Consider the following 72,089-nt stretch of genomic DNA (forward strand, 5'->3'; position numbering starts at 1 on the left):
AGTATCAGAACCAACCATCTCAGTATCAGAATCAGCAACCGCAGCATCAGAACCAGCAGCAAAGGTATGAAGGTGGAAACAGTGGGGGAAACAGAAAGAATCAATACAAGGCAAGAGGTAAACAGTTCAAAAGACAGGGGAATAGTTCTTCTAGTTCCAGTGGCTCCAAACAGTTTGGTTCAGGGCAGAGTTCTGGATCATCAACCTTGTACTGCAGCAAGTGTGGAGGAAGGCTGTAAGGCCCGGGATTATTTAATTTTAATCCGAGAATATTTAATTTGGAAATATTTAGAGTCTAGAATTAAATTCTAATATTCTTAAATTGAAAAGGATGGAAATTGAATTAAATCGCTTTTCCGGGGACTGAATTGCAAATAGCCAAAAGTTCAGGGACTAAATCGCAAATATGTAATATATATCTTGAACCCACTTGTTTCTTCAGCTAATTCACGTGTAACATCAGAAAGAAAAGAAAATAAACAGCTGAACTCGATCAAACCCTTCCCCACGCCATTTTTGTTCCGAAAAAGCTCCGTTATCTCGCGCTCCGGTTGTCAGAAATTCCAGATAAATATATATCTGCGATCACAGCTCCGAGACCTTCATTTTGGTACAAGTTTTATTCTCTTTCCTCAGATTTTATTTTTATGTACAATATGGAAAATTATGATTTTATCATATATGCGTATATCAGCTGTACCGATCGTGTATTCGCAGACGGTTCGGAAAAAGACTGTCGTTCGGATTTTATATGAATTTGGGAAGAATAATTCGAACACTACCATGTTTGATTGATACTGATTTTTATGGTAATGAGATGATATGTTAGAGATTATAAGTTATCTGGATTGTTGGATTGATTTGGATATTGTTTGGATTGCCGGTTTTAGCCGTTATGCCGTCGATTTGCAAAATGTCAAGACTTTGATATTGTTGATTGAACGAAGCATGGTTTGAATGGCATCTGATCTTGTTAGTTATTCGATATGTAATTTATCAGCTTTCTATCGAAGTTGCCGAACTCGAGATCTCCGAGTCAAACCGAGAAGGATTTGAAGCAAGGTTTGCTAGCATTTGCACTTGAGATTGAGTTGAGAAGTGGAGCAACCTTTTGATATGAATTTTCATTGATGTACTTGCAGATTTGAAGTACTTTCAGACGTGAAATAGAAAGGTATAAATGACAGCAAATCTAGATGGGATAGAACGCTTGAAATAGCTTTCATTTCAAGTATTCCCATGTCAATCACATACTTGTTTCTTTATATTTCTTATGTGATTATTTGTCTGTACTGCTTTGTTTGCTTATATGCTTAGTTGTTCAAGATGTGTTTTATAGCTTTTAATGCATACAGCTTATGTTGCATTCATCTTGAACTCCAGCCTTAATAGCACAGAGGGCAGCCATCGCCTAGAGTGCAGATGACGTTTGGAGAGCTGTAGTGAGTGGCATGGAATGTAGATTTATTTCTAGAGTCAGCTTGACTCATGGCACAGAATATGGATTTATGTTCAGAGCCAGAAGACTCACTATAGTTGTACCAAAGTCAGAGGACTAAAATACTTGATGCCGCCTCGAATGGGAGTGTCGGTGGTTTGATAGTTATTTTATTCCTCGGGATCCCAAAGAACTAAGTTTTATTGATATCATCTTGATAGCCTTCCTTTGCCATTTGCATTGCATTCACGTTTATTATCTCGCGTTTAAAGTTGTTTATACTGGGATTTTATTCTCACCGGAGTTATCCGGCTATTGCTTTGTTTTGTATGTGTGCATGGCAATAGGTGGGGCAGGAGCTAGTCAGAAAAGACAAGGATAGCTCGAGATAGAGGCATAGCAAGTGAGGACACGGGCTTAAGTAGCACGACTTGTACTTTATGTTGTTGAACCATGCTAGAAGTGATACAAGAACTTTGTATATTATGGCTTGAATACATGCTAGTTTATGTTTACTATGGTTAGAAGCTTGTAAGACGTTATAAGATAGCATGTATTTGATTTTGTAGCATGTATAAAAGATTATGACTTGTTTATCCATTCTTTGGCAGCAGATTTTTGACAGCATTTTACAGAGTGTTCGAGCATTTGTGCTCGCTCGATCAGCCAATTTTCCCCGATCGAGCGAGACCCTGCCTTGTAAAACAAAATTTTTTTTTTTAGCTCTTGTTTTTTTTTAATTCTTTTAAGTACTTGTTTAATTGTTAATTACAATAAATTGCCCTAAGATAAGATTAGCAACCCGGGTCCCCACAATAGGTGGTATCAGAGCATAAGTTTCTGGATTTAGATAGAAGTTGATGAGCGGGGTAGTTTGAGTCTGTCTGATTGTTTAATATTGCATGAGAGTACATGTTATATCTGATTATGTGCATTATCTGCTAGCATGCTTTATATATAGCAATAATTATGTGATTGCATGATTATGTGCTTTTATTGCTACTGCATGCTATATATATGCAATTGTAGTCCAGAATATCCTTAGTCAGAACCTGAATTCTCATGAGAATGCATGAGAATGCTTATCAGAGAAGGATGGAATAAATTTCTGCATATTATATTGTTTATACACTAATCTGTTTGACAATCAGATATGCCTCCCCGTAAAGCACCGGTCATTAGACAGCCATTAGTGGTTCCTCCAGCTGAACCAGTACAAGTACCACCGCCAATTGTTGAAACTCAGAATGCACAGGGTAGTACATCTACTGACCCGTTGGATCCTACTGCTACTTCAATGGAGACTTTGTTAAAACGATTTCAGTCATTCAAACCGCCAAAATTGAAAGGAACAGAAAATTCAGTGGATTGTGAGAATTGGCTTGAAGATATAGAACAACTGTTTGAATCACTCGATTATACAGATGATCGTCGTATCCGACTGGTAATACATCAACTTCATGAAGTTGCCAAAAGTTGGTGGATTACTACCAAACGGGCATTGGAACAACGAGGTACGATTATCACCTGGACTGTATTTAAAACTGAGTTCTATCAACGTTTCTTTCCAGTCTCCTACAGGAAGGATAAGGGTGCTGAATTTGCCAATCTAAGGCAAGGTAATTTGAATATCGAGGAATATGTGGCCAAATTTTCAAGTCTTTTGAAGTTTGCACCACATATAGCAGCTACTGATGAAGCAATGGCGGATCAGTTTATCAATGGCCTTAATCCAGATGTGTTTACCTTGGTGAACAGTGGACGACCAAATACTTTTGCTGATGCCTTGAACAAAGCTAAGGGAGCTGAAGCAGGTATTTTGCGACAAAGAGGAACACCGTTCATTCCACAGCCATTTCCCCAGCCTGTATCAGCTTTCATTCCACAGAATCCGCCACAGTTTCAGCAAACATCTCCCAGATTTGAGGGAGGAAGCAGTGGCAGAAAGGATTCTAGATTCAGGCCAAAGGGAAAGCAATTTAAGAAGCCAGGTAGTAGTTCTTCAAGTTCTAGTGGACAGAGACAGTTTGGGGCAGGTCAGAGAACTGGTGAATCAGGAGCATTCTGTTTTAAGTGTGGTGGAAAACATTCAAGTGATCAGTGCAAGGGTGTGACAGGTAATTGCAATATTTGTCGTCAACCTGGTCACTATGCCAAGGTATGTCCTCAAAGAGCTATAGGTGAAAGTTCTTCTCGACCAATACCTCAGGCCGAAAGGAAATCAGTGCATTCATTTCAGCCTCAGCAACCTCAGCAACAGACCAGAGGAGGAGGAAGCCAGACTGTGACTCAACCTCCTAGACAACAGGCTCGAGTTTTTGCACTTACTGAGGAACAGGCACAGGCGGCACCTGACGATGTCATAGCAGGTAACTGCTTTATTTATGGTTATCGTGCCTATGTTTTGATAGATACAGGTGCATCTCATACATTCATCTCTGAAAATTTTGTTATGATGCATTCTTTATCCTCTGAGTCATTGCCTACTGTTGTTTCTATTTCATCACCGTTGGGTGAAGGTATTATATCTGTTCGAATGATTCGAAATTGTGCGTTGCAATATGACGGGAATGTGATTAATATAGATTGTATAGTACTTGGATTATAAGATTTCGATTGTATTGTTGGTATCGACATGTTAACCAAGTACAGAGCAACTGTAGATTGTTTCCAGAAAGTGGTTCGATTTAGACCAGAAATGGCATCTGAATGGAAATTCTACGGTAAGGGTTCTCGAGCCAAGATTCCTTTGATATCTGTGTTATCTATGACCCGTTTATTGCAGAGAGGGGCGAAAGGATTTCTGATTTATGCAGTCGATGTATTGAAATCCAGTCCAGCAGTAACAGATATTCCAGTTGTGCATGAATTTGCTGATGTATTTCCTGATGAAATTCCTGGTTTACCTCCAGTACGAGATATAGATTTCAGTATTGATCTAATGCCAGGTACGCAACCAATATCCAAGGCTCCTTACAGAATGGCACCTATTGAATTGAAGGAGTTGAAGGATCAATTGGAAGATTTGTTAGCCAAGGGGTACATTAGACCGAGTGTTTCACCTTGGGGTGCTCCGGTACTGTTTGTACGAAAGAAAGATGGTTCCATGCGCTTATGCATTGATTATCGTAAAGTTTTGATACCCATGATATGGAATCGTTCCATATAGAAAAATAAAATTTTTTAAACTTCCGCTGCACCGGGTATCAATTCTTAATTGATCTGAACACGTTTTCCAGCAGTGGTATCAGAGCCAGGTTGCTCAGATCAAACGATTAAATTAATCAATTGTACAAAATTTTTGGCCTTGGGTTTTTGAAACAAAAACGAAAATTTTAAATTAAAATTTAATGGGCACATCGGGCAGCGAACGTCGCTGCCCAGGGCAACGATCGTTGCTTCCCAGTGCAGCGCTGGGCGCTGCCCAAGGGCAGCGAGCCCATCGCTGCCCAGGGCAGCGCACGGTGCTGCCCATCGCTGCCCTGCCCGGGCCCCTTTTTTTTTTTGGGGCGCGGGCTTCCTGGGATTGTCCCGGGTAGCCCGGGAAAAATTAAAATTAATTTTTAATTAAAATTTTAATATTTTGGAATTTTAGTTTTTGGTCCGATCGAAAAAATTTTTTGATTGGTCCACGAGGCATCGGATCGAATTGTTCGAGTCCGAAATTTTTAAAATTTATTTTTGTATAAATTTGAATTTTTGGAAAATTTATAAATTTTATCCGTTAAATTAGATTTTATAAAATTAATTATTTTGGTACAATTGATGATAAGATATGATCTTATGTATGTATTAGATAAAATATGATTTTATCTTTTAATTATGATGTCATTGCATGTTATCCAATGTTTTAATTATTGAATTAATTATTGGATAAAAGGATGATCGATTGCCATGACCAATGTTTTAGGTGTATGTTAGGTAATTTACATTTGGTTTTATTGTTGTTGGGTTTTATTAATGGGCTTGGTTTATAGCCCAATTTGAATTGTCATTTGTAATAAAAAGTGGGCTTGGTTTATGGCCCGTTCCCACCCCTTAAATATGTATCCCCTACTTATCATCAAAATTTATTGTAAATTTGTTAGACTTAGTAGGAGATAAAGATTTGAAGACAATGGTGGGCCCAACAGATGATAAAGACCAACGAAATGTAAATGGAAGCTCAATGTAATAGGATTGCATTGCATACTTGCATATCACCTTGGATTGGACTTAGATTCGTGATTGGCAACCACGGGTCGATTAGATAATGGGATCGATCATCCTTAAATAATATATGATATTATTGATGTATGCATGTTTAGACTAAATTGTATGAATCCCGCAAGCATACATAAATTGCATGATGAGACAAATTTTCAAAAATTAAAATCCCACATTTTAAATATTATTTAAAATTGATATCAAGATTTATAAAAGGGAATTTAAATATTTTTTAAATGTTCCTACCTTCCATCAACGATCAATGTATGAGATGCTACCCGCGGATACGGTCCGGCTCATATTATTGGGGGGGCCCGTTCATCGGAAAGCTGTACATTGGATCAACACATGTTGTAAGTTGGGTGGAACTCCCATGGGATTGGCTCATATTATTGGGGGATCCACATGGCGACCGTCCATCACAACTTAATATTGATGGGTTATCTTGACATGTCACAATAAACGGCGTCATATTATTGGTCCCTTATTGGACATGAGGTAAAAATATGGGGGTTACTTTGGAAGTAATTTGGCTCTACCTTTTGAAAATTATGGTTGGATGATATTATTCGGGACTATGATTTGTCAATTGGACTCCATGTTCCCACTAAGGAAAGGAGATTCCCATTTTCACTAGAGGGTAGTGAAATCGTTAAAATAGTGGGAGTGAAATTCTTAAAATTAAATTTTGCCATATTTTATGTCTTAGTAAATTAATTAAACAATCATTGATTATTGTCTGTTTCTTTTCAGTATTTCATTCAATGAATTCGCGAAATCCACTATACTCAATTCTCGAACAAAACAAATTGACTGGCGCAAACTATACGGAATGGTTCCGTAAATTAAAGATTGTTCTAAACTCGGAGAAAATTTTCTACGTGTTAGAAAAGAATCCTCCAAAGGAAGCATCGGCTAATATAAGTCCGGAAGAATTGGCAAAACTTGATCAATGGTGGGACCATGATATCAAGGCTAAATGCTATATGCACGCTTCAATGTCTGATGAACTCAAGAGGCGATTTGAGGATGCCGTGAATGCTGCTGACATACACATGCACCTCAAGGAACTTTTTGAAGCTCAGTCATGGTCGGAGAGGTATGCCACCGTCAAAGAGCTCATGACATGCCGTATGCAAGATGGAACTTCGGTCCGTGAGCATGGGGTACACATGATTGGGCTCATTGAAAAGTTGGTAACACTCGATTTGACATTGGAGCATGAGCTAAACGCGGACTTGTTACTTCTTTGACTTCCTTCGTCATTTGACGGATTTGTGGTGAACTTCAATATGAACAAGATAGAGGCCACCCTTGAAGAGATGGTCAATATGCTTGTGTCTTATGAGGCCACATTAAAGAAGGATAAACCGATACTCTTGGTTGGCTCCTCTTCTTACTCCAAGAAGGGGCCAAGTGAAAAGGGTAAGAAGCGTTCTGCCCCACCCAAGAAAATTGTACCACAAAAGAAGGCCAAGACAAAAGCTTCAAACGTGAACATATCCGGAGATGTTTGCCATCACTGCAAGAAACTCGGTCATTGGAAACGTAACTGCAAGGAATACCTCGAGCAGTTACGAACTGCAAAGGGTATGTTTTACATTGAAATAAATGTTTCACTTAATGCTACTTCTTGGTTATTGGATACCGGATGTGGATCTCACATTTGCAATGACAAGAAGTCGTAAGCTTAGGATGGGTGAGACCCAGCTGAGGCTCGAAAATGGTTCCAGAGTTGAAGCCAAAGCAGTGGGAGACGTTTATTTAGTTTTGCAGAACAATTTTAAGTTATTTTTGAAAGATGTTTTATTTGTGCCAGATTTAGTTAAAAACATTATTTCTGTTTCTATGCTTAATAGACATGGTTTTTCTTGTAATTTTGTGAATGAGATTTGCAATATTTACAAGAATGAATGTTTGATTGGAAATGGACAACTTGAAAACGATCTATATAACTTAAAATTAAAAGACATTCCAATTAATTATGTTGATAAACCGGTAACAACAAATAAAAGGAAAAACGATAGTCAAAACCCGGCAAACCTTTGGCATGCTAGGCTAGGTCATATTTCCTTAAGGAGGATGAACAAGCTAGTGGGAGAGGTCATGTTTGATATGTCTGATATTAACTCTCTACCTACTTGTGAGTCCTGCCTAAAAGGAAAAATGACTAAATCTCCTTTCAAAGGGAAGCCTGAGCGTAGTCAAAATCTGTTGGATTTGATCCATACAGATGTTTGCGGACCATTTAGTATCGGTACTAAATTTGGTCACACCTACTTCATTACCTTTACTGATGATTATTCGAGGTATGGGTATTTATATTTAATGAAATATAAGTCTGAATCATTTGAAAAGTTCAAAGAATTCAAGGCTGAAGTAGAAAACAAACAATGTAGAAGTATTAAAGCACTTCGATCGGATCGAGGTGGAGAATACTTAAGTACCGAGTTTTTGAGCTATCTAAAAGAGAATGAGATTCTCTCTCAGTGGACTCCTCCTATGACACCTCAGTTGAATGGTGTCTCGGAGCGTCGCAATCGAACTTTGTTGGACATGGTTCGATCTATGATGAGCTTCACTGAGCTCCCACCTTCGTTTTGGGGCTATGCGCTTGAAACGGCGGTATTGTTGTTGAACAATGTCCACACTAAAGCAGTAGATAAAACTCCATATGAGTTATGGAATGGCAAAGCTCCTAAGTATTCGTACTTAAGGATTTGGGGATGTCCTGCTTATGTGAAGCAGACAGTGGGAGATAAGTTGGATAGTCGATCCACCTTATGTTATTTTGTAGGATATCCGAAGAATTCAATCGGATATTATTTCTATCATCCTACTGAAACAAAAGTGTTTGTTTCAAGGAATGCCACCTTCATGGAGAAGGAGTTCTTATTAGATAAGAAAGGCAAGATGATGGAACTCGAAGAAATTCGAGAAGAACCCGAGATACAAAATAACGATCCTACACCTCAGGACCATTGATTGACACGCCTATATCTAGGAGATCCGAGAGGACTGATAGATCTCCTATTCGATATGGTATTATTCTTGAAGGGGATCAAAGTGAACCCGACATTGGATGTGATCCAAGAAACTTCAAGGAAGCAATTTCTGATGCGGATTCTAATTTATGGCTTAAATCTATGCAGTCGGAAATAGACTCAATGCATACGAACCAAGTTTGGTCTTTAGTGGATCCTCCCGATGGAATTATTCCAATAGGGTGTAAATGGATCTACAAGAGAAAACTTGGGCCTGATGGTAAGGTACTTACCTACAAGGCACGATTGGTAGCAAAAGGTTATACTCAAAGACAAGGAGTTGACTATGATGAAACTTTTTCACCAGTCGCAATGTTCAAGTCCATAAGAATCCTTATTGCCATAGCAACATGGTATGACTATGAGTTATGGCAAATGGATGTGAAGACTGCATTTCTTAATGGAAACATTAAGGAAGAAATCTATATGATGCAGCCCGAGGGATTCACATCCATGGGAAGCGAGCATAAGGTATGCAAGCTTCAGAGATCAATTTATGGTCTCAAACAAGTATCAAGAAGTTGGAACCATTAATTTGATGAAACAATAAAGGACTTTGGTTTCATCGAAAACCCAGAGGAACCGTGCGTGTACAAGAAAATAGTTAAGGATGCGGTGACGTTCTTAGTGCTTTATGTTGATGACATCCTACTCATTGGGAATGACGTAGGGATGTTGAAGTTAACAAAGATATGGTTATCAGGTAGATTCTCGATAAAGGATTTGGGTGAGGCATCCTATATTCTAGGGATACAGATCTATAGAGATAGATCTAAGAGAATGATAGGACTCACTCAAGCAACCTACATCGACACCATATTGAAAAGGTTTTCTATGGATGAGTCCAAGAGAGGACATCTACCTATGTGTCATGGAGTTTTTCTATCCAAGTCTATGTGTCCCAAGACTGACGAAAAGATAGAGAAAATGACACACATACCATATGCGTCAGCCATAGGTAGTATTATGTATGGGATGATATCTACCAGACCGGATGTAGCCTTTGCTCTGAGTGTCACGAGAAGATATCAGGCCAACCCCGGTCAAATGCATTGGAAAGCCGTGAAGGATATTCTTAAGTACTTGAGAAGGACTAAGAATATATTCATAGTTTATGGAGGAAGAGAATTGAAATTGGAAGGCTATACCGACTCTAGCTTAAAAAGCGACGTGGATGACTCAAAGTCAACCTCTGGATTTGTATTCATGCTCAATGGCGGTGCTGTCTCTTGGAAGAGTTCCAAGCAAGACACCACAACAGATTTCACCACTGAGGCAGAATACATTGCAGCATCAGCTGCTGCTAAAGAGGCCGTTTGGATGAGGAATTTCGTCCAAGAGTTGGGCGTAATTCCTGAAGCTGTTGGTCCAGTTCCGATATACTGCGACAACACTGGTGCAATTTTTCATGCAAAGGAACCAAGGTCTCATCAAAGATCCAAACACGTACTGAGGAAATACCACATCATCCGGGAGATTGTGGAACGAGGAGACATCACTGTCGAGAGAGTGGCCTTTACAGACAATATCGCTGATCCACTTACTAAGCCCTTGCCAGGACCATTGTTTGACAAACATCGCGAAGCAATGGGATTGCTTAGTGTGACTAGTTGGCTTTAGGGCAAGTGGGAGATTGAAAGAGTGGGTGACCGGTTAGCCAATTTGTGGCTAAGGGCTTTTGTGACTCTATGTATAAACAATCTTTGTTTAATATAATTTACATTCATTAATGGAATTTTCTTTGTCTTTCTTCATATTGTTATATTGTGATATACTATTGATGTTTTGATAAAGACCTTGAATATACTATAGTGTAAGTAAGATGATATAGTGAATAAAGAGAGATCATTATTATGAAACACATCTTATAGTCACTGTATATTCTAAACAGTTCCTAGTCAATTGAGCCGTCCGCTAATAAGGATAAGGATCGCTCGAGATTGAGACTAGCATTTTTGATGCCAAGTACCACGTTTCATTGGTAATGGACATGGAGATGTTCAAAGCATGCAAATGGATATTCATATGATGAATGATCGAACTACCCTATTCGAACTTTCCAAGTGGTTATCACTTATCGAGTGGATAAAGTCCACGGTTTTGGTTGTACACCATTAGTCCTTACTACTTGAAACATCATTGAGACTCTATATGCTAGTACTGTACTTTGACTCATTTACCGACTCTATTGGGGTCATCAGGTGTCGGGATTGGGTACAGTTACGACACATATAGGAGTCGATGCTTTGTTGTCAAGGATTCACCACATACTTGCGAGTGTGGATATCCTATGCGATCTGAGGAGATATTAGTGTGACGAATCTCTGGCCAGAGTACATGATGTGTTTTAGGTTACTCGGTTTTCCTAGTAACACATGCGATGTCACTATTTGATCTCCAAGATGTAATGCATAGTTATCGAATCTCGAACGACTCTCGATGCACCAATGGTTCTTGATTCGATCGGGATATTTGGATGAAGGGACCGTACTGTACGCTAACCAAAATCTACTGGTTCTTGCAGGCACTATCAGTGATACCTAGGGAATCATGGGGAGATGTTGCTAGACGCTCTTACCATGATTCGTTGGGCAAGTCGGAAATTGTTGTTTCGAGTCACAAGGAGTTGTGAGCCCACGGCTAGCTGTATCCCTGAACCATTGAGGGTCACACAAGTAATGGATTACTTGTTGGAACACGGTCGTTCTCCGGATCGAAAAAGAAAGTGATACCCTGTGCAGCGGAAGTTTTAAAATTTTTATATGGAACGATTCCATATGGGTATCAAATTCCTACGATTAAAATTAATAACATAAAATTTAAACAATATAAATTTTACCTTTAAATCTCGTAGCGAGATTATGGACACCAACAGATTAAACTGCTCTTGTTTTATATCCCAGGAACTGATGAACGAACAATTCTTCAATCAGGTCCACGAACAGAAGTTTAATCCCTCTGATAGACTGCACTAGAAAGTCTATCAGAAGTTTCTACGAAGAGATAGAATAGATATGATCTGTTAAATCAGTCTGCAAATTCAAAAATTCACAGACTGAATTTTCGAACACAGTAGGGGGGGGGGGCGGCCGAATTCTCTAGAGAGAGAGCTCTAGGGTTTTCGAAAATTATGACCTGTGTTGTTTAATTTCTGTACTGCAATAACTTATTTATAATGTGGGCTGCTAACAGTTTAGGGCCCATTAGTCATAAGTTCAAGCCTGACAAGCAAAGCCCGCATGTTCAGAAATTAATATAAAATTCATCGTGACTCAGATTGATAAACCAATTTCACCAATGTGCACAGAAACCATTTCTGCATCTTTTAAAGTCAAGATAAATTTTCTGAATCCGTATTCAGTGGTTTCCAAAAATGTCCATCCCTATGTCATTTTAGGAAATCTTACTCCCTCTACTTTTAAATAAGAAGTCTCACTTCTTTATTCACTAAATTTAACTCTTTAAATTTAATTATCTCAACGGGGATTAAAAATCCATTACTTGTGTGACCCTCAATGGTTCAGGGATACAGCTACCCGTGGGCTCACAACTCCTTGTGACTCGGAACAATAATTTCCGACTTGCCCATCGAATCATGGTAAGAGCGCCTAGCAACATCGCCCCATGATTCCCTATGTATCACTGATAGTGCCTGCAAGAACCAAAAGATTTTGGTTACGTACAGTACGGTCCCTTCATCCATATATCCCGATCGAATCAACAACCATTGGTAAATCGAGAGATGTTCGAGATTCGATAACTATGCAATGCATCTTGAAGATCAAATAGTGACATCGCATGTGCTACTAGGAAACCAAGTAACCTAAAACACATCATGTACTCTGGCCAGAGATTCGTCACACTAATATCTCCTCAGATTGCATAGGATATCCACACTCGCAAGTATGTGATGAATCTTTGACAACAAAGCATCGACTCCTATATGTGTCATAACTGTACCCAATCCCGACACCTGATGACCCCAAAAGAGTCGGTAAACGAGTCAAAGTACAGTACTAGCATATAGAGTCTCAATGATATTTCAAGTAGTAAGGACTAATGGTGTACAACCAAAACCGTGGACTTTATCCACTCGATAAGTGATAACCACTTGGAAAGTCCAGATAGGGTAGTTCGATCATTCATCATATGAATATCCATTTGCATGCTCTGAACATCTCTATGTTCCATACCAATGAAATGTGGTACTCGGCATCGCAAATGCTAGTCTCAATCTTGAGCGATCCTTATCCTTATTAACAGACGGCTCAATTGACTAGGAACTGTTTAGAATATACAGTGACTATAAGATGTGTTTCATGATAGTCATCCCCATGTGCTACCACATCTTACATACACTATAGTATATTCAAGGTCTTCATCTAAACATCTTATAGTATGTCACAACATAATAATATGATAAAAGATAAAGTAAATGCCATTATAAAAGTGTAAATTATATTAAACAAAAGATTGTTTATACATAGAGTCATAAAAGCCCTTAGCCACAAGTTGGCTCACCGGGCACCCACTCTTTCAATCTCCCACTTTCCCTAAAGCCAACTAGTCATACTACGTAGTCCCATTGCTTCGCGATGTTTGTCAAATAATGGTCCTGGCAAGGGCTTAGTAAGTGGATCAGCAATATTGTCTGCAGAGGCCACACTCTCGACAGTGATGTCTCCTCTTTCCACGATCTCCCGGATGATGTGGTATTTCCTCAGTACGTGTTTGGATCTTTGATGAGAGCTTGGTTCCTTTGCCTGAGCAATGGCACCCGTGTTGTCACAGTACACCGGGACTGGACCAATAGCTTCAGGAATAACGCCCAACTCTTGGACGAAATTCCTCATCCAAACGGCCTCTTTAGCAGCAGCTGATGCCGCAATGTATTCTGCCTCAGTGGTGGAATCCGCTGTGGTGTCCTGCTTGGAACTCTTCCAAGAGATAGCACCGCCATTGAGCATGAACACAAATCCAGAGGTTGACTTCGAGTCATCCACGTCACTTTGGAAGCTAGAGTCGGTATAGCCTTCCAATTTCAGTTCTCTTCCTCCATAAACCGTGAATACATTCTTAGTTCTTCTCAAGTACTTAAGAATATCCTTCACGGCTTTCCAATGCATTTGATCGGGATTGGCTTGATATCTGCTCGTGACACTCAGAGCAAATGCCACATCCGGTCTGGTAGATATCATCCCATACATGATACTCCCTATGGCTGACGCATATGGTATGTGTGTCATTTTCTCTATCTCTTCGTCAGTCTTGGGACACATAGACTTGGATAGAGAGACTTCATGACACATAGGTAGATGTCCTCTCTTGGACTCATCCATTGAAAACCTTTTCAATATGGTGTCGATGTAGGTTGCTTGAGTGAGTCCTATCATTCTCTTAGATCTATCTCTATAGATCTGTATCCCTAGAATATAGGATGCCTCACCCAAATCCTTCATCGAGAATCTACCTGATAACCATATCTTTGTTGACTGTAACATCCCTACATCATTCCCAATGAGTAAGATGTCATCAACATAAAGTACTAAGAATGTCACAGCATCCTTAACTACTTTCTTGTATACGCACGGTTCCTCCGGGTTCTTGATGAAACCAAAATCCTTTATAGTTTCATCAAATTTCTGGTTCCAACTTCTTGATGCTTGTTTGAGACCATAGATCGATCTCTGAAGCTTGCATACCTTATGCTCGCTTCCCATGGATGTGAATCCCTCGGGCTGCATCATATAGATTTCTTCCTTAATGTTTCCATTAAGAAATGCAGTCTTCACATCTATTTGTCATATCTCATAGTCATACCATGCTGCTATGGCAATAAGGATTCTTATGGACTTGAACATTGCAACTGGTGAAAAAGTTTCATCATAGTCAACTCCTTGTCTTTGAGTATAACCTTTTGCCACCAATCGTGCCTTGTAGGTTAGTACCTTTCCATCAAGCCCAAGTTTTCTCTTATAGATCCATTTACACCCTATTGGAACAATTCCATCGGGAAGATCTACTAAAGACCAAACTTGGTTTGTATGCATCGAATCTATTTCCGACTGCATAGCTTCAAGCCATAAATTCGAATCCGCATCAGAAATTGCTTCCTTGAAGTTTCTTGGATCACATCCAATGTCGGGTTCACTTTTATCCCCTTCAAGAAGAATACCATATCTAATAGGAGGCCTAGAAGTCCTCTCGGATCTTCTAGTAATAGGCGTGTCAATCAATGGTTCCTGAGGTGTAGGATCATTATTTTGTATCTCGAGTTCTTCTCGAATTTCTTCGAGTTCCATCATCTTGCCTTTCTTATCCAATAAGAACTCCTTCTCCAAGAAGGTGGCATTCCTTGAAACAAACACTTTTGTTTCAGTAGGATGATAGAAATAATATCCGATTTAATTCTTCGGATACCCTACAAAATAACATAAGGTGGATCGACTATCCAACTTATCTCCCACTGTCTGCTTCACGTAAGCAGGACATCCCCAAATCCTCAAGTACGAATACTTAGGAGCTTTGCCATTCCATAACTCGTATGGTGTTTTGTTCACTGCTTTAGTGTGGACGTTGTTCAACAACAATACCGCCGTTTCAAGAGCATAGCCCCAAAATGAAGGTGGGAGCTCAGTGAAGCTCATCATAGATCGAACCATGTCCAACAATGTTCGATTGCGATGCTCCGAAACTCCATTCAGCTGAGGTGTCATAGGAGGAGTCCACTGAGAGAGAATCCCATTCTCTTTTAGATAGCTCAAAAACTCGGTACTTAAGTATTCTCCACCTCGATCCGATCAAAGTGCTTTAATACTTCTACCTTGTTTGTTTTCTACTTCAGCCTTGAATTCTTTGAACTTTTCAAATGATTCGGACTTATATTTCATTAAATATAAATACCCATACCTCGAATAATCATCAGTAAAGGTAATGAAGTAGGTGTGACCAAATTTAGTACCGATACTAAATGGTCCGCAAACATCTGTATGGATCAAATCCAACAGATTTTGACTACGCTCAGGCTTTTCTTTGAAAGTAGATTTAGTCATTTTTCCTTTTAGACAGGACTCACAAGTAGGTAGAGAGTTAATATCAGACATATCAAACATGCCCTCTCCCACTAGCTTGTTCGTCTTCCTTGAGGAAATATGACCTAGCCTAGTATGCCAAAGGTTTGCCGGGTTTTGACTATCGATTTTTCTTTTGTTTTTTGTTACCGGTTTATCAACATAATCAACTGGAACGTCTTTTAATTTTAAGTTATATGGATCGTTTTTAAATTGTCCATTTCAAGTCAAACATTCATTCTTGTAAATATTGCAAATCCCATTCGCAAATTTTCAAGAAATATCTTCTCTATCAAGAATAGAAAAAGAAATAATGTTTTAATGAAATCTTGGTACAAATAAAAACATCTCTCTCAAAATATAGCTTAAAATTGTTTTTGCAAAATTAAACAAATGTTTCCCATAACTTTTGGATTCAACTCTGGAACCATTCCCGAGCCTTAACTGGGTCTCACCCATCCTAAGCTTACGACTTCTTGTCATCATCTGCAACTCATTGCAAATGTAAGATCTACATCTGGTATCCAATACCCAAGAAATATTATTAAGTGAAACATTTATAAAATATATCTTTTGTAGTTCGTAACTACTCGATATACATTCTTTGCAGTTGCGCTTCCAGTAACCGGGTTTCTTGCAGTGATGGCAAACTTATTTAGACTTGTCCATCTTTGCATGTAACATTTGGCCTTGAGATCATGGTCCTACCATTTCTCTAGCTCGGCCAACCTTTCCGAAATTACATCAGCCGGGGCTGTTTTCGGAGGAGCCTTTTCCAACACTTAGAAAATCTTTTCCGAGCTCAGGACAATCTTAACTTATGGAACCATTCCGTATAGTTTGCGCCAGTAAGTTTGTTTTGTTCAAGAATTGAAACATGTGGATTACGAAGATTCATCATAATGATATACTGAGATGAAACAGACAATAATCGATGATTGCTTAATTAATTTACTAAGACATAAAATATGGCGAAATTTATTTTATGAATTTCACTCCCACTATTTTAACGATTTCACTACCCTCTAGTGAAAACGGGAAACTCCTTTCCTTAGTGGGAACATGGAGTCCAATTGACAAATCATAGTCCCGAATAATATCAGCCAACCATAATTTTCAAAAGGTAGAGCCCAATTACTTCCAAAGTAACCTCCATGTTTTTACCTCATGTCCAATAAGGGCCCAATAATATGACGCCGTTTATTGTGACACGTCAAGATGACCCATCAATATTAAGTTGTGATGGACGGTCGCCATGTGGATCCCCAATAATATGAGCCAATCCCATGGAAGTTTCACCCAACTTACAACATGTGTCGATCCAATGTACAGCTTTCCGACGAACGGGCCCCCCAATAATATGAGCCGGACTATATCCGCGGGTAGCATCTCATACATTGATCGTTGATGGAAGGTAGGAAAATTTAAACAATATTTAAATGCTCTTTTGTTTATCTTGATATCAATTTTAAATCATATTTAAAATGAGGGATTTTAATTTCGAAAAATTTGTCTCATCATTCTAAAATTTGTATGCTTGCAGGATTCATACAATTTAGTCTAAACATGCATACAACAATAATATCATATATTATTTTAGGATGATCGATTCCATTACTAATCGACCCGTGGTTGCCAATCACGAGTCTAAGTCCAATCCTAGGTGATATGCAAGTATGCAATGCAATCCTATTACATTGTGCTTCCAATTTACATTTCTTCAGTCTTTATCATTGCTTGCTGGGCCCACCTCCATCTTCAAAATCTTCCACTATTTCTAGTGAATTTACAATAAATTACTATGATAAATAAAGGGATACATTATAGGGGTGGGAACGGGCCATAAACCAGACCCACTTTTATTACATATGACAATTCATATTGGGCCATAAACCAGACCCATTAATAAATCCAACAACAATAATTAAAACCAAATGTAAACAACCTAACATACACCTATAATATTGGTCATGGCAATCGATCATCCTTATCCAATAATTTTTAATTCAAAAATTAATTTATTGGATATCATGCAATGACAATAAATATAAATAGATAAAATCATATTTTATACATAAAATCTTATTTTATGTATAAAATCATATTTTATCTAGTTTATCCATAAAATCATATTTTTTACATATAAAATCCAATTTTATACATAAAATCATATTTTATTATCAATTGTACCAAAATTAATAATTAAAGATTTAATTTATTGGATTAAATTTTTAAATTTCCAAAATTCAAAATTTATCCAAAAATTAATTTTCTTAGTTTAAAAAATTTTTGGGCTCAAACAATTTTGACCCATTGCCTCGTGGACCAACTGAAACAATTTTCAATCGGGCCAAAAACTGGGCCCAAAACCATTTTGGGCTAGATTTCATAATTCACGAAAAATTTAATTTTTTTAATAAAAAATTTTTGGGCAGCCCGGGACAATCCCGGGCTGCCCGCCCGTCGCTGGGCTGGACTCATCCAGCCCAGCCGTTGGGCCGCTCCATGCGGCCCAGCTGCGCGGGCTAGGGCAACGCTTGCCCTAGCTCGCGCAGGGCTGCTGCGTGCAACCCATCTGCGCGCGGCGCTGCTTGCTGCCTTCGGGCTGCGGGTAGCCCCGAAAATAATTTTTTTTTTCTTTTTCGTTTTATTTTTCTGAAAAATCGAGGCTTTGTACAATCGATAAAATTTTAATCGTAAAATCCGAGAACAACCTGGCTCTGATACCACTGTTGGAACAAGGTCGTTCTCCGGATCGAAAAAGAAAGTGATACCCTGTGCAGCGGAAGTTTTAAAATTTTTATATGGAATGATTCCATATGGGTATCAAATTCCTACGATTAAAATTAATAACATAAAATTTAAACAATATAAATTTTACCTTAAAATCTCGTAGCGAGATTATGGACACCAACAGATTAAACTGCTCTTGTTGTATATCCCAGGAACTGATGAACGAACAATTCTTCAATCAGGTCCACGAACAGAAGTTTAATCCCTCTGATAGACTGCACAAGAAAGTCTATCAGAAGTTTCTACGAAGAGATAGAACAGATATGATCTGTTAAATCAGTCTGCAAATTCAAAAATTCACAGACTGAATTTTCGAACACAGTAGGGGAGGGGGGCGGCCGAATTCTCTAGAGAGAGAGCTCTAGGGTTTTCGAAAATTATGACCTGTGTTGTTTAATTTTTGTACTACAATAACTTATTTATAATGTGGACTGCTAACAGCTTAGGGCCCATTAGTCATAAGTTCAAGCCTGACAAGCAAAGCCCGCATGTTCAGAAATTAATATAAAATTCATCGTGACTCAGATTGATAAACCAATTTCACCAATGTGCACAGAAACCATTTCTGCATCTTTTAAAGTCAAGATAAATTTTCTGAATCCGTATTCAGTGGTTTCCAAAAATGTCCATCACTATGTCATTTTAGGAAATCTTAATCCCTCTACTTTTAAATAAGAAGTCCCACTTCTTTATTCACTAAATTTAACTCTTTAAATTTAATTATCTCAACGGGGATTAAAAATCCATTACTTGTGTGACCCTCAATGGTTCAGGGATACAGCTAGCCGTGGGCTCACAACTCCTTGTGACTTGGAACAACAATTTCCGACTTGCCCATCGAATCATGGTAAGAGCAACTAGCAACATCGCCCCATGATTCCCTAGGTATCACTGATAGTGCCTACAAGAACCAACAGATTTTGGTTAGCGTACAGTACGGTCCCTTCATCCATATATCCCTATCGAATCAACAACCATTGGTAAATCGAGAGTTGTTCGAGATTCGATAACTATGCAATGCATCTTGAAGATCAAATAGTGACATCGCATGTGCTACTAGGAAATCAAGTAACCTAAAACACATCATGTACTCTGGCCAGAGATTTGTCACACTAATATCTCCTCAGATTGCATAGGATATCCACACTCGCAAGTATGTGGTGAATCCTTGACAACAAAGCATCGACTCCTATATGTGTCATAACTGTACCCAATCCCGACACCTGATGACCCCAAAAGAGTCGGTAAACGAGTCAAAGTACAATACTAGCATATAGAGTCTCAATGATGTTTCAAGTAGTAAGGACTAATGGTGTACAACCAAAACCGTGGACTTTATCCACTCGATAAGTGATAACCACTTGGAAAGTTCGAATAGGGTAGTTCGATCATTCATCATATGAATATCCACTTGCATGCTTTGAACATCTCTATGTTTCATACCAATGAAACGTGGTACTCGGCATAGCAAATGCTAGTCTCAATCTTGAGCGATCCTTATCCTTATTAACGGATGGCTCAATCGACTAGGAACTGTTTAGAATATACAGTGACTATAAGATGTGTTTCATGATAGCCATCCCCATGTGCTACCACATCTTACATACACTATAGTATATTCAAGGTCTTCATCTAAACATCTTATAGTATGTCACAACATAATAATAAGATAAAAGATAAAGTAAATGCCATTATAAAGGTGTAAATTATATTAAACAAAAGATTTTTTATACATAGAGTCATAAAAGCCCTTAGCCACAAGTTGGTTTACCGGGCACCCACTCTTTCATTACTAAACCTCATTGAGATAGTTAAATTTAAAGAGTTAAATTTAATAAAAGAGAAGTTGGACTTCTTAACTAAAAGGGAGTGGAATTTCCTAAAATGACATAGGGATGGACATTTTTTGGAAATCACTGAATTCGGATTTAGAAAAATTATCTTGACTTTAAAAGGTGCAGAAATGGTTTCTGTGCACATTGGTAAATCGGTTTATCAATCGGAGTCATGATGAATTTTATATTAATTTCTATAACAACGGGCTTGGCTTGTTGGACTTAAGTTATGGATTTTGGGCCCTAAGGAGTTAGAGTCCTAATACAATTATAACTTAATCTAGTCTAGAAATTATCTATAAATACATGTGTAGTGTTCGAAAATTGACACAATTCATTCTTGCAATTTTCGAAATCACACATATATTTTAAAGGGGAATTTTTGAAAATTCCTCTGTCCCTTTTGAGAAAATTCGGTCTGTGATTTTTGTGAAAAATTACATTCCGAATTAACAGATCAAATCTGTTTATTCTCTACGATAAACTTCTGATTGATTTCTAGTGCAATCAATCAGAGGGTTTCTGTTTTCTATTCGTGGACCTTATTTCGGAGATTGATCGTGAAGCCATCGGTTCCCGGGATATACAAGAAGAGCAGATTAAATTTTGTTGGTGTCCATAATCAAGCCGTTGCTTGAAGAGGTAAAAATTTAATTGTGATTTTATTTTTACTTGCATAATTTAATCGTAAAGTTTTGATACCCATGATATGGAATCATTCCATATAGAAAAATAAAATTTTTTAAACTTCCGCTGCACTGGGTATCAATTCTTAATTGATCTTAACACGTTTTCCAACATAGTCATCGCTGGTAGAAATCCGTCCACCTACTAGATCCACACGTCTAGCAGTAACCCAAAGGTTAAAACCTATCTGCTCAGAGTACACACTTGTCAAGGAAATCCCTCCAAGACTGGTTCCCACAGCAGAATACTCAACCTTTATCTCTGGCACACCAGACGATATCGAACCATCGATATCAAACCTGATATCTAATCCAAGGTCATACCTCGTCGTGACTATTACCAAAACTATAGACTGAGTAGCCTTCCCACCGTCATCCCCTGAAGCACAAAGTCTCCCAGGTACATCGACATAGGGTCGCGCCTCCTCACATCAAATCATGGTCATAGTCCACAACTCTCGGCATATACTGGACCTGACATCTTGATGAAAACCCATCATCACAAGTCTCAACCTAACAAAGGTCAGACAGCCTATTGTTCTAAGGAAACAACCTAGAATAAATCTCAATGTTCTAAACCGAACAATACCCTTAATGCCTCTAGATGAGTCCACTCATCACTGGCACTATCTTAGTCTTCTGACTAACTAGGTCAATCCTAGGAAAACTCCTAGACTAACCGCAAGTCACACGGTTAAAATCGACCCACTCAAACCCCATGAGTTACCACAGTTGAACACTAATCAACTAGAACCAAGCCAAACTTAGCAAAATCACTTGCAATCACTCACGAATTGCTAGATAAATAAAACATGTATCATTGCTTCAAGTTACGTACAATTCTCTTTATTAAAATCCCATGTAATACATACAGTATTTGAAATACAATGAAATGTACAAACGAACTTGAAATGATACAACCAAAGTATGATGATTCATTACAACTGAAATACTGTTTACAATTACAACAATACAGTATTTAAATCATCGTACTAGTCTTCATTTATTGAGCATGAAGCTTCTAATCGACACACGCATCGATACAAGCATACTCCTGCTCAAACCTCTCGGTATCTCATCCTGCCAAGACTTCTGGAGAAATAACTCAAGCTTGCTTACCAGATATGCTTTGCATCAGTGTCTGTCAGTCGAGTTCTTCTGCTCATGATCTACCGTCAGCTATCTTCTTGTAACCAAATCATTCTTTTGAACATGAAGTTTTCCGTGTGCCTACCAAACGCATCGATACAAGCATACCGAAAAAACCATGTTCTGCATGAGTTTAATGACCTTACGCTTGAAACCTGTCATGCCTTAGGCACTCGAGGCATTCCCTGGTGAAGGTTTATGTGACAATCTCTCTCACTACAACAAAAATACATAAACACAATATTTAAAAGACAATGCTTTTATTGAAAAGGGTTGTCTTTTTTAAAAAGACAACGCTTTTAAGGAAAAGCGTTGTCGTTATATATTTTTTATTAATAAAAAACAACGCTTTTTTTAAAAAGTGTTGTCTATAAATGTTTTTTTGGATCAAAGACAACGCTTTTAAAAGTGTTGTCTATCAGCGTGTTTTTTCCTATGTATTACAACACTTTTTTAAAAAGTGTTGCAGAAGAACTATTATTTTTATTTAAAATAAAACTTAAAATAAAAATAAATAATACTATTTGCTTATTATCCCCAAACTTAAAATAAAAATAAATAATACTATTTGCTTATCAGATCCCCAAAATCTCCAAACCCCTTCTCTATTTTCTTCTCCAATCCCTTTCTTCTTTTTCACTCTTTCAATTCAAAATCTGCTTTCTTCTTTTTCTCTCGATTTTTGCTGGTCTTGCTCGATTCGTCATACGATTTTTGAAGTTATCTCCGACAAACCCTAGTGTCCTTCTTGGTGGATCCTGGTGACAGTGATCGCACTTGCTCCCTAGTGGTATGCATTTTTTGAGTATATGAAATATGTGAATGTATAGGTACTTGATTATTCATTTTGTTTGATTTTTCTTTACTCTCCGTTGATTAATTTAGTGATAACATAAACAAAAGAAATAATTATTAATCCAGTAGTGTTCTTCGATCTTCTCCTCCTTCAATGGCAGTATGAGCTTGGCAGATCTAGGGCAAATCTTCGGGTAAGTCTCGGCGGATTGGTCAGCGCCACACAGCACCCCACTCAAGCCTTTTTTGTTTCATGTTCATCCCCTGCAGAATGATTCAGCTTCTCTACAAATCACTGTCACCGATTTCCAATACAACACCTTTCAGGCCGTCAAGTCTAGTTTTCAGCTTGAGGACATGGTCAGCTTTCATCTTCTTCATCATCGTTTCAGTTATTTGTATTCAATTTATGTTCCATTTGCTGTAGGTTAAATGAATAAAGTTGTTTTTCGAGCATTGTTCTTGTAGTTGTCAGAGAGCGTGAAATGGAGATTGGGTATCCAACGGATGTCAAGCATTTGGCGCACATAGGGTGGGATGGCCCCTCTGGGAATGCTCCCACTTGGGTATGTTTTCTCGTCTCTAATTCCTACAAGAATCATGTTGCATTTTCTTGCTTTTTAAAAACTTCGTTCTTTATTTTTTGTCGTGGATGCAGATGAGTGAGTTGAAGACAGTGCCTGAATTCACAACAACTTCCATTGGCACACTGGTTCTGCCCTCTCTCCTTGGTCTTCTGTGGGTGTGTTCTTGCTTTTCTTAGCTTCTTTCTCTGTTTCTTCCACTTTAGTTTTACACATGTGAAGCTTGCTAATGCATATCATACATTGGTACAGAGAGAATGGGACATTCGTGCATTTATTTTCTATATCATGTGCGATGTCTCTTTCATAAAAAATAAAGTGCCCAATGTATAGGTACTTGTATTATTCATTTAAGAGGAGCGTGGCTAATTATTTCTAAGAGCGCAATCTTTGCTATACACTTTTATTAACACATTTACTTGCATCTCTTTGGAGTTTGGTCCTTTAATGCTTTGATTCTTTGAGAATTATTGTTTCTGAGATCTATAGTTCCCATGAAAAGTTAGAATGCCTGACGGTAAAACAACTTTTGAAGGCAGTAACTATTGATTTTTGTGAACTAACATTTATGTATGCATGTAAATTTGTTGGATTTCCATTTTTTACGGATTTTTATCTATTTCCCTCAGTAAAATTGTTGACGGGACTGCTTGTAAGGCGATGGGAAGTCTCTCGTGGGAGCTCTATGCAGAATACAGAGTGACACATAATTCACTTATTGAAGGTCACTAATCAATTACACTTGTATAAAGTATTACTTATTTAAGAATTCAAAATCAGATATATAACAATAGATGAATGAATAGCTCACAGTTTTCTCCTCTTTTGTGTTCTTTTCAGAGAAATTAAAAATCTTTATTATGTTTGTATCGGTAATGGAAGAGTAAAATCTCTTAGTCAAGTTTGGAGAGTAAAGGACAAGATGTAAACCCGCTTAAAAGCCTAAAATATTTACAGTAATTACTTGGGCTAAAAATAAATTTCAATAATATAAGATTTGTACTTGAGTTCGTAATAATGCTTTGCTTGTATTCTTGCAAATCACCACTTTGATCTATTGATTTCCGTTGCAATGCATTTTTTTATTATTCTCAGTGGCCCAGTAGGTTAAGGATCACAAAGTGGTCCTTTGATTCTTGATTACTAAATTTTCATTCAATGCTCTTCTCGACAATTCTGTTATTCCCTTTGCTGGTTCGATAGCGAGAGATTGAAATCGATATTAGGTTGTGCATTACTCTCGAAAATAACAGTGGAAAAATTAGAAAAGTTTATAGATCCCTTTTATCCTTCACTGTGCGTGCTATGATGTTTAAAGATTGCAATTACAGATCATCGACATGTGAAACATGGGACATCAAATTATGAGATAAAATTCCTATTTCAAATTGGAGATATTTATATTATATACTAAAAATTTGTGTATTAATGGAAATTAAAACTTGTACTTATGGATTTGAATTGGAATACGGAGTGGTTCATTTATCCTGGTGTATGGACCATCTACATCCTCATATTATTCTTCTCATGACTGGTCATGCTCTCGGTCTTTGGGTGTTCTCCAGGCATGGCATGGACAGTATTTCATCTCTCCCCTTTCGTCGTACGTTTCTTTGATTCCATTTTTTTTAATCTTTGGGTGCTGATTTTGGCTTTCATAATTGCCTGTGTATTTTCTTTGGAATCATCGATGAGATGGTGTATTTATGGTTGTGTCTGTTTCGTGCTGTTTAGGTTTGATTATTTGATATTTCTTTTTAATGTTTTTGCATCTCGAGGATTGATTTAAGTGGATGTAGTGTAATACTAGGTGAATGTGAATTTTTTGTGAAGAAATTGGCTCCTTTTATTATCACATTTTTTCTTTTCCCTTTTTGTCTTTTGAGTAATTTGCTATCATATCCTACGATTGCATACATATTTATGTATCCATGTTTATGAAAATTTTAGCAGTTTACTCTAAATCCGTTTAAATTCATACAAATCTTTCTTTCTGATAACACTGTTTGCATAATTTACCATTTTCATTTCGAAATTAAATAATTACACCTATAATGATGAAGGAAAATCTATTTAATTTGTCTCTTGATGTTTGTTTATTAGTTATTTGCCTTTAACCATTGTTTGAAATAATTATATTAATCTCTTGCATCTATCTCGAACAGATATAAAATGGACTTGTAGAAGCTGTTGCTGTTCTTATACTCAGATGCCACGCTTGCGGTCTGATGTATCAGCCAAAAAATTGAGTGAGTGCTACAATACGAAATCACAGTTCATGAAGGTAATATGGAGTCCTGGTACATCTTGCATCTATTAGAAGACCATAAGCTCTGTTGTTCTTGATAAAGTTAATCTGTTAGGCATGGGGAAAAAGGTGAGCTAAAATTACTAAATTGGATTGCACTGCATTCTGTCTTCAATGTGATCACCAGCAAACTAGAGATGGATTTAAAAATATGCTTCAAATCATGTTGGGAAATGCTATCATTCTCTCCAATGTGACATTTCACTGGATATAACTTTACATATCTCAATTTCTCTACATCAGACCATTTACAGTTGTATGAGTGACAATTTTGATTCTTTCGTAGATTAAATTTATCTTTCTGATAAGTATAATAGCACATGATTACCCTTCAGTTTGTTTGTGCATTCAGAATATCTGCTCTGTTTGCAGGGTTTAGAAAGCATGCATAGCCTTGCTCAGAAATGCATGCAATTGAAACCAATTTCCAATCGTCACAAGTTGATGGGACTCATGATTGGAATTTTAGAATAAAATACTGAAGTAAGATATATGAGCTAAGCTATTGACTGCAGCATTTTTTTATTGTTGGCCTCTCGTCTAGCTGGGAATGACTAGTTTAATTATTCAGGTTATTCTTGGTGACAGCTCAAGTTCATTTGGTCCTTGGTGAGAGCCATACCTTTCTAGGTTCTAATTGTTGTTCAAATATTTTTTTTCTGTTTGAAAATCCTTTTTAGGATAACATGTCTTTCTTTATATGACTTGATGGTGGTTGATCATCTGTTATATGTCTCAAGTAATTGTTTTCTTGATATGCGAGTGGATTTTATTTATATTATGCTATTTGGAGAGTAATTAATATGATCATGGTTATGGAATTGGCATCCAGAATTTCAGAATTTACGTCATATGATTCAATATTGAGTCTTTTACCAATAGGATGATAACACATGCTATAGAGTTGCTGACATCTGGAAGTACACAAGTTAAAATACTAATGCGTGAACAGCAGCCAAAATTTGGAGGAATTTGTATGGAAGAGCTACATCAACTCAATTATTTCCAAATTCTAGCTACTGTGCTGAAAAAAAATTATATATACCTTCCAAGCTATAAGTAAAAGTAAGTGGCATTTACTTTTGACTCTTGCTGCCTTACTGATGGGCATGATGACTAATTGGCTATGGAGTGATAGCTAATACTGCAAATACGCATGTCTTTTGCTTGTTAACTTATATCTCTCTTGATGTGTGTGTCAACCTGTAGTTTGTTAAGTCGCTGAGAAGCAGATGTAAATGATTATACCTCAAAGACAGCACACTTAAAAAATTCATCTGAAATTTAGGCTTAAAAAAATGGTTGCTTGAATTTTGTCATACGTTATAAAGGAAATTAATCCCATTGCATCCTTTAAGCTATTCTTTTTGAACTTATCAAGTGGCAAAACATATACCATGGTTGAAACTTAAGATGATCCTGGACTTATGGTTCTCAGTCTCAGAACCATTTTTGATCTAATCGAGAAAGACAAAACCTCAGACAATTTTGAAGTTACTTGTTCATACCTTGAAGTGTACAATGAGGTATCTATTCACTAGTTAACTCGGAGAAATTAAGGTTTTGATAACTGCTAGTCTTTCAAATTCGGCTTTTCTTTCCCACAGGTCATCTATGATTTGCTTGAAAAATCATCAGGTCACTTGGAACTGAGGGAGGATCCCGAACAAGGAATAATTGTTGTTGACCTTAGAAGTATTAAGGTCAGTTATCCTGTTTCTGTAGAAATTAACTAGTCTTAAAGTTGGTTCATTGGAAAATTTATAGAACTTCATATGCATGAATAAGGTTGATGGAAAGTTATCTGAGACATGGCTAATGTTTTCATTCTTAATAGGAAGCCATAAAATTTGTGGAGATGATCTATGATAAGCATCGTTGGTCCTTATTGTTGTTGCTGAATGTCACAGGTGAACTCAGCTGTTAAGATTCTTGAACTTTTGAATTTGGGGAATACTAGACGTAAAACTGAAAGCACAGAGGTCAATGACACTTCTTCTCGGTGCGTGTTTCCAACTTTTTGTACGGGTTCTAATAGTTTTTCTTGCCCTTGGTACTATGCTGCCTCAGATTTACGGATTGTGACATCCTTCGAAAGCGAATAGCACCTGAAGACATTTTCCATCGCATCAGAATTAGTTGGTAAAAGTTTATTAATAGAAGTTAAATTTTAGTTTCTTGTTTGTTTCTCTATATTTCTTGAGTTACATAACATTATAGTACTTTTCAAGAGATTCGAAGGGTTACTGAATTGCATAACATTAGAGTACTTTTCTTAATGATAATTTTATGTCGTAGTTCATGTTCTTTAACTGACAAATATCTTTTTAAGTTTACTTTTCATTTTAATCTATTCATATTTTTTTTATGTTTGTTTTTATTTTTAATAATTTACAGTATGGAGATACAAATTAAAGAAAAAGAGATTGTTGCGGCTTTTATGAAAGTTTGGGATGCTAGCATGTGTTGAAGTGAGGAATCAAAGTTTTTCAAGATTAATGAATATTTTTTCTTAGTGTTCATTAATTTAGAATTCGATTATTTTTTATATTTGAATTATATATAACATTAAAAGATTGTATATTAAATTTTATTTTAGAAATTTTTGAATTTTGAGTTATTGATAATATTAAAAAGTTGTGATTTAAATTTTTTTTTGTTTTTTATTTAAAAAAAACAACGCTTTTTTAAGCGTTGTCTTTTTCGAATACCACAACGTTTTTTAAGCATTGTCTTTTTCGAATACCACAACGCTTTGTAAGCGTTGTTTTTTTCGAATACCACAATACTTTTTTTAAAGCGTTGTCTTTTTTAAATACCACAACGCTTTTTTCGCATTGTTTTTGACCGCGGTCTTTTACAACACTGCCTACGACAACGCTTTTTCTGGGACAACAACAACGCGGAAAAAGTGTTGTGGTTTGCCTTTTTTCTTGTAGTGTCCAACGACGACTGGAGAATCTTCAGAGTAGTGTCATCATGGTAATGACTGTACAGATGCAAACATCAATTAAGTCCCCACCAATCCTCTGTCACTGCCTCTGACATCTAGTACTCGATCCAAAGCTAGGATCCACATGAGTAGAAATCTCGAAAGCTTGGACACGGTCCATCGCTCCTGTCCGCACTTGCTGGAATCCCATAAGTCAAATCTTTAGAAATCCTGCAGATGATGATAGTCTTCGAGCAACCTAATCGCCGCATCATCACCTCTTCCAAGGTCTCATCAATCCTATAAGGATAACCCAAAGTCTTAATACTATATCCCAAGTCTTTTGCACGCATGCTCTGATACCAATAAATGTAGCGACCCTACCCGAATCCACTACCTAATCAGAGTTAAGAGAATAATTAAGCATGCATAAATAAATCGCTGCAGAAGACTTAAATAAAATCAGACCGGCAGAATACAATCGGTTAAACAAATTCGATTATACAACCCAATCGAATAAATAAGCCTAAAAGGCAAAAACCTACAGCTAATCCCGTTGTCTTCACTGGTTACTGGCTACTCCAAGCTCCTGGTGCTCAATCGTGCACCTACACCTGCCCCATCGAATGGGGTGTCCAGATACACAGAAAAGACTGGACGTGAGCTCTAAGCTTAATACGAAAGCACGTGTAAAACATACAAATATGATGCATGCAAATTACAGGGTTTCCATATCTGGGATAACTATATACAAATGCTCAGTAATGGCGCCTAGGACATGAGTGGTGCAACCCAGGGTGCAAACCCTGCGTACACTGCTCATTCCTAACGGACGTAGACCGTGTCTTCCAGATGCCAGTGCCGGCTAACCCGTCGGTCGCGGGGCGCTCGACATCTACCGTCCGAACAGGGCTAAGCGGCCCTACATGGCTCAACTCAAAAGATGGACAGATACAATATGATATGCACATGCTGCATAATAATATGACACACAAATGCAACATATAAGCATGCAAAACCCGCTGGATATCTCAGTCAGTACTTACGTACCTTATTACAGGCAGTACTAGCAGTTCCACTCTAGGTTCCAAGCCTATCATCAACTCTACAATGCAATTACCCATGAATCATTAATTAAGCTCTAAAAGGCTTAACTAAACCATTTCATACCCCTAAATATTTTTAAGAAACCATATCTATTCCTGCGTCCGTCGTTAGCCCTTTGTTGTCGCTTGCCTGAAAACTAGGCCACAGCTCCGCTACAACGCCTGGATCGCTATGCCACTTCCGGATTCTCCATAGGACGCCTAGATATCCCTAGATCTGAGTTAGAAGGCTAAGGAATTGAGAGAGAAAAATGAGAGGTGCGATTTGAAAATGATTTCGGCCCCTATTTATGGGCTAATTTCGGAGCCTCCGAACTCGACTTCAGACCCTCCGAACTGGTTCGGATCCTCCGTTCCTGACTTCGGAGCCTCCGTTCCTGTTTGAAGCCTCCGATCCTGACTTCAGATCCCCCGAAGTCCCATCAATGACGTATTATTTTCAGATAGCTGGCCATGCAGTTCGGAGCCTCCGATCTCAAGTTCGGATCCTCCGAACTAGTTCGGAGCCTCCGAACTAGTTCGGAGCCTCCTAACCCGGTTCGGATCCTCCGAACCCTCGGAACCTTCCCGGCCATTTTTGACTGTCCTCGAACCATTTTTGGACTCCGTTAACCCATTTGAAATTTTCTTAATCATGTTTTACTTAATCTAACATGATTACACATTTAATTACACATTAATCGTTAATTCCGAATACAGGTTACTACAATTTTTGTCAAAAATTGAACCAAAAATGTATAAGAAGATTTGAAAGATGAATTTTGGGTCAATTCTATGCATGAAGAGTTAGAACAATTTGTTAGGAATGATGTTTGGTACTTGGTACCATGTCTTGATAATGGTAATGTCATAGGAACAAAATGGATTTTAAAGAATAAAACTGATGAGTTGGGAAACATCATAAGAAATAAAGCTAGGTTTGTGGCTCAAGGGTATACACAGGTCGAAGGGATGGATTTCGATGAAACCTTTGCTCCTATTGCCCGCATTGAGTCTGTTTGGCTTTTGCTTGCAATTTCATGTTATATGGATATGAAACTTTTTTAAATGGATGTAAAAAGTGCCTTTTTGAATGAGATCTTGAATGAAGAAGTATATGTGAAACAACCTAAAGGGTTTGAGGATCAAAATCATCTTGATTATGTTTATAAGTTGAAAAAGGCATTATATGGATTGAAGCAAGCAACACGTGCATGGTATGGAAGATTGACCGAATACTTGCTCAATCTTGGCTTCAAAAGAGGTGAAGTTGATAAAACTTTATTTGTACAAAAGTCTCAAGGTAATATCTTAATTTGCCATGTTTATGTAGATGATATAATCTTTTGTGCTTCGAGTGATAAACTTGTTGATGATTTTGTGAAGTTCATGTCTTTTACATTTGAGATGAGCATGGTTGGTGAGTTAACTTATTTTTTGGGATTGCCAGTGAAATAAATGCATGATGGTATATTTCTGTCAGAGTAAGTATGCTAAAAATTTTGTGAAAAAGTTTTTGAATGACAATACTGAACACATGCGTACACCTATGGGGTCTAGTGAGAAACTGTCGAGGGAAGATGTTGCCGAAGGTGTTGACAACACCTTATACAAAAGCATGATTGGGAGTCTTTTATATTTGAGTGCTACTAGACCTGATATCATGTTTAGCGTTTGTTTGTGTGCTAGATACCAGTTTAACCCAAAAGTTACACACCTAAAGGCCGTAAAATGTATACTGAAATATGTGGCGGGTACTTTGAATTTGGGTTTGTGATACACTAAATAAACCAACACAAACTTGGTAGGATTTAGTGATGCTGACTGGGCTGGGGATCTAGATGAGAGAAAGAGCACTTCGGGAGGATGTTTCTACTTGGAAAATAATTTGGTGTCATGGTATAGTAAGAAACAAAACTGTGTGTCTCTTTCAACGGCAGAATCTGAATATTTTGCTGTATGTAGTTGTTGCTCACAACTTCTATGGATGAATCAAATGCTGAATGATTATGGAATTAAGAGTGATACTCATATTGTGTACTGTGATAATTCTAGTGCCATTGATATATTCAAAAATCCAGTACAACACTCTCGAACCAAACACATTGACATTAGACATCACTTTATTTGAGATTTGGTCGAGAAAGACATGATGTTTACTGAGTTTGTTGGAGCTAATAACCAATTAGCTGATATATTCACAAAATCTTTGGATTTTGAGAGATTTTCCAATCTAAGGAAGTCTCTCAGCATGTGTGCATTATAGACAGAACCAATATGTTTTCTGGAGTGTTGCCAATTCCCTGAGACAACACTTTTCATGCATGTGCATCCTTAGGATCATTAGGCATGTTGCATTCATTCATTCATTCTGTTTTGTGAAGTGTTTGATACTTTGTAACCATTGACTAGTTTACACTCATAATTTCTTGCAAAAGTGTTTTATAGTTTAATGAGGATTAATTGATAAAAAGTTTTGACTAAATCACAAAGTAGTGGAGGGATGTTCGTGTATTCCATGATCTTGTCCCAAGTGAAAAGTGATTTCGCAAATTCAGAAACTCAAATTAACAAAAAGGTAAACAATAACCAATTCAATCATCAAATTTTATTTAAAAACCAGAAGCAAATTGAAAAGCTACCTAAAGGGGTCCGTTGAAGATCGTTCATTTAGTGTACAAGCTACCACTTCTGTTATAATGAATTTGATAACAAAGTTTTTGAGAATCCTAAAGTGTTGCTGGAATATGTTGCCAACATCGTGAAAAACACTTCACTTGTCAACATATATTTTGCATGTGATCTCATTCTATTTTTATGTCACACTCTGTTTTAGAAATATCTAGGACATGCATATTTATTCTTATGTGAATATATCTGGCTAAGAAGTTTGAAGTTTTAATTAAACAAAAATTTTGAAGTTTTGCCCTATCCTCTGAAACATTGATTTTTATTGTGATAGATTTTGTTTCAGTGGTGCTATATATCGATGAGGAGTTTAAATTTGGAAATATTTTGTGAAATATTTGGGCCTAGATAATTGCCGAGTATAAGTGATTTTGTTTCCTATTTAAAATTTGATTTTAGTGTCATTTGAGTTTTATTACCGCTGGGGATTTTTATCGTTGAGGGGGCTGTAAATATGGGTGATAATAGGAGAGAGAGTGTTGTGTAATATATATTGTATATCTATGTGTTTAGTAAATACAATATTTCCTTCCTTTTGCTCTCGTTTCTTCTCTGATTACTCACCGCCTTTTCTTTGCCCTAAATTTCTCTCTGTTTTTTTTACTCTCGCAATTTTAATGGCAGGAAATCAATTTAAATTGATTCCCATGACATTCGTTCTGAGATGGGATTTTCAGGAGATGCTGCTCGAGGTGTGACCTCGGTCACCACACCTCCTGAATGAGCAAGATATTGTTTCTGTTGCTGAGGAACCTGTGTCTCTGGAGTCTATTGTGCTAGGAGAGCCTGATAATGAGTTAGATGTGGAAAATCTGCTGGATCTTTCTACTCTGAACAAGGTGTTTCCCGCGAAACCCTTGACTCGCCGATCCAAGCGACAGGCCGGATATAATCCTGACTACACAGCCTCAAAGTAATTTCGCAGGAAGGGTAAACCATCAAGACCTTCTCTGGTGGACACTGAATTTTTATCTGGTGATGCAAGCTCAGATGAAGACTATAAGCTTGTGCCGCGTAAAAGGGGAAAAACAAGTTCACAGGGACCTTCTGGTGAGGCCATCCCTGTTCCTTTCGGTGCTAAAAGTAAAATATCAGGTGATTCTTCTGATGATGATGCGTCTAATGAGTCAGAGACTCAATCACCTGTTGCTGCTAAAGATGCATCTGCATCTGTTCCTATTTATGAAGAACCATCCAGCACGGTCCTCTTGTGTTTTCTGATGATGAAGAAGCTTCTATGGCCAAGTTTATGGCTGGTCTCAAGCAAACTAATAATTAGAAGTCAACTGCCACTCCTCCTGCTTATGAAGATGAACCCGATGAGGAGATGATGCAAGAGTATGCTGATAATTGCCCTCACCAATCAGATAATTCCAGTACTGAATCGAGTGAAGATTCTGATGCTGAGAAAGATTTAGAGGATGAGACCTCTGATGATGAGAATGGGTCTGAAGAAGATGTTTCGGAAGGTGCTGCCAACACCCCTGACAACACCTTGGATATCCATCCGTTGGATTGATCTGAATTTTGGACAGAGGTTGTAAAACATCCTAAATTGGAATCTGATTGGTGCAGATTTGATTTAGATGTCTCAAACAATCCCTGTTAATTTCTGAAATCAAATCTTCATGGTTTCGTTCCTTGCAGAAGTGGGTGTTGTGCAGCATATATGGAAAAATTCATATCTCTAATTCTAGCCGTTGGATTGCTCTCAAATTTGGACAGTACTTGTAAAACTTCTTTATCTAGATTATGATTGGTGGAGATCCGATTTTGGGTCATAGAAAATTTCCAGTAATTTTCGGAAGTTGCTGCTCCATACTTTGGCTTCTTCTTGTCTTTTTCTTCATATTTCTTAACATTGTTTCATCCATTCAATGAGCAATACAAGACTTTATAAATACATGTATAGCTTCAAAATAACTTCCAATAATTTATTTGTCAATAAATCTAATCTGCAAAATCTCACTTTAAATGGTTAGTAACAATTAATCGAGTTTTGTAATCATCAAAACATAATATTATGAGACTTGTTAATGCATTAAAAACATTAATCTCATCACACGAGATTTGTATGCGTTTAAGGCGTAACAAGAATAAATCTCAGTATGAACAACATGCATATACATCAGTTAAACATATGATATCTATATGCCAAATGAATCATAAATCTTCAATCATGTAATAGGAGGTAAAACATGATAGTATGTTCATCTTTAATACCAAGTATATAAACTCATTCAAATCTTGAATGTCATAACATAACATGCTAGCATTTATAAACGCATATTCTAATCCCTAGAAATCTCTATATTAATGCATAAATGCAATGCATGTGCCAAGGAATAGGCTATCGAATCTGATATCAATAAATCGTAATTATGGGATCCCGTGGAAATAAAATCTTTAACTAACCATCGACTCTCCCAATCGAGGTGGCGTCAAATCTCTCAATCCCTGGACGTTGGTTCAACTATAGTTAGTTATCTAGCTCTGGAAATAAATCTATATTCCGTGCCATGAGTCATCTGACTCTGGAAGTAAATCTATATTCCATGCCACTCAACTACAGTTCTCCAAACGTCATCTGCACTCTAGGCCTTTCAACCCTCTGTGCTTTTCAGGCTGGAGTTCAAGATGAATGCAACATAATCTGAATGCATCAAATCATACATAAGCTAAAACAACATCTTGAACACATCAATCATATAATCATATGATCATATAATCACTCAAAGATACCGACAAATCTGTAAGCATCATATGGAATATGTAAGACATGTTCAATACAGAACATAATATAAATCAAAGAAAACAAATAAACATTGACATAAATATTCTGGAAATTCAAGAATATATCTATCTTGAATAATCTATCTCATTTATGAAAACCTAAACAATAACATATATTAAACATGCATGTATGTGATTTTAGGCAACTCAATAATCAACAACAATCTCGAGTTATTCTGCCCATCTTATTAATATCTATTCATACCTGTATTCTGATTAAAATATCTGACATTGTCAATTCTTGATCAACTACAAGCTGTCCAAATCTGTCATCAACTTCTGCTCATTTCAATCTTTGCTAATTGAAGGTGTTCTTGATTCAATCTTAAACACTTCGAGTCATTCAAACTCGAACTCGTCTATTCGACTTCGATAATCTTCAATTCAAATCTGAAATATATTATAACATAACTAAAAATCAATTTCCAATCTGAATCGATGTTTCTTTAAAGCTTATTCAGTTCCAATCTTTTTAATACAATCGGAATTCAAACCGACGTCGCAACTATTCGAGTCCGATAAATCTTTCGATTCAAATATCATCATATCTTCATTCTCAACATAATTTCATATTCCATTCATCCACAATAAGCTTAAAGATCAACTCTAGACATTCATAATGCATAGCAATTCAAAATCTTGAACCAGCGGCGTAACGGATCAAAATCAGAAATTCCAAAAACATACGCATCATCAATACCACCATCTCAACAATATATCATCACAAATTCCACAAGATAATTTCGAAATATACAGCCCCATATTTTCAGAATTTCAATAATTCTTTCAAAAATCGAAAACATGTCCAAACAACAATCTTTTCTCGATCCGTCTTAGATATGCTATCGTTGTATATGCTAGAACATGTTTATACAATCAAATCGTAATTCTACCAACAACTTAAAATTAAAACATGGCAGAAATTCATAAAAATTACATCAAAACGTAGCACTCGGAGCTGTGATCGCAAATATATGCTCAATCAAAAATTCTACCGGGCGGATCAATTTTTACCGGAGTTTGAAATCTAAAAAATGGTTTGACTCTTCTTATTTTCTCTCCTCTCGGTTTCTTGACTATAATCTGAATGAAATCCATTTCATTTCATATTTAAGGCCTACGTGTGATTCCCACTTGCAAGGGAATTGCACTTTGGCCCCTCAACTTTGGCATACTTGCAAATCCATCCCCGAACAAGCGATTTAATTCAATTTCAATCCTAAATAATTTAAGAATATTAGAATTCAAGTCTAAACTCTAAATATTCTCAAATTAAATATTTTCGAATTAAAATTAAATTATTTCGGACCTTATCGCATTTTAGTCCTTGAACTACTCAATATTTGCAAATGGTTCCTTGCTCGGATTTCATCCTCAAATTAAATCCTTGATATTTATAATCTTGGAATTACATCTTAAATTCCATAAATATCAATTGCAAATATTTTTAATCTTTTAATTTAAGAATTCCGGATATTAAAATCTTAAAATCCAAAAAATCCTCAAATTAAATATTTTTGACCCGAAATTGAAATATCTAATTTCCATACATTCTTAAATTCATCTTTTCTCTCTTATTAGGAATTTAAATCTTAAATCCCGTAATTAAGAACTTAATATTTTCGGGCCTTACAGTCAAGTTTTAATATAGTGATAAAGAAAGTGTCAATTTCACAAGGAGTAATATGAAATATTCAATATTTTTAATTAAAATAGTCTTAGTTTTATTTAGAAAATTAAACTTTAGAGATTTGCTGACAAATTTAAATAAATAATGAAGTTTGTAAAGCGCACGCACACACAATCCTTAAGAGACTATCAATCAAAGAGAAATAGTCTAGAGGTTTTGATTTCACCTGGTCTCGATAATATTCATTCCTAATTAATCTATTTTCATGAGTTCATTTCAATTAATAACCAAGAACACATAGATTATACTATTTTCCTCTCCCAAGTATCAAATAGAGTATATCAATTAAATATCAATTTCAATATCCCTATTAAGAATCTACTTGTAATGATATGTCTAAAACAATGTTCTTTCTAGGCTCTATTAAAGTTATAAGCTCTCCCGAGACATATAAACAATTAATAGTGTGAATTCTATCGATCCTATTCTAAATCCCCTCTCCCGATTGTCGGATTCTGAATAAATATGACAAATCAATTTATGGCCAGTAAATTGAAAGACTTTCAAAACTAGAATCACAATTAATTTAGAACAACTCAATTCAATAAAATCAAAAATTCATAAACATGTATTGACCAGGCTACATCAACCTCTAGACTTAAAAAGTTTAGTTCATAATCAAAAATAGTCGAAACCAATTCATATTCATGAAACTAGACATCAAATCAATAATATAAATTCAAGAGAAAGAAAACAAATCCAAATATTTGATCTTCCGTGTCCGGACGATCTATCTTCGTCTTTGTTCTTTGATGTTCTTCCAAATTGTGCAGACTTTTCACTTCCAAAGTCTCCAAAATCTTCTCTCGATCGATCATTTATGTGTTTCTCTCTATGCGGAAGCTTCTCCCTCAATTGTGAGCAAAAAAATCCCTTTTATAGGTGCTTCAAATCCAATAAATAAAATCCCAGGAAAGGCCAAAGGTTTCCTTCCCAAAAAACCCAAAAAACTGACTTTCGCAATGGCGCGCCCACGCCTGAAGAGAGAGGCACCCACGCATGTGATTCTGTCTCCTGGATGCTCAAAATTTTCATCAGGCGCGCCCGCGCATACCTCTTGGGTATGAAAATCTACATCGTGCGACAATTTTCAAAAAATAATGTATCACAATCTAACCGTCGGATTGAGCTGAAATTTTGACAATAGCTTTAAAACATCCTATAAGGTATTATGAACGGTGAAGATCGGATTTGGATGCCTCAATAATTCCCAGTAATTTTATGAAGTTGATACTCCATAATGCATCCTTCCGCTTCTTCTTGCTACTTTTGCACCAATCCTTGAAACTCACAAAAATAACAAACAATACGCATAAAATCCACTCGATAAATCACAAAAGTCAATTCAAATCATATATAAATTAAGTGCATAAATTGCACTTATCAACCGGCTAATGGCTTAGGGCTTACCTGCATAAATCGATGCATGTTAACTCGCCTCCGTTCCTCGCGGTGCCTATGACGGTCTCTCCTATGATTGTTAGGATCGCCCCAACGACCACCACCTCCACTGTCGTGGATATCATCGTACTCTGCCATCTGTAAAATAATAACAGATAATTTTTAATCCGCTTTACTAATTCCCTGTTGCAATGTGCTCTGATACCAATAAATGTAACGACCCTACCCGAATCCACTACCTAATCAGAGTTAATTAGCGCATGCAATAAATACTTAAAGCGTAAAGAATGGATAATTTAAATACAACAAATCCAATCGACAGAATACATCTAACGACAACAAAAGTGTATAATACTCTTATACAACCAAATCGAAAGTCTTAGGGTAACAAGCCCTATGTGAGACCTCGATTCTAATCACCTATTCTCGAATAAAACAAACGATAAGCATACAAGAACCAAGAATAAGCGCAATAAAAAAATTTAAAAGAAAGGTTCCTCGCTCGATCGGTAAATCCTTACCGATCGAGCGAGCAATTGCTCTGCCCGAAAACGCCCAGGCTTCCTCGCTCGATTGGTGAAAAGTTACCGATCGGGGAAGAAAAGTGCTGCCTCGCAAGGTGAGGACTCCTCGCTCGATCGGTAACTTTTCACCGATCGATCGAGCCCAATTCTAAACAAAACACCAGAACTTGCTCTTACTCAATCCTCTAACTCAAATTCAACCATACATCAAGAAGTATAAAAAAATACAAGCTGCAACATCATACAAACCCAATACTCAATATTCGATACATCCAGATTCAACAAAGCTCGAGTTCTAAACATTCTTTCAATACAACAAATGTAATATCTGAAAAATCCATAAATAAATTCATGATTTATTACAATAATTTTAAATTATTTTAAGTTATTTCATTTGATTATTTATGATTTAAACGTTATTCTTAATTAAATGATTTTATGTGTTGTGTAAATGATTTAAAAGTGAATAATTCATGTTTTAAAAATATAATTTTATTTATCGTGTTAAATTATTTTAATAGTTTGTGCACTTTAATTATGAACTTTAAAGTTATGATTTAAATTAATTGATGTAGGTATATGCCTATTATATATTTATTTCTTACAAGATATCTAAATGTTTTCACGATTTAGTTAATCTTGGACTGATAAAACGAGACTAGCCTACGCACGAGATCGTAGGAAATAATTTCACGAGTATTTTGAGTATAATATTGCTATAGTTTTATTCTAATCATCGAGAGGATAAAAAATCTTATTAGTCAAGTTTGAGGTGCTTTGAACAAACTACGTTTGATGTAGTATTTCCAACCACCGCCCCTTATTATTTCCTCCCCCTACCCCATCTCAATTAAAGTTTTTGTCTTCTCCTACCCCATACCAATCAATCCTTTTTTCATTTTTCACCCCAATCACACGGTCCATTCCCCATTATTTTCCTCCATCTTATTCCTCCTTCTTTCTGATTCTCCATCCTTCACCTCGCCTCCCTATGTGCAGCAGTCGTAGATGACTCATATCTTCTTCATCCGGTGTCCAAACTTCATTCCGTTTGAAGGGTAGTCTTCCTTACATCTGTACCTTCGATTTGAGCTATGAATCTTTATTTTTGGTGGATGTTTCAGCCTAGATCAAAGCCATCTTGTAAGACATTTCTGCACAGATTTTCTATTCCCTTTCTTCTTATATTTTGTCTTTGATTCTTGGTGTATTCTCACCATATAAAAGTGTTATTTTGATCTTAGGAACAACTTAACAACCTCTTGGATTTCAACTTCCTTTGGTTACCTCTTTAGCATATCTCGATTCTATTTGAGTATGGTTAGATCTCTACCAAGGTCCAAGTTAATCTTGTTCTTCAAAGATCAAAGGCAAGTAAAAATTTTAAAGGTTTTGAAACCACCATTCAAAATATATTTATTTTGATATGAAAAGATGTATGTTGAGATATGTATGCATGATTTTCAAGAATTTCAAGAGCATAAAGTTTTGATTTTAAGGGTTTGAAGAGCATGTTATGTGATGGTATGAAATCATGAAGCATAAGTCGTTCTTGTCAAGTTCTTGAATTTGATTCAAGAGATACATGTTTCTTTTAAGTTTTGATGTGTTCTTGATGTTTCAATGGATGATTTATTAAAATTATATAGCTAGAATAGTAGAAAATATCATATTTTGAAGTATTGAGTTAGTTTGAGTTAAAGCTTTGAAATGTTGCATGTGCTGGATTGTCCCGGATTAGCGACATTCATTACTATTTTGAAGATAAAAATTAGTGTACTGATGCAAATGATATGCGGCTAATTTTATTGGAAAGATAGCTTATTTATCTACAACTTTCATGTTTTGAGTTTTGTCAAAACTATTTTGGAAGATTGGCCAAAATTGCCCCGAAGTATGTCAATTGGTTTGCGATTCCGGAAGTGACACATCTAGGGAGAATGAGCATAATTTTAACTGAAAAATCCAATTGAGGTGAGGTTTTCGGCATTTGAAATCCAAGATCAAGATCTACAACTTTCATGTTTACTACATTTCCAAATTCCGAACGCAAAATATAGTGTCAACGCCTGCAACAAGCTTCTCCAGAACAGGTCTCGCTCGAGCGAGAGTTAGTGCCGCTTGAGCGAGAATGGTTCTGTCCTAAAAATATTTTCATGCATGTTTTTAAGTTCTAAATGCATGTTTATGATGTATTAAGGTGTTTTAAGTATGTTTAAGAGTTCCTTGCAAAAAGTTTCAAGTTTTACGTCAAGAACGAAAAAAACGACTTACGTGGATCGATCACGTTATGTGATGCATGTACATGTCTAAGTTTCATTCATGAAACCTATGTTCAATATGAAAGTATGATTTTCATCATTTATTTCATGCATGAAGTTATTGAGTAAAGTTGTATGTTCATGAAATGAAAGTTATGACGGAAGTTACGATGAAACAATGATGCTTCATAATGATATGATGAATGATAAGTTATGATGAAATGAAAGATGATGAAGCATGAATTAATAATGTTATGACGAAGCATGAAGATATAATATGTTGATGCACAAAAATATTTTGATGTTTTATGTGTCTTTGTGGTGGAAAACATGGGATTGGTGCTCCGGTTTGGGCTCCGAAGAGGGCCTTTTTTAAACATGGCTCATGAGACAGATAAGTACACGGGACTGGTGCTCCGGGATGAGCTCCGGAGAGGGCCTTTCTATATAACGAATGTTATGAGGCTTAGTGTCATATGCTTGTTGATCAACAGGAACTACGAATGTGCCCATTATGAAGGTTGCCACAATTTCACATAATTAATCACCCCAAAATGTTAATTTTTTATGTTATATTCATGGTTTATGTTCATGGATAATTGTATGTTCAAGTTGCATTATTTACATTAGATGTTAAGTGCAAATGTTTATTTAAGAATGAAATGGTAAAGTTTTGAGGAAATGCATGAAGTATACTTTCAAGATTTAAAGTTAAGTAAGTTGATTTCTATGTTTAAGTTTCTTGCATCTTTTAAGAGTTTTGAAGTTCATGTTTATGATTTTAAGTTAAAGTTTCATGATGTTTACGTTAAAATTCTTCAAGTTCAAGGTATCATGTTATGTACGTTCAAGTCATTTTAAGTTTAAAGTATTTTAAAGCTATAATGATATCAATATGCTTATTTTAAGCTTGCTGAGTCCTTTAGACTCACTATACTTGAATGTTGCAGATGGTTTAGTAGTTTTCATTTCAAAAGCTTTGGTAGCACGGCTGAAGAGTCCAAGAGGCGGAGTCATTGCATGACACGACAGTTCAGATGCTCTGATGTATTTAAAGAAAAAGATTTACCTATGTTTATTTATGTCATATTGTTACAATATTATATGTACGATGTTTAAAATTAATGGTTTAATTATTTTCATTTTCAGTTTTTTAAAGATGAGTTTTGAGGATTTCAAGTGTTTCGTTTTTTAAATGTCATTTAAGTTTGATATTTGTTATGGAAGTTCCTCGATTATTTTAACTACGTAGTTTGTTTACAATAATTCACATTTCCCCATCCTATTTAAATGTTAGTAGTAAGTTTTGACGTGCCGTATTTTAAATGGTCTTTGTTATAGGGTTGCATCAGTGTTTCTTAGACTTCGTGAACACTGAGTCACGAGTTTTATTGTTAAAGATTTAGATTTTAAATTCTTTTGGAATTGGTGTAATGCACTCCCTGTATTATTTTAAGTAAAGAAAATTTTCCCAAGCTTTTTCCGCAACTCTTTTATTACATCTTTGAAAAATACGGGACGTTTCAGTTGGTATCAGAGCAATTGGCTCTGGGAGATAGTTTGTGTATGTAATCTCGCCAAGGAATCGAATGCTCCTGCCTCCATGACTGTAAGTTCTATGTTTAAAAATTTTGATTTGTGATCTCTCTTATGGTTATGATCATGCTTGAATTTTTTAACAGAAAATTTTTCGTGTTTTGGATGGATTTTTGGATTTGTGATTGTATTGAACCTGAATTGGTTAAGATATTTTGGGGAAGTAGTGATTTATTGTTCAAAAACATCAATTGAGATTGGTATTAATTTTTCATTTGGGTTAATAGGAAGATTTTATTTTACTAAAATAAGTGATCATTTTAGATTTAAGTCGGTATACTTGGGATACTGATGTTTGGATTTAAAGATTTCGTAAGGGCACATGATTTGTTGATGAAAATTTCTTATTTGGACATTAAAGTTAAGATTATTTTCTGTTGGATGTTATACTTTCACCATGAGGAATGTAAGATGATAATTAATTTTCTGTTGGTATACTCTTGTTGTATGGATTAGATTCGTTGACAAATAATGTTCCTTGGTGATTGTTTCTTTGGACTATAAGAAGAATCATTAAGGAATAAGTTGTGACACAAAAATTTATTGAGAAGTGAAATTACTTTTGAAGTTGCAAGATTAAGTTTGTTGGAACAAGCTTATTTTCAAAATTTATACTTTGAATGCTAAGTTTTAGCAGATGAATTTGAGAATTTGATTGGGTTTAATTAAGCTCTATTATTACGACAATACAATATAATGGAAGAACAAGGAGTACAAGCATTTGTAAGAACAAATAAAAAAGTTGGGGTTGATATTCACCGGTAAATACATGGTACATGAGAAGGATAATCATGATGGTTTCAATGAATAACATTAAAAATGTCATCTTCTTCTTCTTTGAAATCTTGGAGAAATACCTTGTGTGCGAAAGAGTAAGTTGAGTGTGATTGAAATTTGTTTTGTGATCATATTTATAGGGAAAAAGAAGAAGAAAACAAGTCGTTTTGTTACCGTTTTCTTTGACCTTTAGCTATCATTTGAGTAAAAATCACGTGTCTGAAGATATTGTGGATTTTGGTGATCAGAACTAAGTCGTAAAGCAGATTTGTAACCGATTCGAACAGATATGTTTTGATCCGGTAAGACTAAAAATTGCAAATAAGAATGATGAAATATTTTGTTTATCAGAGTGCACAGCGGATGTATGATTCATGAGACAATGAATTTGGGAAATTAAAATGTAAATGTGGGATTGTATGGATTAACTTGAGGAAAACTTATGTTTTTAGAGATTGATCAGTCGAATTTTGAGAACGAAATTATTTTTAAGGAGGGTAGATTGTAATATCTGAAAAATCCATAAATCTATTCATGATTTATTACAATAATTTTAAATGATTTTAAGTTATTTCATTTGATTATTTATGATTTAAACGTTATTCTTAATTAAATGATTTTATGTGTTCTGTAAATGATTTAAAAGTGAATAATTCATGTTTTAAAAATATACTTTTATTTATTGTGTTAAATGATTTTAATAGTTTGTGCACTTTAATTATGAAGTGTAAAGTTATGATTTAAATTAATTGATGTTAGGTATATGCCTAATATATATTTATTTCTTACAAGATATCTAAATGTTTTCACGATTCAGTTAATCTTGGACTGATAAAACGAGACTAGCCTACGCACGAGATCGTAGGAAATAATTTCACGAGTATTTTGAGTATAATATTGCTATAGTTTTATTCTAATCAAAAAGATGATAGAAAATCTTATTAGTCGAGTTTGAGGTGCGTTGAACAAACTACGTTTGATGTAGTATTTCCAACCACCACCCCTTATTATTTCCTCCCCCTACCCCATCTCAATTAAAGGTTTTGTCTTCTCCTATCCCATACCAATCAATCCATTTGTCATTTGTCACCCCAATCACACGGTCCATTCCCCATTCTTTTCCTCCTTCTTTCTGATTCTCCATCCTTCACCTCGCCTCCCTATGTGCAGCTGTCGTAGACGACTCATATCTTCTTCATCCAGTGTCCAAAATTCATTCCGTTTGAAGGGTCATCTTTCTTACATCCGTACCTTTGATTTGAGCTATGAATCTTTATTTTTGGTGGATGTTTCAGCCTAGATCAAAGCCATCTTGTAAGACATTTCTGCACAGATTTTCTATTCCCTTTCTTCTTATATTTTGTCTTTGATTCTTGGTGTATTCTCTCCATATAAAAGTGTTATTTTGATCTTAGAAACATCTTAACAACCTCTTGGATTTCATCTTCCTTCGGTTACCTTTTTAGCATGTCTCGATTCCATTTGAGTATGGTTAGATCTCTACCAAGGTCCAAGTTAATCTTGTTCTTCAAAGATCAAAGGCAAGTACAAATTTTAAAGGTTTTGAAACCACCATTCAAAATATATTTATTTTGATATGAAAAGATATATGTTGAGATATGTATGCATGATTTTCAAGAATTTCAAGAGATGAAGTTTTGATTTTAAGGGTTTGAAGAGCATGTTATGCGATGGTATGAAATCATGAAGCATAAGTCGTTCTTGTCAAGTTCTTGAATTTGATTCAAGAGATACATGTGTCTTTTAAGTTTTTATGTGTTCTTGTTGTTTCAAGGGATGTTTTATTTAAATTATATAGCTATAGTAGTAGAAAATATCATATTTTGAAGTATTGAGTTAGTTTGAGTTAAATCTTTGAAATGTTGCATGTGCTGGATTGTCCCGGATTAGCGACATTCATTACTATTTTGAAAATCAAAATTAGTGTACTAATTCAAATTATATGAGGCCAATTGCATTGGAAATATAGCTTATTTATCTAAAACTTTCATGTTTTGAGTTTTGTCAAAATCATTTTGGAAATTGGCCAAAATTGCCCCGAAGTGTGTCAATTGGTTTGAATTTTCGGAAGTGACACATCTAGGGAGAATGAGCATAATTTTAACTTCAAAATCCAATTGAGGTGAGGTTTTCGGCATTGGAAATCCAAGATCAAGATCTACAACTTTCATGTTTACCACATTTCCAAATTCCGAACGCAAAATATAGTGTCAATGCCTGCAACATGCTTCTCCAGAACAGGTCTCGCTCGAGCGAGAGTTAGTGCCGCTCGAGCGAGGATGGTTCTGTCCTAAAAATATTTCCATGCATGTTTTTAAGTTCTAAATGCATGTTTATGATGTATTAAGGTATTTTAAGTATGTTTAAGAGTTCCTATGCAAAACGTTTCAAGTTTTACGTCAAGAACGAAAAGAAAGACTCACGTGGATCCATTACGTTATGTGATGAATGTACATGTCTAAGTTTCATTCATGAAACCTATGTTCAATATGAAAGTATGATTTTCATCATTTATTACATGCATGAAGTTATTGAGTAAAGTTGTATGTTCATGAAATGAAAGTTATGACGGAAGTTACGATGAAACAAGGATGCTTCATAATGATATGATGAATGATAAGTTATGATGAAATGAAAGATGATGAAGCATGAATGAATAATGTTATGATGAAGCATGAAGATATGATATGTTGATGTAGGAAAATATTTTGATGTTTTATGTGTCTTTGTGGTTACAAACACGGGATTGGTGCTCCGGTTTAGGCTCCGGAGAGGGCCTTTCCAAACATGGATCATGAGACAGATAAGTACACGGGACTGGTGCTCCGGGATGAGCTCCGGAGAGGGCCTTTCGAAAGAATGAATGTTATGAGGCTTAGTGTCATATGCTTGTTGATAAACAGGAACTACGAATGTACCCATTATGAAGGTTGCCACAATTTCACATAATTCATCACCCCAAAATGATAAGTTTTTATGTTATGTTCATGGTTTATGTTCATGGATAATTGTATGTTCAAGTTGCATGATTTACATTAGATGTTAAGTGCAAATGTTTATTTAAGAATGAAATGGTAAAGTTTTGAGGAAATGCATGAAGTATACTTTCAAGATTTAAAGTTAAGTAAGTTGATTTCTATGTTTAAGTTTCTTGCATTTTTTAAGAGTTTTGAAGTTCATGTTTAAGATTTTAAGTTAAAGTTTCATGATGTTTACGTTAAAATTCTTCAAGTTCAATGTATCATGTTATGTATGTTCAAGTCATTTTAAGTTTAAAGTTTTTTGAAGCTATAATGATATCAATATGCTTATTTTAAGCTTGCTGAGTCCTTTAGATTCACTATACTTGAATGGTGCAGATGGTTTAGCAGTTTTCATTTAAAAAGCTTTGGTAGCACGGCTGAAAAGTCCAAGAGGCGGAGTCATTGCATGACACGACAGTTCAAATGCTCTGATGTATTTAAAGCAAAAAGATTTACCTATGTTTATTTATGTCATATTGTTACAATATTATATGTACGATGTTTAAAATTAATGGTTTAATTATTTTTATTCTCAGTCATTTAAAGATGAGTTTTGAGGATTTCAAGTGTTTCGTCTTTTAAATATCATTTTAGTTTGATATTTGTTATGGAAGTTCCTCGATTATTTTAACTAAGCAGTTTGTTTACAATAACTCACATTTCCCCATCCTATTTAAATGTTAGTAGTAATTTTTGACGTTTCGTATTTTAAATAGTCTTTGTTATAGGGTTGCATCAGTGTTTCTTAGACTTTGTGAACACTGAGTCACGAGTTTTATTGTTAAAGATTTAGATTTTAAATTCTTTTGGAATTGGTGTAATGCAATCCCTGTATTATTTTAAGTAAAAAAAATTTTCCCAAGCTTTTTCCGCAACTCTTTTATTACATCTTTGAAAAATACGGGACGTTTCAACAAAAGTTTGACATGCTAATATTTCCTTAACCGAAGTCCCACTTCTATCCCTCGATCTCAATGCTAACCAAGTCTCCTCTGACTCCATCCTGCCCCACATGTCGCTAAGTACACATACAAAACAAAACAACATCCGGATAACTCCGGTGAGAATGATATTCCCAATAAAAGCAACATAACATGCAATAACAAGTAATATATCAATAACATGATATAAAGACAACATATTCAATGTTAATACGAATGAAATGCATGTATTTAAAACCGGGATATCAAATCTGATAATCGAAGGAATTTCTTCTATTCTTTTGGGATCCCAAGGATGAGATCACGTAACAACTCACCGACTCTCCCGATCGAGGTGGTGTCACGCATCTCCATCCTCTATACTTTGGTGCGACTATAAGGAGTAGGCTGACACTAGGTGAACTTCTACAACCCAGGCCACTCGAATATAGCCCCCAAAACGTCTAAAATAAAAGGGTCGTGCTGCCCGCTGAAATAAAATATTTAGACTCAAGATGAATGCATATAGAAATCTCAAGTTACGAGCATAAATTCAAATACAATATTACAAGTTCCCACTCTAGAACAAGTAGTCATGCAAGTAAGTGATTTAGGGAAACTCAAGAATCAATCTATCTTGAGTGTTCTATCCATTATAATCGATGTCTGCTTATACCTTTTCGATTCAAAAGCTCCAACTCTGGATAAGATACAATAAGAGATTTATATCAAAATCTATTCAACCAATAATTCAAATGATCAAGGTAAAACTCTTTACCGCTCTTTGACTAACTCTTCGATGATTCGAATTCTGCTAACTCTGGGCTCAACAATCTTCGAACCAATCTGTACGGAGGCAATAGAGGATCAATAACGACAATCAAACCCAAACTAACACAGTTCAATCAATTCAAATCAAGCGATACCCCAAAACTCAAACCGGCGGCATAACGACTATATTATGATCAACTGAAATCACAGACAGCAGTATAATATTCAAACCAACTCATAACAATACCAAATCATCAATATCAATTCAATACCAACAAATCACAAAAACTCCATTTTCGAACAACACTTTAAAAATTCATAACAATTCCGAACGACGTTCTATTTCTGATCCGACTGCAGAAAAAATATGTCTACTAGATCAAGAACAACGTCTCCAAAAATCATTCGATTCTAAAAACATCCAAAAAATAAAGTATCGTGGATCAAAGAAATACTTACTATAGAACGAATCCTTCGAAGTCGTGATCGCGAATATGCCTTCGGATTTAATTTCTATCGAATGGATCGAGCGAAAACCAAAGATCAAAAAGCTCAAAGGGGAGATAATGGAGGTTGGAGGAGAAATAAATGGAGTGAAGAAGAAGTCAAAGAGGCTTAAATATCTATTAAAGCCAAGATCTGCATTCTAGACCATGAAAATTTCAAAAATTGCAAAACAACCCCTGATCAAAATTAAATCAGTCCTCGAATTCTATAATCTCCGAATATCAATAATAAACTCAATTAAAATAATTCTAGGGCGTTACAATTCTCCCCCTCTAAAAATAGATTTCGTTCTCGAAATCAGATAAAATCAAACTCATAAGATAAGAATAAAGAACTAGAAACATAAATAAGAACTCACATCAGCCAAATAAGTCCGAAAATCTCTGTCTCATATCAGATTCTCTCTCCCAAGTCGCTTCCTCAACTCCGTGTCGGCTCCATTGCACTTTCACTAACGGAATCAACTTGGTTATTAGTTTCTTCTCCTTTTGGTCAAGGATCTGAATAGGTTGTTCGAAGTAGCTCAACGTCTCATCAAGTTTGGCCTCGTCCGGCTGAAGAATATGAGAAGGATCGGGATGATATTTTGGCAACATAGAGACATGAAAAACGTCGTGAATACCAGATAAAGATGAAGGAAGTGAAAGTCTATAGGCAAGATCGCCTATCTTCTTGAGAATCTCATACGGTCCGATGAATCTCGGAGATAACTTTCCTCTCTTTCCAAATCTGACTGTGCCTCTAAAAGGGGAAATTCTCAAGAATACTCGGTCTCCCTGATCGAAAGATAGAGGTCTACGCCTGATATTCGCATACTTTGCCTGTCTATCCTGAGCTTACTTCATTCTCATCTGAATGATCTTCACTTTCTCTGCCATGTCTCGAAGCATATCCGGTTCCAAATCGGGTGACTCGGACACATCGTCCCAAAACAAAGGAGATCCGCACTTCTTACCATAAAAAGCCTCAAAGGTGCCATACCGATACTCGCTTGAAAACTGTTGTTGTAAGAAAACTCAACAAGAGGCAAAGAATCCTGCCAACTAGTGCCAAAGTCTAGCACTATTGCTCGTAGCATATCCTCTAAAGTCTGGATAGTCCGCTCTAACTGTCCATCGATCTGAGACTGATATGTTGTACTCAGATACTGAAACACCTACTACTAATAAAATGCGGAAAAACATTTTTTTTTTTTAATAATACTATACATATACGCTCATACATATATGTATATAAAAATAACATATATTTCTTAAATAACCTGAAAAATATTAAATAAATAAATAAATCCTTAAAAATGTTTCATGCATCAATTTAAAATGATAAACAATGCTGCTGAAAAATCTCATATGCGGAATAATAATAAAATAAAACATGTTTCAAAATTCCATCATAATAGACTAAATAACTGCGACGGTCACGGGGTCCACTGCTCCGTGAGCTCATACGTCCTCACCACCGGTAGGAGCTACATAAATGTCATCATGCTCACCTGCACCATATAAGCGTAGTGAGCCTAGGGGCTCAACATGTCTAATCCTTTATAACAAGGTTAAAAATAATGCATCACGTAGATACTAATACATATACATGTACATGAGCATGCATGGAAACATTTTTCATAACATAAATGCTGAATCATAAATATTAAACATAACATAACTTTCTGCATCATACATAACATAATTGAGCATGTCATAAACATAAAAACTGAGTATGGTCATATCCATGAATGTGACTAATAACTGTGCCGACTGATAAGTCTAAAGAACCAACGTACGTGGCGGTGGATAAATCCACCTCTATGCTGGTAGTAAACTACCTCTGTGCCAGTGGTAAAACCACTTCTATGCCGGTAGTAGAACTACCTCTGTGTCAGTGGTAAAACCACTTCTATGCTGTCACATCACTTCAACTTCCATTCATGCTCAATTCTTAATCATAAACACATTATAAAATATTTCATGTATGCATGCACTTAAAATATGTTCGTAATATATATTTAATTAATTTTAATAATAAATATACTTTTACTTAAAATAGACTTCATGCATAAAAATAATTAAATATATATTCCGGAATTAGTTTATTTTCATGGGTTGGTCCAGACTGCTGGTCTCTCTACTAAACCCCTTAACTGACTTAAAGCCTGTTAACTAACTTAAAGCCCATAATTAAATAATTAATTTTTAAAATTATAATTTTTACTAAAATAAAATACTTAAATATTATTGGGCTTAAATAAAAATATTTAGGCCCATTAACTAATTAACTCATATAAACTCCTGGACTGGCCCAATAAAATCACTGACTGGCCCAAAAATTCCTATGGGCCCATGAGCTCATAAAAATCATTGGGCTAACTTAAAAATAATTTTGAAAGCCCAAATAAAATTATTTGGAAGCCCAAACAATTTTATTTCTAATTAATTGGCCCAAAAACCAATTAAAACATAAAATACTTAAAAATTAAATTACTCGAGTCCGGCCCACCTAACCCGGACTCGGACCGACCTAACCCAACCCAATACACCCCAGACCCGACCCATACCCCTAGACCCGACCCAGCAACCCCCAAAACCCCAAACCCGATCCCCCCTCCTCTCCTTTCCTTCGGCCGTGCGAGCAGCAGCCCTTCCAGGGCTGCTGCCGCCTTGCTCCGGCCATGGCCGGCCGGAGCGCCGCCGGCAGGACCTTCCCAGGGTCCTGCCGGTTCGAACCATACCATGGCTCGGCTGGTTCATGGCCTAGCGTGAACCAGCCGTGGCCTCTTTCCCTACAACCCTAGCCGCGCATTCCCTTGGACCAATCCATGCATCAGATCAAACCCAGGCATAACCAGCCCTAAACACATGACCTAGCTCAACCCTAGGCACCCTAGGACACCCCTTGACTGAGCCACAACCTCTGGACCGAACCATGCAACAGAAACGTGAACCATGACATGAAACAATCAACAAACATGCATCAAAATCATACATTCTTGCATAAATCAAAAATCTCCTGATTAAATCTGAAATAAAACAATCATGCATGATTAATAGCTTATATGGTGTTCAAATGAAAGAATGGACATGCCTTAAACGAAGATAGATTGAGAAACGAGACAATAATCGCGTGTACGGTGCTCCGGGACAACGAACGAACCAAAGACTCCAAGAATCTATGAAGGATCGGCTATGGAGATTGCTTTCTGCTGAATCGTGAGAATGGGGGTGGGAGGAGATGGGAATTGTCGGCTGAGTGGGGTTAGGGTAGGGTAGGTTTTTGTTTTAAATTTTTGTAACAAGGAATAATTTAGGATAATAACTAGTATAAAATAATTAGGTAGATAATATAACATAAATATAAGATTTTAAACTCTTAAAAATACCTACTAATCTGATAACTAATCAAAAATCCCGAAATACTAATTTATAGTATTTTTAAAAATTAATAAAAGTCATTAAAATGACTTATTTTGGCTAAAAATCAACTCTTAAATAAATATATAATTAAATACTAAAATTTTCTTGACAAAATACCTTAAAATAAGATTTTAAGGCTCATAAACTCATAAAAATTTTTTGGCTAAGAATTTTGGTATCTCGTCCGTCCACGGTCCCGTCTTCGCGATCAAAATAATAAATATTCTCAAAAATCCAAAAATACCATAACTGCGGGTTAAATGATAAAATAAATTTAAATCATGCATATAATTCACATAATAACACATAAATGTCATTTAACCCAAATATAAATTTTTAAATAATTATTTTCCCTAATTATGCATGCGAATTTACGTATTAAAATTTTCGGGTGTTACAATTCTCCTCTCCTTAAATTGAATTTCGTCCTCGAAATTCGACTGATCCAATTCTAATAACGGAGTTCTTCAAAATCCACTTCACTAAACCAACTATCACATATCTAGTTCTCAAGCTTCGGTATCCCAAAAGTCATGCTTCTGCTGCACACTCTGATAAACCAAATATTTTTGCTTCACTAAAGGTTCCTTAAAAGAATAAGTTAGGGCATACCGGTGATCAAAGAGGTGTTTGGGTCTGCCTCAGCTGCTTGTATGACAGACACCCTCCCTGTGGTGCTCTTCTTCCTGGGACAATTCATGGACATGTGCCCCGGCTCCTTGCAATGGAAACACACATTCGACCCACTCAGGCACAGACCCGAATGTGGTTTCTGACACTTCGGGCAAATTGGTACTCCTCCTAACTTAGGGGCCCCGCCCCTCTGCTGTTTTTGTGGCTGAACCTGCTGACTCTGCTGGTTAAGGTCCTTAGATGGCCCTGTGAACTGTTTCTTCGCAGATGACTGCGAAGATGGTTGATAGGATTCCAGCTGGAATTGTCTCTTACGCTGCTGTTCCTTTTGTATATCTCTTCTCCCCTCCTCAGAGCGCAATGCTCTACTAACGGCAGCCTCATAAGTAGCGACATCCAACATACGAACGTCATGCTTAATGTCAGCCCGCAATCCATCAACAAACTGCCTCAGTTTATCCGGCGCACTGTCAGCAATAAGAGGCACGAAACAACACCCTCTCTCGAACTGGGTGATGTAATCCACCACAGACTTGTCCCCCTGACGGAGACTCATGAACTCCCGGATCATGCGGCTGCGCACATCCTCAGTAAAATACTTGGCATAGAACATACGTCTGAACTCTATCCACATCAAAGTAGGTAGGTTCACGCCCCTAACAGCGCCTTCCCACCAAGAGGCTGCATCCCCTCTCATCATATACACCGCACACTTGACCCTATCAGCATCTGTAATCCCCATATAGTCAAATATAGACTCCAATGATCGAATCCACCCCTCAGAAATGAGCGGATCAGTGGTGCCTGTAAACTCCTTTGGTCCCTTCTTCTGGAACCGTTCAGCTACATCCTCATCGTGTGTGAGCCTAGGACGAGTAGCTTGCTGCTCTAACAAAGCAGTGATCCCTGCCATCATGTTAGCATTGACCTGCTCCAATGCTGAGAAAGGGTTCTGCGGAGGTGGAGGTGGAGGTCCTCCGCGTCTATTCATCTGTCTGGGAGGCATTCTGTACCACCACATATTTCTTTACGTAAATCGCAATGCATAACTAAGGGTTTCAAAAGTCTTACTGAACATGAAATACTTAAAATTAATACATAAGCTCCTTCTAAATCTTAATAAAGCATTTAAAACTTACAGACCGGTAGCAGGATTTCTGAGCTTCACGTGACAGTAGACACCCTCCAAGGACCGCGCTCTGATACCAATTGAAACACCTACTACTAATAAAATGCGGAAAAACTTTTTTTTTTTAAATAATACGATACATATACGCCCATACATATATGTATATAAAAATAACATATATTTCTTAAATAACCTGAAAAATATTAAATAAATAAATAAATCCTTAAAAATGTTTCATGCATCAATTTAAAATGATAAACAATGCTGCTGAAAAATCTCATATGCGAAATAATAATAAAATAAAACATGTTTCAAAATTCCATCATAATAGACTAAATAACTGCGACGGTCACGGGGTCCACTGCTCCGTGAGCTCATACGTCCTCACCACCAGTAGGAGCTACATAAATGTCATCATGCTCACCTGCACCATATAAGCATAGTGAGCCTAGGGGCTCAACATGTCTAATCCTTTATAACAAGGTTAAAAATAATGCATCACGTAGATACTAATACATATACATGTACATGAGCATGCATGGAAACATTTTTCATAACATAAATGCTGAATCATAAATCTTAAACATAACATAACTTTCTTCATCATACATAAAATAATTGAGCATGTCATAAACATAAAAACTGAGTATGGTCATATCCATGAATATGACTAATAACTGTGCCGACTGATCAGTCTAAAGAACTAACGTACGTGGCGGTGGATAAATCCACCTCTATGCTGGTAGTAAACTACCTCTGTGCCAGTGGTAAAACCACTTCTATGCCGCTAGTAGAACTACCTCTGTGTCAGTGGTAAAACTACTTCTATGCTGTCACATCACTTCAACTTCCATAAAAATATTTTTCATAAAAATACTTTTCATGCTCAATTCTTAATCATAAACACATCATAAAATATTTCATGTATGCATGCACTTAAAATATGTCCGTAATATATATTTAATTAATTTTAATAATAAATATACTTTTACTTAAAATAGACTTCATGCATAAAAATAATTAAATATATATTCCGGACTTAGTTTATTTTCATGGGTTGGTCCAGACTGCTGGTCTCTCTACTAAACCCCTTAACTGACTTAAAGCCTGTTAACTAACTTAAAGCCCATAATTAAATAATTAATTTTTAAAATTATAATTTTTACTAAAATAAAATACTTAAATATTATTGGGCTTAAATAAAAATATTTAGGCCCATTAACTAATTAACTCATATAAACTCCTGGACTGGCCCAATAAAATCACTGACTGGCCCAAAAATTCCTATGGGCCCACGAGCCCATAAAAATCATTGGGCTAACTTAAAAATAATTTTGAAAGCCCAAAAAAATTATTTGGAAGCCCAAATAATTTTATTTCTAATTAATTGGCCCAAAAACCAATTAAAACATAAAATACTTAAAAATTAAATTACTCGAGCCCGGCCCACCTAACCCAGACTCGGACCGACCTAACCCGACCCACTACACCCCAGACCCGACCCATACCCCTAGACCCGACCCAGCAACCCCCAAAACCCCAAACCCGATCCCCCCTCCTCTCCTTTCCTTCGGTCGTGCGAGCAACAGCCCTGGACCGGAGCATCGCCGGCAGGACCTTCCCAGGGTCCTGCCGGTTCGAACCATACCATGGCTCAGCTGGTTCATGGCCTAGCGCGAACCAGCCGTGGCCTCTTTCCCTACAACCCTAGCCGCGCATTCCCTTGGACCAATCCATGCATCAGATCAAACCCAGGCATAACCAGCCCTAACCACATGACCCAGCTCGACCCTAGGCACCCTAGGACACCCCTTGACCGAGCCACAACCTCTAGACCGAACCATGCAACAGAAACGTGAACCATGACATGAAACAATCAACAAACATGCATCAAAATCATACATTCTTGCATAAATCAAAAAGCTCCTGATTAAATCTGAAATAAAACAATCATGCATGATTAATAGCTTATATGGTGTTCAAAAGAAAGAATGGACATGCCTTAAACGAAGATAGATTGAGAAACGAGACAATAATCGCGTGTACGGCGCTCCGGGACGACGAACGAACCAAAGACTCCAAGAATCTATGAAGGATCGGCTATGGAGATTGCTTTCTGCTGAATCGTGAGAATGGGGGTTGGAGGAGATGGGAGTTGTCGGTTGAGTGGGGTTAGGGTAGGGTAGGTTTTCGTTTTAAATTTTTGTAACAAGGAATAATTTAGGATAATAACTAGTATAAAATAATTAGGTAGATAATATAACATAAATATAAGATTTTAAACTCTTAAAAATACCTACTAATCTGATAACTAATCAAAAATCCCGAAATACTAATTTATAGTATTTTTAAAAATTAATAAAAGTCATTAAAATGACTTATTTTGGCTAAAAATCAACTCTTAAATAAATATATAATTAAATACTAAAATTTTCTTGACAAAATACCTTAAAATAAGATTTTAAGGCTCATAAACTCATAAAATATTTTTGGCTAAGAATTTTGGTATCTCGTCCGTCCACGGTCCCATCTACGCGATCAAAATAATAAATATTCTCAAAAATCCAAAAATACCATAACTGCGGGTTAAATGATAAAATAAATTTAAATCATGCATATAATTCACGTAATAACACATAAATGTCATTTAACCCAAATATAAATTTTTAAATAATTATTTTCCCTAATTATGCATGCGAATTTACGTTTTAAAATTTTCGGGTGTTACCGATACAATCGGGTACCAAGTGCCTCTTGAAGACTGTGCCAAAAGTGTGAAGTGAATCTAGGGTCTCGGTCTGAAACTATCGACTTCGGCACACCATGAAATCTCACAACGTTGCTAACATACAACTCAGTCTGATCATGATGATACATCATCCTGTACAGAATAAAGCAAACAAACTTCGTCAATTTGTCGATCACTACCCAAATAGCATCGCATCCTCGAACAGATCGCGGTAGCTTCGTGACGAAATCCATCGAAATGTGATCCCACTTCCATTCAGGAACAGATAAACTGTGCAACAGACCACCCGATCGCTTCCTCTCTGCTTTCACTTGTTGACAGTTCAAACATCAGGATACAAATCTCGTAACATCGCTCTTCATCTTCTTCCACCAGAACTGATTTCTCAAATCGTTGTACATCTTTCGACCTCCAAGATGAATGCTAAATTTGCTGCAATGTGTCTCTCGTAGAATTCGCTGTCTCAACTCAGAAACATCGGGCACAACAATACAATTATTTACAAACAAAATATCATCTCTAACCTGGAATTCAGACCGATGTCCAGCTCTGGCTTTCTATTTCAAAATCTGAATACTCGGATCGAATTTCTGTGTCTCTCTGATCTTCATAAACAACTCTGGTTTGGCTTGAATAGCAAAAACTCTGATATACCTCCTATATGTTTCAAACTCTAAACCAGAAGTGCAACAATCATCGATCAATTGAGAAACACCGATAGTAGAAAGAGATAAAGAACAAAGCTTTCGACTCAAAGCATCTGCAGCTGCATTCGACTTTCCCGGATAGTATTTGATTTCACAGTCAAAATCCTTCAACAAACCTAACCATCTCCTTTGTCTCATATTCAGTTCTGACTGTGAAAACAAATACTTAAGGTTCTTATGATCAGAAAAGATCTCGAAAGACTCACCATAAAGATAGTGACGCCAGATCTTCAAAGCAAATATGATCGCTGCGAGTTCAAGATCATGATCCGGATATCGAGTATCGTGCAGCTTCAGCTGCCTCGATGCATAAGCTATCACATGCTTCCTATGCATAAGAACACATCCTAGACCCTGATTAGATGCATCACAATAAACAGAATAACCACTAGTACCTGAAGGAATCGCTAATACTAGTGCACTTGTCAGCCTTCTCTTCAACTCAACAAAGCTTGCCTCACAAGCCTTTGTCCAGACAAAAGGCGCGTTCTTCTGAGTTAGCTGCGTAATTGGCTACGCAATAGATGAAAAACCTTTGATGAATCGTCGATAATAACCAGTTAATCCCATAAAACTTCGAATCTCTAGAACAGAAGTCGATCTATTCCAGTTCATAATAGCCTCAATCTTTCTAGGATCAACATAAATCCCATCTCCAAAAATAATGTGACCGAGGAAGATAACTCGATCTAACCAGAATTTGCACTTCGACAACTTCGCAAACAACTGTTCAACCCGCAAAATCTGCAAGACAATCCTCAAGTGCTCTGTGTGGTCAGTACGACTCTTCGAATAGATAAGAATATCATCAATGAAAATAATCACAAACTCATATAAATACCGCTGAAAGATACGGTTCATCAGACCCATAAAAACTGATGGAGCGTTAGTCAAACCGAACGACATGACTATAAACTCAAAATGGTCATACCTTGTTCTGAAAGCAGTTTTAGGCACATCTTCTTCAGGAACCCTCAGCTGATGATATCCCGACCTCAGATCAATCTATAAGAACCCTGAAGTTGACCAAAAAGGTCATCTATTTGAGGTAATGGATACCTGTTCTTTACCATCGCTTGGTTCAATTGACAGTAGTCAATACAGAGTCGCATAGATCCATCTTTCTTTCGCACGAAGAGAACAGGAGCACCCCAAGGAGAAACACTAGGTCAGATGTAACCCCTTGGCAATCAAATCCTCGAAATGTTCTTCAATTCTCTCAGTTCGACCGGTGCCATTCGATAAGGAGCTTTCGATATTTGTTGAATATCTAACATCAACTCGATGCTGAATTCGATCTCACGAATAGGAGGCAATCCAAGAATCTCGTCTGGAAAGATATCAGCAAACTCTCTAACCACTGGTATATCAACCAATTCGGGGCTAGATTTCAGTACATCAACTGCATAAACTAAGAATCCCTCTGCACCTTTTTGTAACAAACGGGTCATCGATAACATAGATATCAAAGGAATTTTGGATCGAGAACCCTTACCAAAGAATTTCCACTCTTCTGCCATTTCGGGTCGAAATTTGACCACCTTCTGAAAACAATCGACTGTAGCCCTGTACTTGGTCAAAGCATCAATACCGATAATACTGTCAAAATCTAACAACCCAAGTAAAATACAATTGAATCCAATCTCATTACCTTTGAATCGCAGTTCACAGTTTCGAACCAATTTTACCGAAACAATTCCTCCACCCAAAGGTGAAGTAACAGCAACTACAGCAGGCAAAGGCTCACAAGGAAAAGCATGCATCAATACAAATTTCTCATATATAAAAGAGTGAGACGCACCCGTATCTATCAAAACATGAGCAGGATAACCAAATATAGAACAGTTACCTGCTATAACATCATCAGGTGCAGCTTGAGACTGATCCTCAGTCAGATAAAAAACTCTTGCCTGCTGTCTCGGAGGTTGGTTCGCATTCTGGTTACCTCCCTGTCTATTCTGTTGCTGAGTCTTGAAGGAGTGAACCGCAGAAGTTTGCCTCTCAAGCTGAGATGTCGGTCTAGAAGAACTCCCACTCTGAGCTCGTTCATTACCTCATTGAGGACACACCTTAGCAAAGTGTCCTGGCTGCTGATAGATTTGCAGTTCCCAAAAACTCCTCTACACTGCTCTTGGGGGTGTCTACCTCCACACTTGTTTCAAAACATAGATGAAAATCCAAAACTCTGTCCTGAACCAAACTGCTTGGAGCCACTAGAGCTAGAAAACTGATCCCTGGCTTCTTGAATGTTTCCCCTTTTGTCTGAAGTGATTCCTTCTGTTACCGCCACTGCTTCCTCCTTCAAACCTCGGTGCTTGGTTTTGATACTGAGATGGTTGGTTCTGATACTGTCTCGGCTGCTGAGACACAAACTGAGCTCCTCTTTATCTCATCAAACCTTCTTCAGCTCCCTTTGCATGATTCATAGCATCCGCAAAATTATCAGGCCTACCAGTGTTTACCAACGTAAAGATATTGGGGTTCAATCCATTAATGAACTGGTCGGCTTTTGCTTCTTCGTTTTTGGAAAATTGCGGTGCAAACTTCAGCAAGCTATCAAACTTAGACACATACTACTCAATATTCATGTTCCCTTGCTTCAGAGTGGCAAACTCAGCAACTTTGTCCTTTCTATAAGACACTGGAAAGAAACGTTTATAGAATTCAGTCTTGAACAAACTCCATGAGACAATTGTACCTCGATTCTCAAGAGCCTTTTTCATCGAAATCCACCAGCTTTTGGCAACACCCTGCAGCTGATGGATCACTAACCTGATTCGACGATCGTCTGAATAGTCGAGAGAATCGAACAACTAATCAATGTCCTCTAGCCAACTCTCACAATCAATTTCATTCTCAGAACCCTTCAAGGTTGGAGGTTTGAACGACTGAAACATCTTCAGTAAGGTTTCCATAGGCGTCGCTGTGACGTCCATCAGATCAGTTTTGGTACTAGCCTGTTCGTTTGGAGGAGTAACTGGCGGTGGATTTTTGTTAATTACTCGACAAGGACCCATATGTTAAACAAAGGGTTAGGACACAAGATATCTCAATCTCTACAATTCGGTGCCCTTCAACCTCTTAGGAATTCGGATACAAGTCGATAAACAAATACAGTTATATCTCAAGTAGTTCATGCTTTATAAATTAAATCACATAATCATGTAATTCAAATTATTCTAAAATAATAAAGCATGCTCGCATGAAATTCAATTAATAAATTAAATGACTCAATCACATGCGAGAAGTCAATTCAAGCGGACTCGATCTACCCCGCTCACTTCTAGTTCAAAACCAAGAATTTATTGCTCTGATACCACTTAATGTGAGACCTTGATTATAAGCATCTATTCTCGAATAAAACAAACGATAAGCATACAAGAACCAAGAATAAGCGCAATAAAAAAAATTTAAAGAAAGGGTCCTCGCTCGATCGGTAAATCCTTACCGATCGAGCGAGCAATTGCTCTACCCGAAAATGCCCAGGCTTCCTCGCTCGATCGGTGAAAAGTTACCGATCGAGCGAGAAAATTGGTGACTCGCAGGGTGAGGACTCCTTGCTCGATCGGTAACTTTTCACCGATCGAGCGAGCCCAATTCTGAACAAAACACCAGAACTTTCTTTTACTCAATCCTCTAACTCAAATTCAACCATACATCAAGAAGTATAAAAAAAAAATACATGCTACAACATCATACAAACCTCATACTCAATATTCGATACATCCAGATTCAACAAAGCTCGAATTCTAAACATGCTTTCAATACAAAAAAAGTTCGACATGCTAATATTTCTTAAACCGAAGTCCCATTTCTATCCCTCGATCTCAATGCTAACTAAGTCTCCTCTGACTCGATCCTGCCCCACCTGTCTTCAAGTACACATACAAAACAAAGCAACGGCCTAATAACTCCCATGATAATGATATTCCCAGTAAAAGCAACATAACATGAAATAACAAGTAATATATCAATAACATGATATAAAGACAACATATTCAATTTTAATATGAATGAAATGCATGTCTTTAAAACCGGGATATCAACTCTGATAATCAAAGGAATTTCTGCTATTCTTTTGGGATCCCGAGGATGAGATGACGTAACAACTCACCGACTCTCACGATCGAGGTGGTGTCACGCATCTCCATCCTCTAGACTTTGGTGCGACTATAAGGAGTATGCGGACACTAGGTGAACTTCTACAACCCAGGCCACTCGAATATAGCCCCCAAAACGTCTAAAATAAAAAGGTCATGCTGCCTGGTGAAATAAAAGATTTAGGCTCAAGATGAATGCATATAGAAATCTCAAGAATTAAATCATAATTCAATTAAGAGCATAAATTCAAACACAATACAAGTTCCCACTCTAGAACAAGTAGTCATGCAAGTAAGTGATTTAGGAAAACTCAAGAATCAATCTATCTTGAGTGTTCTATCCATTATAACCGATGTCTGCTTATACCTTTTCGATTCAAAATCTCCAAATCTAGATAAGATACAATAATAGATTTATATCAAAATCTATTCAACCAATAATTCAAAAAATCCAGGTAAAACTCTTTACCGCTCTTCGACTAACGCTTCGAGATTCGAATTCTACTAACTCTAGGATCAACAATCTTCGAACCAATCTGTACGGAGGCAGTAGAGGATCAATAACGACAATCAAACTCAAACTAACACGGTTCAATCAATTCAAATCAAGCGATACCCCAAAACTCAAATCGGCGGCAGAACGACTATATTTTGATCAACCGAAATCACATACATCAGTATAATATCGAAACCAACTCATACCAATACCAAATCATCAATATCAATTCAATACCAACAAATCACAAAAACTTCATTTTCGAAAAACAATTAAAAAATTCATAACAATTCCGAACAACGTTTTATTTCTGATCCGACTACAAATAAACGATGTCTACAAGCTCAAGAACAACGTCTCCGAAAATCATTCGATTCTAAAAACATCCAAAAAATAAAGTATCATGGATCGAAAAAATACTTACTATAGAACGAAGCCTTCAAAGCCGTGATCGCGAATATGCCTTCGGATTTAATTTCTATCGGACGGATCAAGAGAAAACCGAAGATCAAAAGTGTAAAAGGGGCGATAATGGAGGTTGGAGGTGTTGGAGGAGAAATAAATGGAGTGAATAAGAATTCAAAGAGGCTTAAATATCTATTAAAGCCAAGATTTGCATTCTAGACCCTGAAAATTTCAAAAATTGTAAAACAACCCCTGATCAAAATCAAATCAGCCCTCGAATTCTATAATCTCTGAATATCAGTAATAAACTCAATTAAGATAATTCTAGGGCGTTATACCCTACCACTAAACTCTCGCTGCAACAGGAACCGGCCTCAACCCTGCCGCGAATCACCTGGACCGTCCAGCCTCAAACCTGCCCCGCCACAAGGTATCCCAAGAACACCAAGCAGGGGCGTGAGCGACAATGCTCAATACGAAAGCAATGATATATATATAAATATGCAACATTCAAATGACTTTAAAATCCTGGGTAAAACAGATCAATTTAGCATCCAGTTGAGCAGATCAGTTTAACATCCAGTTGAGCAAGACAAACGAAATTGTGTAGAAAATAAAGTAAATGGATGTTTTGTTTTAAAGTAATGAAACTCTGTTTTTATTTTCCGAATCCAGCATGTTTGTTTCTTGGATAAGCACTCTGTGATTTTCTGGCGTACCAAAACTTAGGAACTAGTGGTGTAACGCCCCGTTTTTATCTTAATTGATGTTATTTGAGATAATCAGTGATTTCAAAATTCGAGACCGGACTTGTTATTGATCAGGGTCCTTTTTGCAAAATTTGGAAATTTCAGGGACTAAAACGTAATTATTGGGTTTTATATATTATCTACACTTAGAATGATTGCAAAAAGCTTCCTCATCTTCCTCCCAACCGAGAAGACTCCATTGAAGCGCCCCTTTTTGTAAGAGTGGGTGCCCAGTGAGCCAACTGTGTGGCTATGGGCTTTGATGACTCTTTGTATAAACAATCTTTTGTTTAATATTATTTACACTTTTATGGCAATGACTTTATATTACTTCATATTGTTATATTGTGATATACTATTGTTTTTTTGATAAAGACCTTGAATATACTATAGTGTATGTAAGATGTGGTAGAACATGGAGATGTCTATCATGAAATACATCTTATAGTCACTGTATGTTCTAAAACCGTTCCTAGTCGATTAAGCCGTCCGATAATAAGGATAAGGATCGCTCGAGTTTGAGACTAGCATTTGCGATGCGGAGTACCACGTTTCATTGGTAGGGAACATGGAGATGTTCGAAGCATGCAAATGGATATTCATAGGATGAATAATCGAACTACCCTATCCGGACTTTCCAAGTGGTTATCACTTATCGAGTGGATTAAGTCCGCGGTTTTGGTTGTACACCATTAGTCCTTACGACTTGAAACATCATGGAGACTCTATATGCTAGTGCTGTGCTTTGACTCGTTTACCGACTCTATGGGGGTCATCAGGTGTCGAGATTGGGTACAGTTACGACACATATAGGAGTCAATGCATTGTTGTCAAGGATTCACCACATACTTGCGAGTGTGGATATCCTATGCGATCTGAGGAGATATTAGTGTGATAAATCTCTGGCCAGAGTAATTGATGTGATTTAAGAAATGGTTTCTTAGTAGCACATGCGATGTCACTAATTTGATCTTCAAGATGTATTGCATAGTTATCGAATCTTGAGCGACTCTCGATATACCAATGGTTGTTGATTCGATCGGGATATATGGATGAAGGGACCGTACTGTACGCTAACCAAAATCTACTGGTTCTTGTAGGCACTATCAGTGATACCTAGGGAATCATGGGGCGATGTTGCTAGGCGCTTTACCATGATTCGTTGGGCAAGTCGGAAAGTGTTGTTCCGAGTCACAAGGAAGTTGTGAGCCCACGGCTAGCTGTATCCCTGAACCATTGAGGGTCACACAGTGTAATGGAGTTTTAATCCCCGTTGAGATAGTTAAATTTAAAGAGTTAAATTTAATGAACTAAGGAGTTGGACTTCTTAATTAAGAGTAAGGGAGTAGGGTTTCCTAAAATGACATAGGGATGGACATTTTTGGAAACCACTGAATTCGGATTCAGGAAAATTTATTTTGACTTTAAAACGTGCAGAAATGGTTTCTGTGCACATTGGTGAAATCGTTTCATCAATCGGAGTCACGATGAATTTTATATTAATTTCTGAACGAGCGGGCTTTGCTTGTCGGGCCCTAACTTATGACTAATGGGCCCTAAGGTGTTAGTGGCCTGCATTATAAATAAGTTATTTCAGTACAGAAATTACACACAACAGCTCATAATTTTTGAGAAGCAAAAATCGAACCCTAGCCTCTCAAAAGTTTCGGCCGTCCCCTCCCTGTCCTCTGCCCGAGAAAATTCCGGTCTGTGATTTTGAATCGCAGTAAGGAATAGCGAATCAGATTCGTTTATTCTCTTCGCAGAAAACTTCTGATAGATTTTCTAGTGCAATCTATCAGAGGGATTTAAAACCTCATTCGTGGACCTGATTGAAGGAGTTCATCGGTTCCAGGGAGAGACAACAAGAGCAGATAAAATCTGTTGGTGTCCAGTAATCTCGTTGCGAGATTGAAGGTAAAATTTAATAACTGTTATTTAAATTTTACACACACAATAATTTAATCGTTGAACGGTTGATACCCACACTATGGAATTGTTCCATAACAAAATTTTTAAACTTCCGCTGCACCGGGTATCAATCGTGATTGATCTGACCGCCAGTTTTCCAACACTTTTGTGTTTCAAGCTTTCTGATTTCAGTCCGAGCTCGATCCGGCCGTTGGAATTTATTTCTGAAGGCAGATTATCGATCACTACTACGAGAGCTCCGTTATATCATAAGTTTTTCTACGATCGGATACATTCTAGTTTTTGGATGTTGTTAGAATCGTTTGAGATTCGAGTATGTTGTTCTTGACAGAGTTCTGATCGTTTATTATCTGTCGGTTTTGAATTAGAGAAACGTTCGGATTTGTTTTGATTTTTGGAAGCTAATTTCGAAAGTTTGAGTTTTGAGATTGGTTGGGTTTGAGCTTTTGTTGTTGTATTAGCATTGAGTCATATTGATATCGATATTGAAATGCTGTCTGCGTTTCCGGTTTGTTCAGTTTATAGCCGTTATGCCGTCAGTTTGAGTTTTGGATGTCGTTTCAATGTTTTGAGTTATACCGAGCTTAGTATGAGTTTTGATATCGATTTTGATCGCTATGACTTCTTCTGATAGATTGATTTGAAGTCTTTGGAGTTGCGAGCCTTGCAGCTTGGATCAGTTTGGAAGAGTTGAGCCGGTATAGTATCGATGTTCTTCTTTATCTATTGATTTAACTTGACTTGGATTTTGATCGAAGAATTGTTGTTTTCAGATTGAAGTTTTGGAACGTCAAAGAAGAGGTATAAGATGACTTTGGAATGGAATAGGACAATTAACTCGAATCCGGATTGATTCGAGTGTCCTAGAAGAAATCACATACTGCATATTTTGACTGCTTATTTGATTATATGATTGAATTTATATTGAGTGCATGAGATTACATATGCATTCATATTGAGACTTGATTTATTCAGATTGAATTAGATGATCTAGGGATTGTAGTCGAGTAGCTTGGTAGGCGATTTACTACCTTGTCGAGTAGCTCACTATAATGCCCTTGAGTCTAGAGGATTAAAGCATGCCACGTCCACCTCGAGAGGGAAGTCGGTGTGATTGTAGGATGTTTTAACCTCGGGATCCCAAACCAAAGAAAGAAATAAGAATTCCAATTGATTATCTGTGTCTGATAATCCAGAAGTTTTAAAGACATGCATATCATTTTAATTCAGTACTTGAATGGATTAATTGATAATATGAGGAATGAATTCATAGTATGATTTGATATGTTTATTTGATTGCATGTTACTCTCTTTTACTGGGAATATTATTCTCACCGGTTTATCCGGCTGTTGTCTTTGTTTGTATGTGTACTTGGCAACAGGTGGGGCAGGACCATATCAGAAGAGGCATGGTTAGCTTCGAGGGAAAGATGTAGAAGTGAGACTCGGTCTAGAAGTCGATTCCAGCATGTCAATCTAGTATATGTTAGAACATGTTTAATGCTTGCTTAATTTAATTACTCCTTTAATTGATGTTTAGAACCGAGGTCTCACATTAAGTGGTATCAGAGCGATAATTTCCTGGAATTTGTTCTAGAAGTGAGCGGGGTAGATCGAGTCCGCTTTACCTTAAATTCTCGCATGTGATTGATTAATTCTATGATTACAGAATATGTGAGCATGCTTTATGCATTGAAAATTTATTTGAACTACGTGACTTGATTATTAAAATTAATAAAGCATGATTTGATTGAGATATGAACTGTTTCATGCATTGATCTGAGTTCCATCTATTGAATTGGGAAGATGATCAGAGGTTCGTGACACTAGAATGGTGATTGTGTATTGTATTATCCGTGTTCTAACCCTTGTCAATTTAGATGGGTACTCGAAGAAGGCTAGACATGAATACTCCACCGATTACTCCTACGACAGAAACTCCTCCAGTTTTGACTCCTCCGGTGGTACAGATGGATTACACGATCACGCGTATGGAAGCCTTACTGAAGAGGTTCCAATCTTTTAGGCCGCCGTATTTGAATGGGAAGGAAAATCCGGTCGATTGCGAGAGTTGGTTGGAAGATGTTGATAAGCTTTTTGAGTCGCTTGACTACTCTGACGACCGCAGGGTTAGATTGATTATGCATCAACTTCAGGGAGTGGCAAAGAGTTGGTGGATGACTACCAAAAGAGCCAAAGAGAATAAAGGTACCGCAATTACTTGGGCACTTTTTAGAGCAGAGTTCTATAAGAGATTCTTTCCAGTTTCCTATCGAAAGGATAAAGGTGCCGAGTTTGCAAATTTGAGGCAAGGTAGTATGAGTATCGAGGACTATGTTGCGAAGTTTGACAGTTTATTGAGGTTTGCTCCGCATATTGCCGACAATGAGGAGGCAAAAGCAGACCAGTTCATTAACGGTTTGCACCCTAACATCTTTATTCTGGTGAATACTGGGAGGCCAGATAACTTTTTTGATGCGATGGATCAGGCAAAGGGAGCAGAAGCGGGACTGATGAGGAAGAGGGAGAATCAGTACCAGCCTCAACAGCAACAGCAGAGGCAGTATCAGAATCAACCGCCGATGAACGAGGGTAGTAGCAGTGGTGGTAACAAGAAGAACTATTTCCGTCCCAAAGGGAAACAGTTCATGAAGTCGGGAAGAACTTATTCGAGCTCGAGTGGCTCGAGACAGGTCAGGATCATCTGGAGCTTTGTGTAATAGGTGTGGAGGACGACACTCCAGCGACCAATGTAGGGGAATCTTTGGGAACTGTTACATCTGCCAGCAGACAGGGCATTATGCCAAACAGTGTCCACAAAAAGCTTCTGACCAGACTTAGAGTAGGAATACCTCTCGACAATCATCTCAGCCTAGGAGATAGGCTACTGCAGTTCACTCGTTCCAACCTCAGCAACAGAACCGTCAGGGAGGTAATAAAAGTCTGAACCAACCTCCTAGACAGCAGGCGAGAGTGTACTCTGAATGAGGATCAAGCTCAGGCTGCACCTGAAGATGTTATTGCAGGTAATTGTATGATCTTTGATTATCCTGCTAATATTTTGATAGATACAGGTGCTTCTCACTCTTTCATATCTGAGAAATTTGTGTCGATGCATGCCTTGCCTTTTGAGCCTTTACCTGCTGTAGTTGCTGTTACTTCACCTTTGGGTGGAGGAATTGTTTCGAAGAATTTTGTTAGAAATTGTGGATTGAGTTTTGAAGAAAATTTGATCGAGTTCGACTGTATTGTACTTGGTTTGTCTGACTTTGACTGCATAGTTGGCATAGATGTTTTGACTAAGTATAGGGCTACATTAGATTGTTTTTCAGAAGATAGTCCGTTTTAGACCAGAGATGTCAGATGAATGGAGATTCTTCGGTAAGGGTTCTCGTTCTAAAATTCCTTTGATATCTGTCTTATCTATGACTAGATTATTACAGAGAGGAGCCGAAGGATTTCTTATTTATGCGATCGATATTCTGAAGTCTAGCCCCGAGTTGAACAATATACCAGTGGTTAGAGAATTCCCTGATGTGTTTGCAGATGAAATTCCGGGATTGCCGTCGATTAGGGATATGGAATTTAGCATTGACTTGACGACAGTACTCAGCCAATTTCGAAAGCTCCGTACCGAATGGCTCCGATCGAATTGAAGGAACTGAAGGAGCAGCTGGAAGACTTGATTTCCAAGGGATACATTCGACCCAGTGTATCGCCTTGGGGTGCTCCTGTCCTGTTTGTTAGAAAGAAAGATGGCTCGATGCGTCTCTGCATTGACTACCGCCAACTGATCAGGCGACAGTTAAGAATAGGTATCCTTTACCGCGTATCGATGACCTTTTTGACCAGTTGCAGGGTTCTTGTATCTATTCGAAGATAGATTTGAGATCGGGTTATCACCAACTGAGAGTTCGTGAAGAAGATGTCCCTAAGACTGCATTTCAAACGAGGTATGGCCACTTTGAATTTCTTGTCATGCCTTTCGTTTTGACGAACGCCCCAGCGGTCTTTATGGGGTTGATGAACCTAATCTTTCAGCGTTTTCTTGATGAGTTTGTGATTATCTTTATTGACGATATCTTGATCTACTCTAAGAGCCGTTCCGAGCATGCAGATCATTTGAGAACTGTGTTACAGATTTTGAGAACCGAACAGTTATTCGTCAAGCTTTCGAAGTGTGAGTTTTGGCTTGATAGAGTTGTCTTTCTGGGGCACATTATTTCAGGAGATGGGATTGTTGTTGATCCCAGCAAGATAGAAGCAGTGATGAATTGGCGCAGGCCGACTTCAGTGCCAGAGATTCGAAGTTTTATGGGCTTAGCGGGGTACTATCGCAGATTTATTCAGGGTTTCTCTTCTATTGCGAAGCCTATTACCCAGCTGACTCAGAAGAATACTCCTTTTCTGTGGACAAATGATTGTGAAGCCAGTTTTGTTGAATTGAAGAAGAGATTAACCAGTGCTTCGATTCTTTCTATTCCATCTGGTACTGGAGGTTTCACAGTTTATTGCGATGCTTCTCATCTTGGTCTTGGTTGTGTTCTTGTGCAGAGGAAGCACGTGATAGCCTATGCATCGAGACAGTTGAAACTGCACGAGACTCGCTATCCAGTTCATGATCTTGAACTAGCTGCTATCATTTTTGCCTTGAAGATCTGGCGTCACTACTTGTACGGTGAGTCTTTTGAGATCTTTTCGGATCATAAAAGTCTTAAGTACTTATTTTCACAGTCTGAGTTGAATATGAGGTAGAGGAGATGGCTAGATTTATTGAAGGACTTCGACTGCGAGATTAAGTATTACCCGGGGAAGTCAAATGCAGCTGCCGATGCTTTGAGTCGTAAGCTTTGCTCTTTATCTCTTTCGACGATAGGTATTTCTCGATTGATCGACGACTGTTGCACTTCTGGGTTGGAGTTTGAGTCAGATAGAAATCCGATCAGAGTTTGTGCGATTCAGGCCGAGCCAGAGTTGTTTGTGTCGATCAGAGAAGCACAGAGATCAGATGAGAGTATTCAGAATTCGTTAGAGAAGGTGAGATCTGGACACCAGTTTGAGTTTCAGGTCAGGGATGATGTTTTATTTTTGAATAGCCGTATTGTTGTGCCTGAGATTGATGAGTTAAGACAACGTATTCTGAGAGAGGTGCATTGCATTCGGTTCAGTGTTCATCCAGGAGGCCGAAAGATGTATAACGACTTGAAGAGTCAGTTCTGGTGGAAGAAGTTAAAGAATGATGTGGTGAGGTTTGTATCTCGTTGTTTGAACTGTCAGCAGGTTAAAGCTGAGAGAAAGAGACCAGGTGGGCTTTTGCACAGTCTGTCTATTCCGGAATGGAAGTGGGATCATATTTCGATGGATTTCGTCACGAAACTACCCCGATCGGTTCGAGGATGCGATGCCATTTGGGTAGTGATTGACCGTTTGACGAAGTCTTCTTGTTTCATTCCGTATCAGATGACATACCGACACGATCAGATGGCAGAGTTGTATGTTAGAGAGATTTTCAGATTTCACGGTGTGCCGAGATCGATTGTTTCAGACCGAGATCCTCGGTTTACTTCCCATTTCTGGCATAGTCTACAGGAAGCCCTTGGTACTAGATTGCACTTGAGTACAGCATACTATCCTCATACCGACGGTCAATCAGAGTGGACGATTCAGACTCTGGAGGATATGTTACGAGCAGTGGTGCTTGACTTTGGCACTACTTGGCAAGATTCATTGCCTCTCATTGAGTTTTCGTACAACAACAGCTTCCAGACAAATGGCACCATTCGAAGCATTGTACGGAAAGAAGTGCAGATCTCCTCTGTACTGGGATGAGATGTCTGAGTCCCCAGGCTTGGGACCAGATATGATTCGTGATATGGCTGAGCAAGTGAAGATTATTCGATCGAGAATGAAGACTGCTCAGGACCGACAAGCGAAGTATGCAAACATCCAACGCAGACCTCTATCTTTTGATCAGGGTGATCGAGTATTCTTGAAGATTTCTCCATTTAGAGGTACCATTAGATTTGGGAAGAGAGGGAAGTTGGCACCGAGATTCATCGGTCCGTATGAGATTTTATAGAATATAGGCGATCTAGCCTACCGTTTAGCACTTCCTCATTCTTTATTTGGTATTCACGACGTCTTTCACGTCTCGATGCTGAGGAAATACCATCCCAATCCTTCTCATGTGCTTCAGCCTGACGAAGCCGAACTTGATGAAACTCTGAGTTACTTTGAAAGACCGATTCAGATCCTTGACAGAAAGGAGAAGCAGCTCAGAACCAAATTGATTCCTTTTGTAAAAGTTCAGTGGAGTCGTCACGGAGTCGAAGAAGCGACTTGGGAGACAGAATCTGACATGAGACAGAGATTTCCTGATTTATTCATCTGATGTGAGTTCTTAATTTTGTAATTGAATTCTTAATTATCTTCTTATGAGTTGATATCGATGATTTCAAGGACGAAATCTTTTCTTATAGGGGGAGAATTGTAACGCCCCGTTTTTATCTTAATTGATGTTATTTGTAAATTTCAGGGACTAAAACGCAATTATTGGGTTTTATATATTATCTACACTTATAATGATTGCAAAAAGCTTCCTCATCTTTCTCCCAACCGAGAAGACTCCATTGAAGCACCCCTTTTGTGTTTCAAGCTTTCTGATTTCAGTCCGAGCTCGATCCGGTCGTTGGAATTTATTTCTGAAGGCAGATTATCGATCACTACTACGAGAGCTCCGTTATATTGTAAGTTTTTCTACGATCGGATACATTCTAGTTTTTGGATGTTGTTAGAATCGTTCGAGATTCGAGTATGTTGTTCTTGACAAAGTTTTGATCGTTTATTATCTGTCGGTTTTGAATTAGAGCAAAATTCGGATTTGTT

The 72,089-nt window shown here is 37.2% G+C and overlaps 1 protein-coding gene across 17 annotated transcripts; it reads left to right on the forward strand.

The window, feature by feature from the left end:
• Nucleotides 1-22,812: 22,812 nt before the first annotated feature.
• Nucleotides 22,813-28,491, forward strand: LOC140874869 (kinesin-like protein KIN-8B). 17 transcript variants are annotated; one of them, XR_012148247.1, is made up of 13 exons: nucleotides 22,813-23,011; nucleotides 23,178-23,376; nucleotides 23,485-23,582; nucleotides 23,675-23,758; nucleotides 24,230-25,203; nucleotides 25,766-25,884; nucleotides 26,281-26,391; nucleotides 26,480-26,517; nucleotides 27,347-27,434; nucleotides 27,516-27,611; nucleotides 27,819-27,890; nucleotides 27,979-28,050; nucleotides 28,306-28,491. XR_012148247.1 is itself a non-coding variant. In XM_073278334.1 (12 exons), exons 8-11 carry the CDS (start codon nucleotides 27,336-27,338, stop codon nucleotides 28,011-28,013), a joined length of 303 nt encoding a protein of 100 aa, XP_073134435.1. In that variant the 5' UTR covers nucleotides 22,813-23,011; nucleotides 23,178-23,376; nucleotides 23,485-23,582; nucleotides 23,675-23,758; nucleotides 24,230-25,203; nucleotides 25,766-25,884; nucleotides 26,281-26,391; nucleotides 26,480-27,335; the 3' UTR covers nucleotides 28,014-28,050; nucleotides 28,306-28,491. The 17 variants fall into 17 exon arrangements, 8 of the variants coding, with proteins under 8 accessions (XP_073134435.1, XP_073134430.1, XP_073134432.1 ...); XR_012148243.1 differs by having other exon boundaries at nucleotides 26,480-27,434; XR_012148244.1 differs by lacking the exon at nucleotides 27,347-27,434.
• The last annotated feature ends 43,598 nt before the right edge of the window (nucleotides 28,492-72,089 follow it).

Source organism: Henckelia pumila, chromosome 1 (genome assembly GCF_033568475.1).
Source record: "Henckelia pumila isolate YLH828 chromosome 1, ASM3356847v2, whole genome shotgun sequence".
NCBI classification, from domain to species: Eukaryota; Viridiplantae; Streptophyta; class Magnoliopsida; order Lamiales; family Gesneriaceae; genus Henckelia; species Henckelia pumila.

Excerpts from the sequence above, each read along its gene's own strand:
- LOC140874869 (XM_073278327.1), top strand. The coding sequence starts at position 27,336 with ATGGTTCTCAGTCTCAGAACCATTTTTGATCTAATCGAGAAAGACAAA. Across the intron at positions 27,435-27,515 it reads ACCTTGAAGTGTACAATGAG|GTCATCTATGATTTGCTTGA; the intron begins GTATCTATTCAC and ends TCTTTCCCACAG. Across the intron at positions 27,612-27,818 it reads TTGACCTTAGAAGTATTAAG|GTGAACTCAGCTGTTAAGAT; the intron begins GTCAGTTATCCT and ends TGAATGTCACAG.